Raw genomic sequence first — 72,089 nt, 5'->3', positions numbered from 1 at the left:
GAAGCATGGAGTTACCATCACAGAGACAGGGAAACTCAGGGAGAAGACTGGATGGGAAGTGGCTTGGGATTTAAAGTTTTATGTTGATCTTTCTAAGGTTAGAAATTCCAATTTGATCACGCAAGTAAAGATGTAAAGTATTGAACACCTGCATATAGTCATATCTAGTTCAACAGAGAAGTTTGGCTTCAGTTCAGTTCAGTTCAGTAGCTCAGTCGTGTCTGACTCTTTGCGACGCCATGAATCGCAGCACGCCAGGCCTCCCTGTCCATCACCAACTCCCAGAGTTCACTCAAACTCATGTCCATTGAGTTGGTGATGCCATCCAGCCATCTCAACCTCTGTCATCCCCTTCTCCTCCTGTCCCCAGTCCCTCCCAGCATCACAGTCTTTTCCAATGAGTCAACTCTTCGCATGAGGTGGCCAAAGTACTGGAGTTTCAACTTTAGCATCATTCCTTCCAAAGAAATCCCAGGGCTGATCTCCTTCAGAATGGACTGGTTGGATCTCCTTGCAGTTCAAGGGACTCTCAAGAGTCTTCTTCAGCACCACAGTTAAAAAGAATCAATTCTTCAGTGCTCAGCTTTCTTCACAGTCCAACTCTCACATCCATACATGACCACTGGAAAAACCATAGCCTTGACCAGACAGACCTTTGTTGGCAAAGTAATGTCTCTGCTTTTGAATATGCTATCTAGGTTGGTCATAACTTTCCTTCCAAGGAGTAAGTGTGTTTTAATTTCATGGCTGCAGTCACCATCTGCAGTGATTTTGGAGCCCTGCAAAATAAAGCTTGACACTGTTTCCCCATCTATTTCCCATGAAGTGATGGGACCAGATGCCATGATTTATATAAATTTGGGAGTGATTATCACAGGATAGCATTTACAGTTAAAGAACTGGATTGGGTCACTCATGGAAATGAGTATAGAATAAAGAAGAGAGGCGCTCCCTTAATAGTTCTATTAATGTATCTTCACTGCACATCAGAATTTCCATGGGACTTTAAAATATATACGCATACCAGAGTCCTAACAAAAACTCATCAAATCAAGATTTTTGTGAGTAGAACCCAGGAATCTACATTATCAATAAACTTCCCTAGGTGTTTGGGAATTAGAACTATAAGCATCTGTTTATGTTACATTAGGAATTACTTTTTAATGCTAAAAAGATACTTCTTTCCATATAAACTGCCATCTACTCAAATGTAAGCTATGGTTTTCCCTCACCATAAGTGTTCTACTCATTTTTTGCACAGTTAGCTCATACAATATTTTCAAAGAATAAGTCTTCAGTGCCATCATATTGTTCTCGAAGGCAACAGTCCATAGCATGGCTTCAAAGATCCTTTCTGGTGTTGGCCATCTGTCTTTCCACATCATAAGGCATCAGTTCCCTACCTCCTACCCCCTTCACAAGGCACTGCAACCAAACACTGGCTTTCCTCAGTCCCAAGTACACATCCACTTCCTCTTGCCCCTTGGTTTTGCACTTGCTGAATCCTCTGATGACTCTTTTTTTCCCTTCTTTAACCTAACGAACTCTTACTCATCTGTTGACCTCATCTCAATCATCATTTCCTTAGGGAAGGCTTCTCTAACTTTTCTGACTAAGCCAAATCTCCCCATGGTAGTAGGTTATGAAGTAAACATAGGAAATTACAATCAGCATTTTTTTAAAAAAGGAAATAGAATGGGAACAAAAATGTCAGAGTGGGTTGCACATGGTAAGGTAAGTATTGTCTTATAAACTTTTGTTTCTTGTACATGCAGAAGAAGATGCATTTTCCTTACAATACTTTAACAGTTGCAATATGTTGTGTGTGTTATTAGTAGCTTCAGTTCAGTTCAGTTGCTCAGTGGTGTCCGACTCTTTGTGACCCAATGAACTGCAGCACGCCAGGCCTCCCTGTCGATTACCAACTCCCGGAGTTCACCCAAACTCATGTCCATTGAGTCAGTGATGCCAGCCAATCATCTCATCCTTTGTCGTCCCCTTCTCCTCCTGCACTCAATCTTTCCCAGCATCAGGGTCTTTTCAAATGAGTCAGCCCTTCACATGAAGTGGCCAAGGTATTGGAGTTTCAGTTTCAACATCAGTCCTTCCAATAACAGCCAGGACTGATCTCCTTTGGGATGGACTCCTTTGGGATCTTGCAGTTCAAGGGACTCTCAAGAGTCTTCTCCAACACCACAATTCAAAAACATCAATTCTTCAGCTCTCAGCTTTCTTTATAGTCCAAATCTCATATCCATACATGACTACAGGAAAAACTATAGCCTTGAGTAGATTGACTTTTGTTGACAAAGTAATGTCTCTGCTTTTTAATATGCTGTCTAGGTTGGTCATAACTTTTCTTTCAAGGAGTAAGCGTCTTTTAATTTCATGGCTGCAATCTTTTTGGGGTGGAGGGGCTTTATTACTAGCTTGGAGAAGGCAATGGCAACCCACTCCAGTACTCTTGCCTGGAAAATCCCATGGATGGAGGAGCCTGGCAGGCTGCAGTCCAATGGGTCACTAAGAGTCGGATACGACTGAGAGGCTTCACTTTCACTTTTCACTTTCATGCATTGGAGGAGGAAATGGCAACCCACTCCAGTGTTCTTGCCTGGAGAATCCCAGGGATGGCAGGGCCTGGTGGGCTGCCGTCTATGGGGATGCACAGAGTTGGACACTACTGAAGCAACTTAACAGCATTACTAGCTTGCTGACTGACAAACTGTAAGTCTCATGACTGTGTCCCAAGTCCCAAAGTGTCTTGAAAGACTGTGTCTGCTTGGCTTTCATTCTATCCATTGTCCTTGATCAAATGGCTAGCCCTTATGTGAGCAATCAAAGTACATTTGTGGGAAGGAGGGAGAAAAGAAGACAGATGTGGGAATTGATATTAGAAGTGGGGTAAGCTGGAACTTTCACACTTTGTAGTATGACCGTAACTAACTGCCAAGGCAAATTCTGTAGGCTTGTTGATCTCATATGTGAAAACCATAATATGTCTCATAATGTTTATTTATTTTTTTAATGTTTAAATAAACAATGAAACACCTTCATTTACAAGTATAAAGTGAAATGGGAAGCTCAGCAAATCTGATATTGTTGTAGATTACATTGTTTCTTAAGAGGAGATTTAGAAACCCAAGTCTTCCTGAGAACTGCAGTTAAGATTTTTTTTTTTTTTTTTTACTTTGGAAATTTATGGAAAATTTAAAGATAATATCAGGCATAATGAATGGGTGCCTTATTTCTGCCTGGGAATAATTTTTTCTTCCCTTTGAGATCTCTTTTACTCACCCCTATAATCACTGTTTCCAGCTTTCCTACTCAGTTATAATTTATCTGTAATCAACCAAACTAACTTCCTGAGAAAAGGGAATTTATTTGCTGTTTAACTAAATATTTCAGTTAAGAGTTAGTGTCAAGTCTAGCCGAACCCAGGACCCAACCACTATCAGTCACCAAGCCTGGTTTCTTGGCCCCACCTTCCTGGTGCTGGCTCCATTCTTGGGTTCCATGTACTTACAAGTTGATGGCCAGGTGATTTCAGTTCCTCTATCTTCTTAATTTCATCCAGTGTATTTCCCAGCAAAATTTCCCTTTTGTTCCATTAAGGTTCAAATATGGCCCTGAGTCAATCATTTTGTGCAGAAGAACGTGAATTCTGATTGACCAGGTCTGAGTCACATGCCTAGAGTGGATTCAACTTTCATAAAGTACATGGACTGAGAATGGGGGTTGGAGGGGGGTTGAAGTGGTTTCTTGGAGGGAAATCAAGGTCTGGTTATCAGAAGGAAAGTGAATAAAGGCAATAGCAACCATTAAGCACCCTATCTACCATGACTCCTCCCTCTCATTTTCAGCAAATTATCTTCATTTTTACCTCAAGAGACCATACAGTTAACTGCGATTTTCTCATCTCTCATCTAGCTGTACCAGCCTCTACCCTTACTTTATTTCCTGTCATAGCAGGGCTTTGGTATCTGAAACACCATCCACGTGGGTAATTATTAACTTGAATCCTGTTCTTTAAGTTCTCTGGGACTTTACTTCATCAGTTATCTTATTTCTCCAATTTATTTACTCCTTGCTTTTCTCACATAAATCTATTCAAAGTTCCATCTTTACCAAAACTCCTCTTGACCTTACAACTCCCTTTGGTCATCAGCCAGTCTTGCTCCTTCCCTCATAACCAGATTTATAAATGTTTTTTTCTCTATTAATTTCTCTTTCATTTGCTCCTAATTTTATGACAATATGACTTCTGTCTTTATTAAAATTGCTATGGTTAACATTACCAATAGCCTTAAAAGGGAACCAAGACATTTCCTTTTAATCTCTCTCATTTAGTTTTTATTGACCTCTCAGAAGAAACAAACACCAACGTATGCTTTTTAAATCTCCTCTCCTGCATATTTCCACTTCCACTGCCATTCAGGATTCTATCATCCCTCCCCAAATATTTCTACAGTTTTCTACACATGATTTTCTTGCAAACAACTCTCCTTCCTTGAGTACAGCTGACTGCCATCACCAGTTAAAATTAAAGAACTAAATGTGATCATCTTACTTCCTTTTTAAAACCTTGTATCAAAACCCACAAGATTAAACAGCTTTCTACCCTACAATTAGATCAAGGTGTCAACTGTGATCAGTGGTGAGATGAGGCAGAGTAATTTGTTACCGATAAAATATCTAATACTGATAAAATATCTAGTTTTCTCTCTTTTTGCCCTTTTACTTTTGAATTAAAAATATATCTCAAAAAATAGATGTCAAGATGATAATTTTATTAAAAAACTAACTCCCTTATTTGCATTCTAATATACTACCATAAAGAAGTCTGAGTGCAGAAGAACTAATGCTTTTGAAGTGGTACTGGAAAAGACTCTTGAGAGTCCTTTGGACAACAAGGATATCAAACTAGTCAATCCTAAAGGAAATTAATCTTGAATATTCATTGGAAGGTTGATGCTGAAGCTGAAACTACAATACTTGGGCCACCTGATGCAAAATGCCAAGTCATTGAAGAAGACCCTGATGCTGGGAAAGATAGAAGGTAAAAGGAGAAGAGGCCAGCAGAAGATGAGATGGTTAGATAGCATCACCAACTCAATGGACATGAATTTGAGCAAACTCCAGGAGATAGTAAATGAGAAGGGAGCCTGGTGTGCATGGGTCATAAAGAGTTAAATACAACTTAGTGACTGAACAACAATAAAATACTACCTTAACTGGAAGAGAACTAGGAGAATATATAGTCAAAGTACTAGAGCTTATAGATAACTTTTCTTATATTCATGAGTGTATCTTATATATATAAGCATCATCTATTAGTTAAGGCAGAAAAAAAAAAAAAGTTTGAAAACCCACAGCTTAGCATACAAAGTCCTTCAAAATCTGAACCTTCTTCTCTTAGTTTTCTCCACTGTCCCTGCTAATACCCTAGCCACACCAAAAAATTTTTTTAACAGTTCCTAAGTTCCTAAGATGTTGTACGTTCTCCCATGACACTGTTGATCCCTGCTATCATCAATGCACTCACATCACAAACTCCTACTTACCCCTTGAGATTCCCTTTAAATGTCACTTCCTCCATGATGCTTTCTTAGCCTCTCATGAGGTGTCTCCCTTCTGCTAGGAAGGCAGGAATCTGTGAGCCACAGGACAAGAGAAACTGAAGAATTAGTAGTACATTCTCAGTTTCCATGCATTTGGCCTCACCAAGTTGAAAGCACAACTTAGTGGTGGGCCAGCTGATATGGGAAAGACTAGAAACTGAACCATCTTAGAAAGTGAAGGTGCAAGTCGTTCAGTCGTGTCCAATTCTTTGTGAACTCACGGACTATACAGTCCGTGGAATTCTCCCAGCCAAAATACTAGAGTGGGTAGCCATTCCCCTCTCCAGGGAATCTTCCCAACCCAGGGATCAAACCCAGGTCTCCCTCATTGCAGGCAGATTCTTTACGGGCTGAGCCACCAGGGAAGCCTGAACCATCTTAGAAGGTTGACTCAAACTGTAAACCTAGCCCACTTCATTGACCTGTTACTGGGGGATCACTAAAGGCTTTCAACCCATAATACATAATTTAAGAAGATGGCTCAGGTACACTTTGGGGGCTACCTGACAAGCTAATTTATGCTAATGAGTTATGCCCCTTCAATTGGTCATCTGCATCACAGACTCTTCCAAAATTAAAGTAGAGTGAATCAATGCAAGGCAAATGGGAGAAAAAATTCAAAGTCAGAGAGAGGGGTGGAAGCCTCAGTCATTTATAAATTGCATAAACAGGAAAACTCTCTATTGCATCTGTAGATAACAAGCCCTTTGTGTGCTTTATTCAATGGCTTAGAAGCTTTGGAGGCTGGTTCTTTCTAGTGGAAAAGTGAGTTTTGTAACTTCTATTGGTGTATGCTAAAGTGTATTCTGTCCTTTCTATTCTTCCTGAAACCATTTTCTTTTGAGGTTGAGAATTTCCTCAAGGATATCTAAGTATTCAGCAGCAGAGATGTGACCCTATGTGTTATTGTTGGTCGTTATGGCAACTATCAGCATAAACAAAACCACCCCCACAACCTCTATTCTCAATCCATTCTCAAAAAAGAAAAAGATACCTTAGGGGCATAGCCATACCTAATGTGAGATTAGATGTACTGGGGGCTGGGAGTACTAATAAAGATCTTTACTGTCTCTTTCAGATATGGCAAATGCAATTGACTCTTCTGAATAATCAGATGGATAGTCTTACCACCAGAATGCACAGAGGAATGGCCCCAAAATTGTACAGATGTACATGTATCTGTTTTAAAAAATAATTCTGTATTTTTTTAAAACAATAGAAAACTGTAAAGTGGAAAATAAATAAAGGAACACACAAAAATGGGAGTTCCTATAGCAAGTCTGGCATCCTGGTACACAATGATCTTTTCCTACTGTCTGGCTCACATCTCATGATTTTCCTCAGTTTTTCATAATCATTTTGCCATCTTGATCATGTAACAAAACTGTCTTAACATCAAAGAACATATACTATTTGGTGTTCTCTTTAAAAACACAGATGAAAAAGCAGTATATAAAAATGTTTAGCTATTTCCACAGAAGGTTTCCACTTCCTTCTAGGGTCCTATAAAAGTAAGATTCTCTACCTTAATAGCAATGGAATGTATGGAAAAGAGAGACAGCCAAAAGCACCAGAAATGAACTTTTAGGAATATCAATTATTTGCCCCTGTTGCAGGATCATAGAGAAAACTAAATGACTTCTACAAGAGCAATATTTCCCAGAACTCTATACTGGGAATTACCCTAAAGGAAGACGTCATTACTTAAGGAACCTATTTCCTGTAAGTTTAGTCAGTATAAAATATAATGTAAAGCCACACCTGTGTATTCTATCTGCTTACCTCTTGTTTTACACAGGATAATTAATGGGTAAAGTATGTTTGCCTTTTGAAATTCTGATGACTTTGTCTGATACTATATAGGTCTATAGATAACTAGCCATATGTTCTTATGTGAAAACATGAAGCATTACAATGAAATCAAGGCAGTGGGTGGCCACAGAACATAATAGTCAAGGATGTTTAAGAGCTGTGAGGACGGGACTTTGCCTTCCTCCTCAAACCGTCTTCTCCAAATCTCTCCATTTTCCTTCTAGCAGGTTCCTTTTATCAAAATACTTTTCTTCCAAAGAAAAAAGAGGCCTGATCTCAGTCACACACATCTTTCTGTAAAAGTTTATGCCTGGTTGGGTGACAGAAATACTGTTTTTGGCATTTTAATCCAATTGTCTAATGGGGTAGGGGCAGTTATCCTCACTAAAGAATTTCAGGCATAAGGGAGTAGCTGGGGAATTTGAGGGAGGAAAAAGGTACTTTCCAGTCACAGTCTAAAATTGCAACAATCCTGCTCATAGAAAATCCGCAGTGCCTATGCTGATAGGAAACCTGGCCCAGCTGGGGTTGAACTCTTTGAAACTTCAACTATACTGCTTTGTGTCTTAGTAAGTTTTCTGTTAGGTGTTCCAGTATCATTATACTTAATGAAATTTGACTACATAATTATTTTATGATTAATGTGTGTTTTTACTTTCCAAATGACATTTATTTGTCATTCATACAGAACAGCAGGAAACCATTCAAATGATAAAGTCCTAATTTTCCTCTGATCACAACACACTTCTTTCTCTTCTTTCAGCTCTGAAGTACGATCCTTTAAGCTTTATTTTTTTCCTATTTCTACCACCTTCAAAATAGTTGTTTTTTATTCTTCTGTCTTAGCATCTCTTCCTATTGATACTAGATTATCAAACTCCCTTTAGCCCTCTTGTTTTCCTGTAAACTCTAGTATAATTTTTTGACTACATTATTATGTGATAGTAGTATATTCTCCCTTAAAGAGCTATTTCTATTTTTTCTTATTCCTTTTTTTTCCTCTTTATTATAAGCCCGTTATGAAAAAGAGCTCTGTTTCATCTCTGTATTCTAAAAAACTTGCACCATGAATTCTTAAATCGTAGTTGCCCACTATATCTAGATTTGAATTAATTAAAGATTACAAGGCTTTTTAGGGCTTCCCTTGTGGCTTAGCTGGTAAAAAATCCACCTATAATGCGGGAGACCTGGGCTCAATCCCTGGGTTGGGAAGATCCCCTGGAGAAGGGAAAAGCCACCCACTTCAGTGTTCTGGCCTGGAGAATTCCATGGTGTGTATAGTCCTTGGGGTCGCAAAGAGTTGGACACAACTGAGTGACTTTCATGAGGCTTTTATGACTTATATCCCAAATATACTAAGAACTCTTAAAACTCATCAATAAGAAAACAAGTAACCCAATTCAAAAAATGGGCAAAAAAAAAAAAAATCTGAACAGACATTCTAATATAGAAGATATAGAGATGACAAATAACCATACAAAAAGATTGCTCCACATGATATATCCTTGTCATTGTCATTACTGTTGTTGTTCAGTCGCTAAGTCATGTCTGACTTTCTGTGACATCATGGACAGCAGCACACCAGGCTTCCCTGTCCTTCGCCATCTCCCAGAGTTTGCTCAAACTCATGTCCATTGAGTCAGTGATGCCATCCATTGCAAATTAAAACAACAATGAATACCACTATACACCTCTTAGAATGGCTAAAACTCAAAACACTGGCAAAGATATGGGACAGGAGGAACTCTCATTCATTGCTGGTGGGAATGCAAAATGATACAGCACTTTGGATTACAGGTTGCTAGTTCCTTACAAGGCTAAACATAGTCTTACCATATTATCCAGCCATCACACTCTGAGGTTTTCACCCAACTGATTGAAAACCTGCGTCTAAAAAAAGAACTTGAACAAGAATGTTTATAGCAGTTTTATCTATACTTGCCAGAAATGGAAACAAACAAGAAAGCTTTAATAGGCAAGCGCATAAATAAGCTGATGAATCCATTTGATAGAATACTATTCAGTGATAGAAAGAATGAGCCACACAAGGACATGGATGCATTTTACATCCATGTTGCCAAGTGAAAGAAGCCAATCTGAAACAATACTGTATTATTTCTATTTTCGTGGCATTCTGGAAGAGGAAAAATAAACAGAAAGTAAAAAGATCGGTGTTTGCCAGGGGCTTTCTGTGGGGAAGGTGCGTGGTTTCAATAGGTGAAATACAGGGGATGTTTTAGAGTGGTGAAACATGCTACTTCTTGCTGTAGCATGCTGACACATGTCCCAACACGGGTGAAACTTGAAGACACTATGCTAAGTGAAATAAGGCAGTCACAAAAGGACAAAAATGATATGATTCTACTTATACAAGGTATCTAGATTAATCGGGTTCATAGAGACAGAAAGGAAATGGCCTCTCCAGGGACTGGATGAAATGGTGAGTTGCTGTTTAATTGGTACAAAGCTTCAGTTTGGGACGATAAAAACATTCTGGAGATGGATAGCGGTGATAGCTTCACAATAGTGTGACTGGACTAATGCAACTGAACTTGACCCTTAAAAATGGTTACATTAGTAAATTTTATGTTATGTACACTGTGCACACACACAAAATTTTTCTAACTTTTTGTTCTAAAAAAATGAGTGAAAACTCTTTGCAGGTAAAATAAGACCTTCTTATTATAAGTATTTAAGAACTAATACTTCAAATATCATGTAGTTCTTGCCTTAAGTAGAATAGCAGGTAAAGCACCCAGCATACTGCCTGGTATAAGGTGGAGTTTAATAAATGATTAAGCTGCATGATTATGGCTATCTATCATATGGAGTTTTGAAGTATGTTGTTGCTGTGTGATCATATGGAGTTTAGTGGCTATATGGGGTGGGTCTATATAAAGCTCTAATCTCTTTTGGTGCCCGTTGGGTCCACCCATTTCTCAAACAGAGAACTATAAATGAGTGGAAAATAATTTTGTGGACTACTGACTGGGAGTCTGTCTCTTCGGTTTGACAATGCAAGGTCAAAGTGCCTCAGGAAGAATCCTAGCGGTTAGGTCACAGGTGATACCTAGCCTTCACCTAGAGACAGACCTAGCGTAGGAAGTAAGAAGTTCAAGCAAGGGTGTCTATGGAGTTAAATAAAACTTTGTGAACTAATGTGTTTCTGGAACATTATTTCCTATGTGTATTTTTTCTTTGTTCTATTTGATAACTTTTTAAAATGTGTCAGTGGATCTCAATTATATTAAGGAAAACACAAAGAAAGGGGTTTTCCATGTAGAGATCTAACATAAAAGGAAGTTCCATGAACTGAGAAAGCCAGCTTGACAGCACTGGTGGGAGTCAGCATGAGAAGGGCCCAGTAAGGGAAACTCAGGAGGACAGGGTCAGGCACTTAGAATCAGATAAACACTTCTTTACACTTTGATTCCTAACATCTGGCCAAAGAGGTTCTGTGCTTTGTTTTAAGAGAGGCAATCGGGCTTCCTAAGTGGCTCAGTGGTAAAAGAATCTGCCTACCAATGCAGGAGATGTGGGTTTCATCCCTGGGTTGGGAAGATCCCATACAGTAGAAAATGACACCTCAGTCCAGTATTCTTACCTGAAAAATTCAATGGGCAGAGGAGCCTGGCCAGCTACAGTCCATGGAGTTGCAAAGATTCAAGCACAGCTGTGCATGCTCACAATATTTCCTTGTTATTGTTCAGTCACTCAGTCATGTCCAGCTCTTTGCAACCCCATGGACTGCAGCACACCAGGATTCCCTGTCCTTCACCATCTCCCGGAGCTTGCTCAAACTCGTGTCCCTTGAGTTGGTGATGCCATCCAACCATCTCATCCTCTGACATCCCTTTCTCCTCCTGCCTTCAATCTTCACCTGCATCAAAGTCTTTTCCAATGAGTCAGCTCTTCCCGTCAAGTGGCCAAAGTATTGGACCTTCAGCTTTATCATCAGTCCTTCCAATGAATATTCAGGGTTGATTTCCTTTAGGAGTGACGGGTTTGATCTTCTTGCAGTCCAAGGGACTCTCAAGAGTCTTCTCTAGCACCACAGTTCGAAAGCATCAATTCTTTGGTTCTCAGCTTTTTTTATTGTCCAATTCTCACATCCGTATATGACTACTGGAAAAACCATAGTTGTGACTATACGTACCTTCCTGGACAAAGTAGTGTTGCTGCTTTTTAATACACTGCCTAGGTTTGTCATTGCTTTTCTTTCAATGTTTCCTTACATAATACCTAATCTTTGAAAGAGGAAAGTTTTCAAAATGCTTTGGCCTGATGTTTAAACTTTTTTTTAATGTATTTATTTATTTGGCTGCATTGGGTCTTAGTTGTGGCACACAGGATCTTTGCTGCATCTCGTGGGTCTTTCTTTGTGATGTGTGGACTCAACTGTGCCTGCTTCAGTAGTTGTGGTGTCCAGGCTTGCTTGTCTCGGAGCATGTGAGATCTTAGTTGACCGACCAAGGATCAAAGCTGCATGCCCTGCGTTGCAAGGCAGGTTCTTAACCACTGGACCACCAGGGAAGTCCTCTGATATTTAAATTTTTGTATTCACATATTTCAAAGAGAAGTAGAAACTCAAATGAAACAAATGCTATGCTGTGCCTCTTACAGGCTTTGCCAAGTCAAATTTGCTTGTAGTACAATTTCATTCCACACCATACACACACAACAAAAGCTTCTTGAGAATTATTATCTAAGGGAGTATGATGACTCATTATCTTGATTTCACAGAAGGAAGTCAAACTGAAAATTCAAGAATAAAAGAGAAATCTCAGTAAGAAATCTCTCAGTTTCTTCTCTTTTTGCAAAATTCTCTGGAATGGCTTCTGATATTCCAACTCCTCTGCTTTGATTTAGAAGTTTGCAATCCCAGAGTCAGAGAGGGACCAGCTTATTCAAAGCATTTAAAAGGCCATACTACTTCTAGAACACCAATTTCATTTATTTGTTCTGAATGTTTGACCATCTGAATGTATTTTGAGCTGATTATCTTAAGCTATAAGATAAATATACACAAAACAGAAGAGATAAACTGAAATGAGCATTTTTAAAGTGAGCAATCTATTCTGGAAATTCTGAAGTGAATATTTTTGGCTAGAAGCTCTCTTATAGGAATTACAAAGAGTAGATTTATTCTCAAAAAGTGGTAGATTGTTTGGTAGGCTTCTTGCTTTCCTTTTACAAGCATGTAAAAAGTCAACTTGTTGAAGTGTGAATATTTTCCAAAAGTTATAGAAAGAATTCAAAAGACTTGTGGATTTTTAAAAAATCAATGTAGAAGTGATTTCACCAAAAAGGCAGCCTAGGACACCCCAGCCTCCCTCCCACAAAATTAAAAATCCACCAGCTAGTCACAAATAAAAACATCTCTGGGGGAGCTCTGGAGTCCGTTTAAGAAACTGGCAAACCCAGTGGAACAAAAAAGGAGAAGCAAGACAGTTTTGTTTTGCCTGCTTTTCCCCATCTCTCAAGCTGGCTTAGGGCCAAGAGGGACCTCCCCAGTAAAAATTTCCCCTCACCAGGAAAGCACAGTGAGCAACCAGCTTCTCCAGCTTTTGGGGCTGGGCACAAAGGTCCCACTTCCGTCTTACTCCACCCAGACCGTTAATGCTGAGACATATAGAGACGGCTAGGAACAGGAAGAAAAGCAGAGGCTGCCAGTAGCAGCCCACAGAGGGAGCAATCATAGTTCACAGTGGCCTGCTTTGCAGACAAACCCAGCGTCATTTACCACTGGGAAAAAAACCAATGGCCAGACGAACTGCTGTAGACCTCCTGTAGATCTTAGCAGCATTTGTAGCACAGGTATTTGTGTTTGCTGGTGCCAGTCACCTAAGGCCCTTCCTTCTCTCTCCCTACTGCCCCTACTGGAGCCCAGAAATCACACTGGCAGCCAACCCAGTCCTCTGAATCTCTGAGAATGGAAGACACCAGCTTAGAACCCCATAACTGACCTTCTTCATGGTGCATGTACCCCAGCCTGGCCCCCACATCTGTGCTCTTGTACACCACTGGCCTGACACCTATCATCAGATTCCACTGCCACGTGCCTGCCTTGGGAGAAACTGTAGAGCCATGAGAGACCATGTCAACAGCTAGGGTCCCCGAGCTGTTTTGGGGCCTGGATCAAGCCCTATCTTCTGTCTCTGGTCAGCATCACTGTGCTCATCATCAGCCAGCAACTTCACCTGTGCACTTGCATGCCCTTAGCTTGACCTTCATCATTGGTCTTCAGGCCATAAACCCATGATGAAAGCCAGTAGCCATGGTACTGCTTACTGACAGCCAGGGTCCCTACCACTGCATGCGTGTTAGCAACCACTCCCTATCACTACAGAGGCATCTGTAGCACACCACTGGCTCCAGCCACTACTGCTGCCTACTCTGGTCCCTGTATGTGATTGAAGTTCAGTTGTTATCAGCATAAAATAGACTACTATTTATAAGAGGCTTTGTGTAATACTTTGATAAAATAAGAATTTACTGTATGTAAAAGAAGATTTTAAAATGGATTAAAAAAAGATAAACCGCTACAATATTGTAGAGTAATTATCCTTCAATTAAAATAAATTAATTTTTTAAAAAAGATAAAGAGAAGGAAATCAAAGTACATACCACTACGGAAATCACCAATCCAGAAGGGAACACAGCAAGAGAGAAATAAAGGAACAAGGAACCTATAAAACAATCAGAAAGCAATTAATATGATGAGATTAGTAAGTTTTGAGCTGTCAATAATTACTTTAAATGTAAACAAACTAAAATTCTTAAATCAAAGGACATAAGTGTGGCTAGATGGATCAAAACAAAGACAATTGCATGCTGCCTACAGGAAATTCACTTCAGTTTTTAGGGCACACCCAGACTTAAATTAAGGGGATAGAAAAAGATATATCACTCAAGTGGAGCCCTAAAGAGCAGGAATAGCCATACTTATATCAGACAAAATAAACTTTAAGCCTAAAATAGTAATAAGAGACAAAGAAGCTCATTGTATTGATATAATGACAAAGCACTCAGTTCATCAAGAAAGTATAACAATTGTAAATATATATATATATCCCAGCATCAGAACACCTAAATATATTAAGCAAATTCTAAGACATCTGAAGAGGGAAATAGACAACAGTATAGTAATATTGTGAACTTTAATACCACACTTTTAACAACGGATAAGTCATCCAGACAGAAAATCAACAGAGAAACATTGGACTTGGACTATACTTTAGGCCAATTGAGCCAAACAGATATAAATATAGAACATTTTATCCAATAGAACTTACATTCTTTTCAAAGTCATGCAGAACATCCACCAAGAGAGATCATATAGATAAGTCACAAGTCTTAGAAATTGTAAGGTTGAAATCATACCAAGTAAGTTTTCCAACCACGATGGTATAAAACTAGAAACCAATAACAGGAAGAAATCTGGGAAATATACAACTATGGGGAAGTTAAACAACACACTTTTGAGTAAACAATGGCTCAAAGAAGAAATAAAAGGAAAAATATAAATATATCTTGAATCAAATGAAAATGAAACACAACATATCAAAACAAAGGGGAAAAATCCTTTGGCGTTTGTCTTGACAATGATTATTTTTAATATGGTACCAAAAGCACAAGCTAAAAAGCAAAAATAAATAAGTGTGACTACATCTAATTTAAAAGTTCCTGCATAGCAAAAAAAAAAAAAAGAAAAAAAGGAGCCTACAAAATAAGAGAAAATATTTGCAAATCACATATCTGATAAGAGGCTAATATCCAAAATATAGAATGAACTCAACCACAGCAACAAAACAACCATTTTTTTAAAAAATGGCAAAGGACCTGAATAGACATTTTTTCCAAAGAAGACATACAAATGGTCAACAGGTACCTGAAAAGGTTCTCAACACTATTAACCATCAGGGGAATGCAAATCAAAATGAGAATGAAATATCACCTTATACTGATTAATGGGGTTACCATAAAAAACACAAGAGAAAAGAAGTATTGGCAAGAATCTGGAGAAAAGAGAATCTTTAAAAAATTAAAAATAAAGCTACTATATTATCCAACAATTCTATTTCTGAGTATATATCCAAAGGAAATAAAAATAGGGTCTTTAAGAGGTACCTGCACTTCCATGTTCATTACAGGATTGTTCACAATAGCCAAAATATGGAAACAACCTAAAGTTGTTTCATTCATTCAGGATGAATGAATAAAGAAGATGTGGCACATATATAATTGAATATTATTTAGCCATGAGAAAGAAGGCAATTGGCATTTACAACAACATGGATAAAACTTGAGAGCATTATGGTAAGTGAAATAAATCAGGTAGAGAAATACAAACACTGTATAATATCATTTCTATGTGAAACCTTAAAAAGCCAAAGAAACAGAATAGAGTGGTAATTACCAAGACCTGGGATGGGGAAAATGGGAAGATGTTGATTAAAGGTACAAATTTCTAGTTATAAGGCAAATAATTTCTGGGGATCTGGTATACAGTATGGTGACTATAGTTAATAATACTGTATTATGCACTTGAGGGGGCTTTCCAGGTGGCTCAGTGGTAATGAATTTGCCTGCCAGTGCAGGAGATGCAGGTTCCACCCCTGGGTTAGGAAGATCCTCTGGAGAAGGAAATGGCAATTGAGAAGGAAATAGTATTCTTGCCTGGGAAATCCTAGACAAAGGAACCTGGCTGGCTACATTCCATGGGGTCACAAAAGAGTCGGAAATGAGTCATTTTTATACAAAAAAATGACTTTTTTGTATAATAAGAACATTATACACTTGAAAATTGCTGATAGTGTAGATCTTCAATATTCTCATCACAAGAAATGGTCATTATGCTGCAGGATGGCTGTGTTAGCTGAAGCTATGGTGGTGATCATTTTGTAATATATAAGTATATCAAGTAAACACATTTTACACCTTAAGTGCTTTATATCAATTATATCTCAATAAAGCTGGAAAAAAATAAAAGTCAACGTACTAGAGTTCCATGAGTTATGGACAGAAGATCAAATGATTTGGGTTCAAGTCTCTGCTCCGCCACTAACGTGTAATCTTGGGTAAGTCATATTACTAAGACCTTTGATCTTAGCTCTTAGCTTTTATGCCTGGAATAAAAAGAATAAGTTCACTCAAGATCACCATGATATAAACTGAGACAGAATTTAAACTCAGAAAGTCTAATTCCTAGGAATGAGTTCTTAACCTTTAGACCAACTGATTTTCTACAGATGCTAAAGTAACTCCATAAATTACCTTTTTTCCAATAAATGGTGCTGGAACAACTGAATGTCCACATGGAATAAAATGAATATTGGTTTTTGCTTCACACCAAATGCAAAAATTAACATAAAATGTCATATACCTAAACATAAAAGCTAAAATTATCCAATTTCTAGAAGAAAACACAAAATAAAATTTTCAGACCTTGGATTAGGCAAAGATTTTTAGGCAAGATTATAAAAGTACTAATATGAACTTTTGAAAAAATTGTTCAGTTTGACCCTATTGAAATTCGAATCTGCTGCTTTTCAAACACTTCTAAGAAAATGAAAATTTAAGACATAAACAGGGAGAAAGCATTTGTGTTGAATATATCTGATAAGATTCATAATTGAAATCTTTAAAAACTCATACAGATCAACAATAAGATCATTTAATAACAAAAAGGGACAATTTTTGAACAAGTACTTCATAGAAGAAAGTATATAATTGGTCAATAAGCACGTGAAAAATGCACTCAAGATCATTAGTGGCTAGATGGGTTGATAGCTTTATCAAAGCTCATCAAAAACTACACTTTATAAGGGTGCTTTTTACTGTGTGTAAGATAATTTGGATTCATCTGCTTTTTCATATCCTTATTCAAATGGAACATCAGTATGACAAGTTCCAGGATTTGTCAAAAATGGGAAATAGTGTCATCTTCGTTTCAAAATGACAGGTCTTAAGTATGGGGAAGAAGCCAACACCCTTTTGGAACCATGAGTATTCCTCAGACTCCATCTGTTGCTCTGATTGGAATTTCAACAGATTTACAGACAGACTCCTACAGGAGATGCTGCAGCACCCTCAGTTGCTTCATTCACTAGGTCATCCATAAATTGTGGGGCAGTTTCTACCACTTTGCTTCATCATCTGAGGCTCAGATGACTCCAAGTCTATCTGAAATTTTCATTTCAGCGAGGGAGGCTCAACAAATGGTATGAAAATTTCAAAAATGACTAATACAGAGCTCTCTCTTTTAAAAACCATAATTTGAGTTAAATAATTTTTAAAAGTTCTTAAACTTGTCATGTTTTAAAGATAAATAACATGGTTTATAAGCAAGAAGCTAAAAAAGAAAATAAAGACAAATTTTAAAGTACTTACTGACTGTACATTATTATTTTTTGAGTTTTTATAGCAACTTTATTCTTTTTTTATAAATTTGCTTTTAATTGGAGAATAATTGCTTTACAGCATTACATGAGTTTCTGCCATACGTCAACATGAATCAGCTATAGGTATACATATGTCCCCTCCCTCTTGGACCTCCCTCCTACCCCATCCCACCCCTCTAGGTTATGACAAAGCACAGATTAAATAATGATGCATTATTAAAATAAAATTTTATAAATTTAAAATATAGAAAAAATAAAATATCATCATTTATGATGTTTACCCTTTAAAGTTAAATACTATTCAGAAGCAAAAGTTTTATTTGTTTTGGCTCAACACCATTTTTGGTGGTTAGTCACTAGGTCATGTCTGACTCTTTTGTGAACCCATGAACTGTATCCTGCCAGACTCCTCCATGGGATTTCCCAGACAAGAGTTCTGGAGTGGGTTGCCATTTCCTTCTCCAAGGCATCTTCCTGGCACAGGCATTGAACCTGCATCTCTTGCTTGGCAGGTGGATTTTTTACCACTGAGCTACCTGTGAATCTGATATTCAAAAAGCAAAAGTAGTGTGCTTTTAATGTTTCTCTAGTGATTTAAAACAAATTGCTAAGCACACTCATGTTTCTAATTTTTTATTTTTCAATGATTTACTAGAGTAGTTAACAAAATCAACTACATTCAATTTCTAAAGGCTTTGTCAAAAAATATGAAATGAAAAATAATTTTCAAGAGCATTTCTTCAATCACAAGTACTTCAAATAATACAGGTTAGATATTATCTTTATGTCTGCAAAATCATACTTCTCATGTTTGTTTAACGTAACTATCATGATAAATATGGAGGAAACTTGATTCAATCTCATTAAAAGTACGAGACATTGTACTGATCATAGGATTTTACAGATGGAAAAAGAGCCTTGGTTTTCCTTCCCAAGTGCACACTTAGACACACTTATACCTCTAAGAAAATTTCCATTTTATAAAATATAAATTTATCGTATAAGCCAAAAAACTTATGTTAGCATGCTCTGTACCATCAGAAATAGCAACCTGGCTGACTTCCGTTGTCTTATAAACAATGAGATAGCCACTCAGAGTAAAAGTGTAAAAGCAATTTTGAAGAACTTGGGAACAAGTAAAAGCAGTATGTGAAAATAATTATTAATCGCAGGAGAGCATCACGCACACTCTCAGAATGTTTCCACTCTGGTCCAAGCAATGGGTGGGACAGGGCTAGTTTCAAGGCCGACATTGGGGATGACATGAAGGATCACAGACTTGGTGACCTGTATGGCATTTCACCAGAAGCTGTGTTAGCATAAAACGTTTTGGCTTTTCTCTTCAGCTCTGCCAGAGAAAATAATTTCCTCTGAGAATCTCTAGCTTAGAATCTAGGTTAATGGAAGGTTTTTTTCTAAACCAGCCAAATTTTCTTTTTCAGAATGAAACCACAGAAGCAAATATGGTTTGAGGTTAACTAAATCCCATAACGAGGAAGAAGGAAGTTTGTCAAATAAAAGCTCAAAGGGATTTTTGATGAAAGAATTACTTAAATTCCCTTCTTCTTCCCCACTAAGAGAAAGAAATTCCACAAGCATATTAAGCCTTCACACATTCAATTATAAAACCTTTAAAAATGAAAGTTAAAAAAAAAAAACATTTAACAATTAACTATCTAACCAATTCTGAAATTAAGCAATATTAACATATTATATTAGCTTTAGACCTTTTTTAATGTAAAAAAATGATATAGGTACTAAAACCCCACTGGGTAATCCTTTTTTTCCTTTCACTAACAAACTCCTATAATAGTGTCATTCTCATTAATGCTCTGAACTAATGAAATAAAATTCCTATGTTAAGGCAAGACAAAAAAAACTTAACATCAATTTTTTTCTCTGCCCATTTCAGAATCCTACCTCCTCTCTAGTGTGCATTATTCGTCTGGCTTATACATTAACCAGACCTCCCCAATGGCAAAAATACCTGCTCAGCCACAAATTTCCATTTTTCTTCTTCTGGCACCAGCCATGTAACTCCTTTAGAAGATGACATTTCTTTCTCAGTTCTACAAAGGGTCACAATGACCCACCACTCGCCTTCTATGCTCAGACCTCTTTGGTGAACTTTGGTGAACAATGCCAATGTATCATTTCCTTTAAAGATAGTGGTTGGTGCTGAACAGACTGGTCAGACGGGAAGTTCTTAGAGTAAATATTTACGGCCTTATTATTACTAGCTATACTGTTACTATTCTGCCTATTTTATAAGATTATTGCTTCTTGCATTATCAAAATTTGTGACTAAGCCTCATATAAAATTAATGTTGATTTGTTGTTATTTAGATGCTAAGTTATGTGTGACTCTTGTGACCCCATGGACTGTAGCCCACCAGGCTCCTCCTTCTTGTCCATGGGATTTCCCAGGCAAGAATTCTGGAGTGGGTTTCCATTTCATTCTCCATAATGTTGATTGCTGCTACCACTACTGCTAAGTCACTTCAGTCGTGTCCGACTCTGTGCGACCCTATAGACAGCAGCCCACCAGGCTCCCCCGTTCCTGGGATTCTCCAGGCAAGAACACTGGAGTGGGTTGCCATTTCCTTCTCCAATGCATGAAAGTGAAAAGTGAAAGGGAAGTCGATCAGTCGTGTCTGACTCTTAGCGACCCCATGGGCTGCAGCCCACGAGGCTCCTCTGCGCCATGGGATTTTCCAGGCAAGAGTACTGGAGTGGGATGCCATTGCCTTCTCTGATAATGTTAATTAGGTGACTTGAAATGATTGATCAAATATATAGTCCTGTAAGGGTCTTTTCTGGTAGCTCATCTGGCAAAGAATCCGCCTGCAATGCAGGAGACCCCAGTTTGATTCCTGGGTTGGGAAGTTCTCCTGGAGAAGGGATAGGCTACTCACTCAGTATTCTTAGGCTTCCCTGGTGATTCAGATGGTAAAGAATCCACCTGCAATGCAGGAGGCTGGGGTTGGGAAGATCCCCTGAAGGAGGGCATGGCAACCAACTCTAGTATTCTTGCTTGGAGAATCCCCATGGACAGAGGAACCTGGTGGGCTACAGTTCATGGGGTCACAAAGAGTAAGACACAACTGAGCAACTAAACACAGCACAACACAGCACTGAGATCGATGATAGTAATAGTGAAACTCTAGATATGGGAAGAACAACAAAGTGGGACTGTTTCCTGAACCATAACAGACTAGGAAGACAGGCAGTCCAGAGAATTTTGGCTATAGTTAACAAGGCTTAGTGCAATAATAGCACACTGAGTCTCTATTAACGAAATCTTTGCCTGACCTGGGAATGAGCATTCCAGCACTGTGGGACAAATCGGGCACAAAATGCCTCCCAAACCTCAGTTGAAATTAAAACCAGAAAAGAAGGGTTGTAAAGTAAATAATATTGCCACCATCCAATTCTCTAAGAATCAAGTCACTAACCACTGTGGTCACTGACCTACAGTAATCCTGAAAGCAATTCATGGTGAAGATCAATATGAGGCACTTTGTGTTCTAGGAAAACTGGCAGAACAGGCCTTCAGACAGATATTTTTAGAAACAAGTATCCTGCATCTTTCCATACTAAAAACACTAAAACTATTAGCTAAGATGTTCCTTGCAAATGGCAGTAACTTTCTACCAATATATGAGCTTGATTGCATATACACCTTCATCAAAATCACATAAATAATAACATCCTTCTTATCTTTTCAGAACAGTTATCAGAGTTTCCTTAAAGATTGTCTCTGGATTAAAATCCCAAGGTTGGCTTAATAAAATTTTCCATTTCTATTTTAGATTGGCTATTGATTAAATTTTCATCAACAGAACCTTTCCTGCAACGCATATTTCTAAATAATAGATGCAATACCATTATTTGGGGCCTTAACATTTACATGAAAGGCATTGTACTGAACATATCAGTTTTTTAATTCAAAAGTCTCTTTTAATCCAAATTAATCCAAGTATTTAATAGATGGAGTAGTTACTCTGTATCATGGCACTGTTTATTAAGTTAACTATTGAGGGACAGTAGTTGTCTCCATGTTTTACTATTATGAGCAGTGTTTTATGAGCATTCTCATACATCATTTCTTATGTACATGGTTGAGAATTTCCTTAAGGCAGAAAGAAATGATAATACATATCTTCAGTTTCAATCCAATAGTGCCAAAGTGATTTCCAACATGATTCTGTGCATTTCCACTCCCTTCAGTGAGGAGTTGTCGTGTCTGACTCTTTGCAACCCCATGAACCATAGCCTGCCAGGCTCCTCTGTCCTTGGAATTCTCCAGGCAAGAATACTGGAGTGGGTAGCCGTTCTCTTCTCCAGAGGACCTTCCCAATCCAGGGATCAAACTCTGGTCTCCCACATTGCAGGCGGACTCTTTTACCATCTTAGCCACCAGCGAAGTCCACACTCCCTTCAGCCATGTCCAAGTTCTCATTTTCCCACATCCTCACCAAAAGTCAGTGTTACCAGATTTACCAATTTTGGACCACCTGATAGATATGAAATACTATCTTATTGCAGTTTAAATTTGTTTTTCTTTGATAACTAATGAAACTAAGTATGTGTTAAGTTTCTGTGAATTACCTATTCACATTCTTTTTTATTTTTCTATTGAATTGCTTGTCTTTGTCTTATTGATATACAGCATTTGTTCTATATTTCAGATAGTAATTGCAGAAGAATGAAACTTTTTTGAGACCATTTGCAAGCACCAGTTTCATTTTAACTTCAAGTGAATCTTAGTAGAAAAATTTTACAATTTGTTTCACTTCTCAAGACTTACTTACCTATTCTAATACACCTTGAAATATAGATGGCAGAAATGCTAAGTTAGACCCTTTCCTAGGAGAGGCAGATCTCTGACAGGTGACTTTGACTCTAGGATTCTGCAAAGACCTTACCAAACTTCCTTTGCCCAACACTACAGTCTAAAATGTTGCTAATTTTGTGTCTTTCTGGTGAATAAAATGAATAGAATAATAGTTAACTTCCATTCTTCCTCCGGTTCTTTGCAGGCATTGATGAATAAGATGACTATTTCCTAAAGCAGTGCTTTAAGTGACAGATCAGTGATACAAATTTTAGCAACTTACAGTAACCTGAATGCATTCTTTGGAAATGATCTGCTAAGGTAATTCCTTGCACTTATTGTCATAGCTACCACACCCAAGGTGGCAGAAGTGCTATATTCTTCTACTCTTTTGCCCTGAGGTTTGCCAAGATAAGAGCCTCTTCCAGCTGGTTTCCAGTTCTATTGGCTTTGCAAAGATGAGTGGCTTCTCTCTCCTCTTCTTTCTACCCTTTCTAATTGTTTTTGCTATCCCGGAGTATAGAAAATGGCAACCCACTCCAGTATTCTTACCCGGAGAATCCTGTGGACAGAGAAGCCTGGTTGGCTATAGTCCAGGGGGTTGCAATCATCTCAGCCTCTGTTGTCCCCTTCTCCTCCTGCCTTCAGTCTTTCCCAGCATCAGGGTCTTTTCAAATGAGTCAGTTATTCATATCAGGTGGCCAGAGTATTGGAGTTTCAGCTTCAACATCAATCCTTCCAAAGAATATTCAGGACTGGTTTTCTTTAGGATGGACTGGTTGAATCTCCTTGCAGTCCAAAGACTCTCAAGAGTCTTCTCCAACATCACAGTTCAAAACCATCAATTCTTTGGTGCTCAGCTTTCTTTATAGTCCAACTCTCACATCCATACATGACTACTAGAAAAACCATAGCCTTGACCAGAAAGACCTTTGTTGGCAAAGTAAAGTCCCTGCTTTTTAATATGCTGTCTAGGTTGGTCATAACTTTCCTTCCAAGGAGTAAGTGTCTTAATTTCATGGCTGCAGTCACCATCTGCAGTGGATTTTGGAGCCCCAAAAAATAAAGTCTGCCACTGTTTCCACTGTTTCCCCATCTATTTGCCATGAAGTGATGGGACCAGATGTCATGATCTTAGTTTTCTGAATGTTGAGTTTTAAGCCAACATTTTAAGTTTTTCACTCTCTTCTTTCACTTTCATCAAGAGGCTCTTTAGTTCTTCTCTGCTTTCTGCCATAAGGGTAATGTTATCTGCCTATCTGAGGTTATTGATATTTCTTCCTGCAATCTTGATTTCAGCTTGTGCTTCATCCAGCCCAGCATTTTTCATGATGTACTCCGTATATAAGTTAAATAAGCAGGGTGACAATATACAGCCTTGACATACTCTTTTCCTGATTTGGAACCAGTCTGTTGTTCCATGTTCAGTTCTCACTGCTACTTTCTGACCTGCATACAGATTTCTCAAGAGGCAGGTAAGGTGGTCTGGTATTCCCACCTCTTTGAGAATTTTCTATAGTTTTTTGTGATCCACACAGTCAAAGGCTTTGGCATAGTAAATAAAGCAGAAATCGATGTTTTTCTGGAACTCTCTTGCTTTTTTGATAATCCAGCAAATGTTGGCAATTTGATCTCTGGTTCCTCTGCCTATTCTAAAACCAGCTTGAACATCTGGAAGTTCACGGTTCACATACTATTGAAGTCTGGCTTAGAGAATTTTGAGCATTACTTTATTAGCATGTGAGGTGAGAGCGATTGCGCAGTAGTTTGAGCATTCTTTGACACTGCCTTTCTTTAGGATTAGAATGAAAACTGACTTTTTCCAGTCTTGTGGCCACTGATGAGTTTTCCAAATTTGCTGGCATATTGAGTGCAGCACTTTCACAGCATCATCTTTTAGGGTTTGAAATAGCTCCACTGGAATTACATCACCTCCACTAGCTTTGTTCCTAGTGATGCTTCCTAAGGCCAACTTGACTTCACATTCCAGGATGTCTGGCTCTACATGAGTGATCATACCATCATGATTATCTGGGTCATGAAGACCTTTTTTGTATAGTTCTTCTGTGTATTCTTGCCACCTCTTCTTAATATCTTCTGCTTCTGATAGGTCCATACCATTTCTGTCCTTTACTGAGGACGTTTGACTGTATTTATGGCAAATAACAGTAGCTGTAGCTACTTTCTACCCAATACTTCCTAAGAAAAGAATTGCATCTTACTCACTCGGAGAAGGCAATGACACCCCACTCCAGTTCTCTTGCCTGGAAAATCCCATGGACGGAGGAGCCTGGTGGGCTGCAGTCCATGGGGTCGCTAAGAGTCGGACACGACTGAGCGACTTCACTTTCACTTTCACTTTCATGCATTGGAGAAGTAAATGGCAACCTACTCCAGTGTTCTTGCCTGGAGAATCCCAGGGATGGGGGATCCTGGTGAGCTGCCATCTATGGGGTCTCACAGAGTCAGACACAACTGAAGTGACTTAGCAGCAGCAGCAGCACTCATAAATAAGATTACCTGAAGTTTCCAGCACAGAGATTAATAATAGATGTTTGATAATGAATTCTTGTGAAAATGATTTGAGTGAGTTTAATAAGATCTTGTGATGTAATGAAGAGACAGGATTGACTTAGGGACCAAAAGACCTAAATTCAAATCTTGGTTTGAGGTAAACTTCAGCAAGTTTCTTAGACTTTCTAAATTTTAGTCTTATCAATTGAAAAATGGTATTTTATTACCTTTTCAAAGTGTTGTATTAGAATGAGATCATAAATTTACCAATTAGATAACAGGTCTTTGAATGTAACACATGTGCTTAATTTACATTTTATTGTGAGGACTGCAAAGATTGTAAGCCTGTTACACTAAAATTCCATAGGGTAAGGACTATCTTTCTTATATTTTGAACAATCATTTTGCTTAATGCTGTATGGACCCAGGGCCCCTGTGAAAAGAGGTTCCATGGAAACTTAATGTGAAGTTTTCATTATAGTTTTCAGTATATCTATATACAACTTTTAGTGGCCATACTCTTATCTCTGAGTAGTGAAGTAACTAATAAATACACATGGTTCTTTTTCAATATAAAATGAAACACAATTACTATCTTTAGAAGAATAAATAGTTATTTATACTGAAAGTAAGGAAGTATTTTATTAAAAACAATTTTATCACTAACTTTTGCAATAATACAGTGCTTGCAAAAAATATCTGGCATTATTTGCTCACTATTTTCATAGAAATTCAGAATTCAGAAATAACTTTACTGTTGCCATTAGCAGTACATCCTCTCAGTAGCTACGACCTCTTTAAGCTTCAAGAGGAAAAGCTCAGCACTGCAGAATCCTGGGAAGTTTTAAGGGCCTCATGATGACTATTGCAACGTAGACTTAAGAATAGGTTCATTCTAAGCCCAACTCAAAACTGTAAATGCTTTTCAAATCTTTATATAGGTTAATACCCATTTTTCTGTGGCTTTTTTTTAATACTCTATTCACAACTGAGCTTCCCTTGTGGCTCAGCTGGTAAAGAATCTGCCTGCAAGGTGGAAGACCTGGGTTTGATCCCTGGGTTGGGAAGATCCCCTGGAGAAGGGAAAGATCACCCACTCCAGTATTCTGGCCTGGAGAAATCCATGCACTGTATAGTCCTTGGGGTTGCAAAGGGTTGGACACGACTGAGCAACTTTCTCCTTGTGTTTGTGGCTCCTGCCAACTTATGTTTATTTATTTCTTCGCAGCCAGTGATTCTTGGGAGGGGAATTTCAGGAGAGACTGAGCCACTCAGAGAGCTCATTTAGTAATTCAACATTTTTCTTATGAGTGCTTGGACTTTGTATCATATAACAACTACTCATGAGTAAGAAAACAATCCCCACATGGATCCAGGTATTCTTTGCATTTTGACTCTCGAGATTTTGCTTCTTCATAAAAGTGTATTTCCCTTAAAGTCTAGAACATCAGATAATTCAAATCCTTCAAATCAAATTGGGGACAGATCTAATATCACAAAAGTTATAACACATATGATACCAAAGGCACAAACAACAAAATAAAAAAAGAGGTAATTGGACTTCATCAAAATTAAACACTTGAGCATCTAAGAACACTATTAACAGAGTGAAAAAGAAGCCCATGGAATTGAGAGAAAATATTTGCAAATCATATATCTGATAAGGATTTAATATCTAGGTTTTATACAGAACTCCTACCTCTCAACAACAATTAAAAAAAAAAACTCAATTTAAAAATAAGCAAAGGACTTAGACATTTCTCAAAGAAGATATATAGATGGCCAATAATCACAGGTAAAGATACTCAATATCATTGTTAGGGAAATTGAAATCAAAATCAACCTGAGATATCCTTTCAAACTGATGAAGCTGGCTACAGAAAGAAGAGGGGAAAGAAAGAAAAAAAGGAAGGAAGGAAGGGAAGGTAAAGGAAAGAAAAGGAGAGAGAGAGAGAGGAGAAAGGAAAAGAGGGGGAAAGGGATAAAATAAGAAAGGAAAGGAGGGGTGAAGGAAAAGAAATTATGGATTGGTGAGAATTTGGAGAAATTGAAATCCTATGCATTGCTGGTGGGAAGGTAAAATGGTGCCACTATGGGGAAAAGCTGTTGGGTGTTTCCTCAAAAGACAGAATTATCCTTTGATCCATAAATTCCACTTTTAGGTATATTCCCCAAAAAATTGAAGGCAGGAACTCGAACAGGTATTTGTACACCAACACTCATATTATTATTCACAATTCACATTCATAGCATTATTCACAATAGCCAAAAGGAGGATGTGACCCAATGTCCATCTATAGATAAATGTTTGAACAAAATGTATGTACATACAATGGAATATTATTCAGTCTTAAAAAGATAAGAAATTTTGACACATGGTACAACAGAGATGAACCTGTGGATATAGTGCTAAGTTACATAAGCCAGTCACAAAGGGCAGATATTGTATGATTCCACTGATGGTAAGCACCTAAAGTAGTCCAATTCATAGCAGTGGAAAAGTTGAATGATGGCTACCAGAGGCTGGAGGAGAAGGGCAAACGGAGAGTTACTGTCTAATGGGTACAGAGTTTCAATCTGGGAAGATGAAATTATCCTAGTGATTATAGTGGTGATGGTTTCACAATAACATGAACACACTTAATGCCACTGAACTGTAAACCTGAAAATCATTAAGATGGTATACTGTGTTATATTTTATCATAATAAAAGGTAAGTTTTAACACAATTGGTAACACAGGTGACCCTTGATGGATAAATGACAGATAAATAACAGAGTAGATAGATAGATATGGGACTTTTAGAATTATTTAGAAATGTCCTAACTCGAATAAAAAGGGTAGTAAACACATATAGGGCAGCTCTGAATTTGAATTTCTGTTCTGTAAATTGTGGAATACAATACAGCTTATCCAAACTCCATTAACTATTCCTCACCTATGTCTACTCAACATAGAATCAGACTATCTCAGACTGTCTCTGTCTTGGGCTGTCATGTTCTTTGTTTTTAGGGTCCAATTAAAAACAAATTGAAAGTTATGTTATAATTAAGCTGGAGGATGTTCTGAACAGTCAGAGGTAGACACGATACAAGGGGAAAGTTAGGGAGGTACCTAGAAATTCAATCTCAGTTAATACATCTAAAGAACAAGTGGGGGAATGTACTTAAGAGGAAAAGGAAATGACCAGAAGCTGAGGTTGCCAACAGAATGCAAGGCAACAGAATATGTGGTTCAAGAAAAGTGGTTTGTTGGTTTGTTGCTTATATTTTTATTCATCCTTCCAGTATTAACTTAAAAGCTTGGAGAAATTGAAGCTCAGGCTTATGGCACTCTTAGAGCCACTTATAGGTAGCTGGGGAAAATACAGCAGAAAGGAGGCAGTCACTAACACTTTATTCTCTTAATTTCTTCAGTCCTTGCCTCTGGGCTTCCCAAGAGGTGCAGTAGTGAAGAATCTGCTTGCCAGTGGAGCAGACTCAAGAGACATGAGTTCGATCCCTGGGTCAGGAAGATCCCCTGGAGAAGGAAATGTCAACCCACTCCAGTATTCTTGCCTGGAAAATCCCATGGACAGGGCAGAGGAACCTGGAGGGCTCCAGTCCATGGAGTCACAAGGAGTCAGACATAACTGAGCAACTGAGCACAAGCTTTGCTTCTATTTTGTTACATTTCTTTTTATTAATAATTGGGCATAGGGTAGAAGTGAAGAATAATTTGACTTTTAAATCATGTTTATTGAAAAGCATTTTATTTGTATTTTTCAACTTTCTTCACCATTCCAGATACAAAGAAACAAAAACACTGTTAACTGATCCAGCATTAATTATTCAATCTGAATCTAAGGCAAGTAGGCTTGAATGGAACCTTGGAATTAATTAAAGAAGGAAAGCCTGCAATGGAATTGATTAAAGAAGAAATACCTGTAGTGCCAGATTTAACTATCAGATAAAAACATTCCTTTGAGCAATTAGTTTTTATCAGTCAATTCTGCAGTCCAAACTGCCAGCCAAAAATGTTTCACTTGGCAAGTTCTGTGTTTAAAGATGATTTTAATTATTATGACTCCAGGCAGACCATGTGTTTTTCAGTTCACCACAATTCCTATAACCTCTTACTGATGGTACTGGGCTATTACACACATTTTCTAATGTATTTCAGATATGGCAGGTTCTCAAAACATAGCTTTCTTCAGTAACAGACTTCAAGGAAGAGAAGACGCAACCATATAGATCTGGTTAATGGTCAGGTTAGCTCCATCATTGCGTAAGGGACATGATTCCCACACACCAGCTTCAAAGCCCAAGTTCCAGGTTCATTTTTTATTAGTAGAGAACTACAATTTACTACATGCTGTAGGTTTTTTATTTCTTTACTTTTGGTTCCCTTCTCCCCACTTACTTTGTTTAAGCATTTTTAAAGAAGAGTTTTAGATTTACAGAAAAATTGAAAAGATATTACAGAGTTTTTCATTTCCCATATATCCCATACTGTTTCCACTATTATTAACACCTTTATGTTAGTAGGATACATTTGTTACAATTAATGAGCCAATATGGATACATTATTGTTATGAACTGAATGGACTCCCCAAAATTCATATGCTGAAATCTTAATCCCCCAGTGAAACATTATTAAGAGGTGGTGCCTTAGGGAGAAAAATAGGTGTCAGAGTAGAAGCCTCTAGAATGGGGGTTAAGATTACCCTCATGAAAAGAGCTTGCTCAGGCTCTTTGCTTCCTGCCATGTGAGAATACAAACAAAAGTAGTCAGACTGCAAAGAGAAGGAAGGTCCTCACTAGAACCCCATCATGCTGCCCAGATTTCTAGCCCCTAGAACGGTCAGAAATAAATGTTTGTTTTTTATAAACTACCAAATCCATGGTACTCTCTTATAGCAGCCTGAACTAAGACAATTAATATTAACCAAAGTCTATACTTTACTCATGCTTTCATAGATTTATTTTACCGAATGTCCTTTTATGTTCTAGGATCAATCCAGGAAACATTACATTTAGCTGTCATGTCTTCCTAGGCTCCCCTTAGATGTAACAGTTTCTCAGAATTTCCTTTATGATGACCTTGATAGCTTTGAGGAGCACTAATCAAGTATTCTGTGGAATGCTTCTCTGTCAGAATTGTCTGTTTTTCTCATAATTAGATAGAGTTCAGGGGGTTTTCGGAGGAAGACCACAGAAGTAAAGTGCCATTTTCCCTACACCACTGCATTTTATCAATATGCTTTATCACTGTTGCTGTTGACTTTGGTTGACGTGGTACTTTTAGATTACTCTACTCTAAACTTATTCTTTTTCCCCGCCTTTCATGTTGCATTTTTGAAACCAAGTCACTATGTGCTGATAACGCTTCAGAAAATCATAGTTATTTATCACCTCCTTGGGGAAGAAATGTCTATATAAATTCTTTGGAATTCGTCACGAGAGGTTTGTCTCCTCCATTTTTTATTTACTCAACCATTTATAACAGTATGGACTCATGAATAGTTGCTTTATGCTTGGGGTTATAATATACCACTTAATTTTGTTCTCAGTTTGCTCTGGTTTGAGCATTGTTCCAGCTGTCAGTTGGCTCCTGTTACCTTTTGACATAGCTTTATCAGATATTTTTTTTTTTGGAGAAAGGCATTGCCTTATTCTCTGATGCTAGAAGATGCTCAAGGCTCATCTTGTATACTTCCTTTCCAGGCCTATGAGCAAGGACCTTTGGTCCATTGTATTGGGAAATGGTTTTAGTAACCAAGATCTCAGTGTTCAGTTGCTGTTACTAGAGCATCAGTGCTTCTAGATTCTTTCAGCCAATAAAGGAAGGAAACGTGTTTACTAACCCATCTGTGTACACATAACTGTAAGTTCTTCTATATGTAGCCACCTGTATCTATAATATATTAAGTTAAACATGAATTCATACTGATTTCTCCAACTTTAATTCATTACTACACGGATGATGTTATTCTCTTCCTTTTAGCTTATCTGAAAATTTCCACTGTAACAGTGAGGAACCTGGCTCCCATTATCAGTCATCCATTAACTTAACTATTCAAGTAAATTGTTCAGGTACCAATGTAACAGTATCAGAACTGTCAATCCATACCCTCTCTGACCATGGATATTTTCAGATGTCAAAATTTCAAAAGCTAAATCTGGAGAAACTGATGTATTATATCATGCATAAAGGATTAGTCCCTCAGTTGTGTTCAGTTCTTTGCAACCCCACGTACTGTAGCCTGACAGGCTCCTCTGTCCATGCGATTCTTCAGGCAAGAATATTAGAGTGGGTTGCCATGCCCTCCTCCAGGGGATCTTCCCAACTCGGGGATCATACCTGTGTCTCCCATATTGCAGGCATATTCCTTACCATCTGAGCCACCAGAGAAGCCCATATTATAAAAATGGGCTTATAAAGCAAGTATAAAAATGGTATAGTATAATAAATATTCAGGATTGATTCCTTTAGGATTGACTGGTTCGATCTCCTTGCAGTCCAAGGGACTGTCAAGAGCCTTTCTAATACCACAGTTCAAAAGCACCAATTCTTGGGCACCCACCTTTCTTCATGGTCCAACTCTCACATCCATACATGACTACTGGAAATACCATAACTTTAACTGTACGGACTTTGTTGGCAAAGTAATGTCTCTGCTTTTTAATATGCTGTCTAGGTTTGTCATAGCTTTTGAGACAAAACAAAAAAGAATTGTATTCAGCTGGGAAAATGAAAAAAATTCCTTCAGAAATAAAATATAGTGCTAAACAAGGAACAAGGAGAAGTCTTTTCATATTAGCACAGGGGCCTCACTCAAGCTTTACAGGAGGATTTTGTAACCATGAGATTTTTTTAAAAAATCGAAGTATATAATTTGATGGAAGGAAAGCTATGACAAACCTAGACAGAGTATTAAAAAGCAGGGACATCATTGTTGACAAAGGTCCATCTAGTCAAAGCTACGGTTTCTCCAGTATCTATTTATGGTCGATTCTAAAGGAAATCAATCCTGAATATTCATTGGAAGGACTGATGTTGAAGTTTGGATACTTTGGCCACCTGATGCAAAGAGCTGATTCATCCATTGGAAAAGACCCTGATGTTGGGAAAGATTGAAGGCAGGAGAAGAAGGGAATGACAGAGAAGAGGTTGTTGGATGGCATCACCGACTCAGTGGACATGGGTCTGAGCAAGCTCCAGGAGATGGTGAAGAATAGGGAAGCCAGGAGTGCATGGGGTCGCAAAGAGTCAGACACAACTGAGTGACTGAACAATAATAAATGTACAACCATAAGAGTTGGACCATAAAGAAGGCTGAGCACTGAAGAAGTGATGCTTTAGAATTATGGTACTGGAGAAGACTCTTGAGAGTCCCTTGACAGCAAGGAGATCAAACCAGTCAATTATGAAAGAAATAAACCCTAAATATTCATTGAAAGGACTGTTGCTAAAGCTCTAATACTTTGGCGCCAAAAACCCAACTCACTGGGAAAGACTGATGCTGGGAATTATTGAAGGCAAAAGGAGAATTGGGTAGCAGAGGATGAGATGATTAAAGAGCATCACTGACTCAATGGATATGAATTTGAGCAAACTTTGGGAGATAGTGGAGGACAGATGAGCCTGGCATGCTGTAGTCACGAGATCATGAAGAGTTGGACAAGACTTAGCAAGTGAATAACAAAAATATAATTGTAAATAGAAGGAGTAATCAGATCAGATCAGTCGCTCAGTCGTGTCCGACTCTTTGCGACCCCATGAATCGCAGCACGCCAGGCCTCCCTGTCCATCACCAACTCCCGGAGTTCACTGAGACTCACGTCCATCGAGTCAGAATAATAACATTTCACTTAAAAACATTTTGTAACAAGCTGTTTACTGACATGGCTGGCATATACTAGAGAAGAATGAAACAAGTGTGGATAGTTGATGGGGGGATGATTCACATGCCATGATGAGGTTGTTAGAGATCTCTAAAATGAGAAGAAAACATGGGCTTCCCTGGTGGCTCAGATGGTAAAGAATCTGCCTGCAATGCAGGAGTCCTGGGTTCGATCCCTGAGTCAGGAAGATCCACTGAAGAAGGGCATGGCAATGCACTCCAGTATTCTTGCCTGGAGAATCCTATGGACAGAGGAGCCTGGCAGGCTATAGTACATAGGGCTGCGAAGAGTCAGACATGACTGAGTAACTAACACACAAAGGATTCCTGTATGGGGGCATGGTGAATACCTGTGGAAGCATAAGGAAGTAAATCTAGAAAGTAAGTAAATCTAAATCTATGTTTAGAATGTTTTCCCATAAACTTGTTATTTAGGGAAACACTGAAAATGTAAATGTGAAGGTATTTTTAAAAGCATGGGATGAATGCCAGATGATTAATTTAGGATGCAGACAGTGGAAACGATCAAATCAGAACATGTTTAAGATGTGAGCTAAACCATGCCCTATGAAATAGAATCACAAGACACATTAAAAGCTTATCTTTAGCACTAGTACCACGATCTTTTACAAACCTATTGGAATATTCCTCTAGATAAAATCTGAAGAAAACTTTGAGTGGAAGTATCTATGAATGCTTCCCAATTTTACATGTTATGATTTTAAGTCCATCTATCATTTTAACCATATAAGGTTTAAAAGTCTTGAAACAATAACATTTATCCAACATGATTTTTATTTATGGAAATGCAAAGAGTATATAAAACTATCTTTCTCTGCTCATCAGGAGTTGGGTTCTTTGACCCTTAGGTAATCTTTTGGAGAATTTCTGGTTGCTCCATCTGTAATTCTTGCGGGAAGTAATAAGCCTACTATTTACTCTGTTACATGGGAAAATTCCCCATTTGTTGTCTGATCTCTGCTCTGCAAATTCAGCAGATGGTTACCAAACTTGGGGTAATTGCTGTCTGACCATTTTTTGAAGTGGGTAATGGAGAAATCACTATCTAAGCTTTTTTTCGTTATTGTAGGGTTAATACAATCTTAGGCAATTTTTAAAGTTATGTTACTACCACAAACAAAAATCAAAACATTAAGTTTTGCATCCTTTCTTCTGAAGTTTTCAAACATAGCCTGGATGCAAAATAGACATTTTACAGTATCTAATAGTTATCTAATTACTTACTAAAACCTTGAATGAAAAATTTTGCTTAGGTGACTTCAAACTATGAATCTATTTTCTAATGCAAAAAAGGGCAATTATGAAAATTACTTGATTTGCAGGTTGGATGTACAATATATGTGTTACAGTATTTTGCACTTAATTCAGTGTTAAGGTGAACACTTTATCTCTCCATATTTTTTTAATTGTGTGTACCTCTGTATTTACATTTGTATTTCTTACTTGGAAAATCTTGATTTGTAATTTCTAATCCACACACATGGATTAAATGCATGGGATATTTTTTTTTCTAACTTTGCAAAATATTTTTTGTGAGTATACCATACAGAGTAAAGGTGTATAACTATGTAAAATAACAAAAAATAAAAGGAACAATCTTGTGCTTATCAGCCAGGTTAACAAACAGAACATTACTAATATTTTTGAAGACTACAGTATGGGCTCCCTGGTGGCTCAGAGGTTAAAACGTCTGCCTGGAATACGGGAGACCCGGGTTCGATCCCTAGGTCGGGAAGATCCCTGGAGAAGGAAATGGCAACCCATTCCAGTACTCTTGCCTGGAGAATCCCATGGACTGAGGAGCTAGGTGGGCTGCAGTCCATGGGGTCTTTAAGGGTCGGGTAGGACATGAGTCAGCGACTTCACTTTCACTTTTCACTTCCATGCATCGGAGAGGGAAATGGCAACCCGCTCCCATGTTCTTGCCTGGGGAATCCCAAGGACGGGGGAGCTTGGTGGGCTTCAGTCTATGGGGTCGCAGAGTCTGACACAACTGAAGCAACTTAGCAGCAGCAGCAGCAGCAGCTTACCATTTAAAATGAAGGTAATGGAATCCATTAGAATTTTTCAGTTCCATATCTTAGCCCTTTAGACCTTTCCATAGTCCATTTAGCACAGCTTTATCCGTTAAAATTTGTTCTGTTTCATGCCAAAATCCACTCACCCCCAAATTCTTGCACTTCTCAAATCACACAAATTACTTCTCCCTTGTCTTCTAGACCAGTCTTCCCACATAGTCTTCTTCCCTTTGTGTGGCTAACCCCTACTCATCTTTCAGATTTTAGATTTTCTCAGGAAAGACTACCTAGGTTAGATAACTCCTTGCTACCTGCTTCTGAAAGAATCCTATATCTCTCCCATCATTTTATTAAAATAATTTGTTATCTGTTATATTCACTATGTATGAGATCCACAAGATGACTACAAAGGTGGGTAGGACAAGGGAGTTCTAAAAATCCAATTGGGGTCTGAAGAGAAGAGTACTGGACATGAAATTTAAGCAGAACTCTGAGGAAGAAGAGGCCCCACAGCAGGGCTGGTAAAGATCAACAGGCAGGGAGAGTTTACTTCCAGAGGGAAACCGTGTTTCTAAGAACAGAAACTACAGGCATTGAATTTTCAGTTCCTTCCAGCTTGTGCATCACTCTCAAAAATTCTATATACACGGAATCTAGAAAAATGGTACAGAAGAATTTATTTACAAGGCAGCAGTGGAGAAACAGACATGGAGAACAAACTCATGGACATGGGGAGAGGGGAGGAAAGGGTGAGATGTGTGCAAAGAGTAACATGGAAACTTAGAATACCATATGTAAAATAGATAGCCAAGGAGAATTTGCTGTATGGCTCAAGAAACTCAAACAGGGGCTCTGACCAACCTATAGGGGTGAGATGGGGAGGGAGATGGGAGGGAAGTTCAAAAGGGAGGGGATATGTGTATACCTATGGCTGATTCATGTTGAGGTTTGACAGAAAACAGAAAAATTCTGTAAGGCAATTATCCTTCAATAAAAAATTAATTAACTAAAAACATTCTATTATGCTGCATACTTTTGTGTTAATGTGGCTTGGGAATTAGAAAATAGAATGAGCTTTGCTCCACCGTGTTGATAATGTTGACTCAGAGAGAAAATGGCAGTTGCATGTATCTAGGGTGATTGAAAGGAGCTAAACAACATAGGAAAATTGGACTTCAATATGAACTAACAAATGAAAAATTAATAGAGGAATTTTCCTCACCCTAAAATGTGTAGCTTTTCTATAATTAAAAAAAAAAAGTGGACTTAAGATAACCACATCAATAGTAAATGTGCTTAGTTCAGTTCAGTCACTCAGCCATGCCTGCCTCTTTGTGACCCCATGGACTGCAACACCCCAGGCCTCCCTGTCCATCATCAACTCCTGGAGTTTACTCAAACTCATGCTCATTGAGCTGGTGATGCCATCCAACCATTTCATCCTCTGTTATACTCTTCTCCTTCTGCCTTCATTCTTTCCCAGCATCAGGGTCTTTTCAAATGAGTCAGCTCTTCTCATCAGGTGGCCAAAGTATTGGAATTTCAGCTTCAATATCAGTCCTTCCAATGAACACCCAGGACTGATCTCCTTTAGGATGGACTGGTTGGATCTCCTTGCAGTCCAAGGGACTCTCAAGAGTCTTCTCCAACACCACAGTTCAAAAGCATCAATTCTTCAGCGCTCAGCTTTCTTTATAGTCCAACTCTCACATCCATACATGACTACTGAAAAAAAAACCATAGCCTTGACTAGACAGACCTTTGTTGGCAAAGAAATGTCTCTGCTTTTTAATATGCTGTCTAGGTTGGTCATAACTTTCCTTCCAAGGAGTAAGTGTCTTAATTTCATGGCTGCAGTCACCATCTGCAGTGATTTTGGAGCCCAAGATAAAGTCTCTCACTCTTTCCCCATCTATTTGCCAAGAAGTGATGGGACTGGATGCCATGATCTTAGTTTTCTGAATGTTGAGCTTTAAGACAACTTTTTCACTCTCCTCTTTCACTTTCATCAAGGGCTCTTTAGTTCCTCTTCACTTTCTGCCATAAGGGTGGTGTCATCTGCATATCTGAGGTTATTGATATTTCTCCTGGCAATCTTGATTCCAGCATGTGCTTCATCCAGCCCAGCATTTCTCATGATGTACTCTGCATAGAAGTTAAATAAGCAGGGTGGCAGTATATAGCCTTGACATACTCCTTCCAAAATTTGGAACCAGTCTGTTGTTCCATGTCCACTTCTAACTGTTGCTTCCTGACCTGCATATAGGTTTCTCAAGAGGCAGGTCAGGTGGTCTGGTATTCCCATCTCTTTCAGAATTTTCCACAATGTATTGTGATCCACACAGTCAAAGGCTTTGGCATAGTCAATAAAGCAGAAATAGATGTTTTTCTGGAACTCTCTTGCTTTTTCACTGATCCAACGGATGTTGGCAATTTGATCTCTGGTTCCCTCCTTTTCTAAATCCAGCTTGAACATCTGGAAGTTCATGGTTCACGTATTGTTGAAGCCTGGCTTGGAGAATTTTGAGCATTACTTTACTAGCGTGTGAGATGAGTGCAATTGTGTGGTAGTTTGGGCATTCTTTGGCATTGCCTTTCTTTGGTATTGAAATGAAAACTGACCTTTTCCAGTCCTGTGGCCACTGCTGAGTTTTCCAAATTTTCTGGCATATTGAGTGCAGCACTTTCACAGCATCATCTTTTAGGATTTGAAATAGCTCAACTGTAATTCCATCACCTCCACTAGCTTTGTTCGTAGTGATGCTTTCTAAGGCCCACTTGACTTCACATTCCAGGATGTCTGGCTCTAGTAAATGTGCTGGGAGTTGGATAAACATTAAAGTTCTAAGGTCCTTGTTTTTTGACTAGAAATGTAGAGTTAAGAATTGCCAAGTTGGACTTCTTAAAACTGATTGTTGTTTTTATTGTATAACTTCTGGGAAATTTTCAACCATTCACTTTAAATGTTGACCCTTTGCTCTCTCATCTGCTTGTAAAAATCCAACTGGACATCAATAAGTCTTTATCCCTGATTCTTCTATGTCTTTCTTTTCACTTTTCTAATTTACTACCTCTTTATAGCTCTTTGTATCTCTTTAAATTCCAGATAAAGTCTTTGGGTTTATTTCTGATCTCCAATTTTCTTTGCAGCTGTGTCTAGTCTGTTATAAAACTTATCGACTGAGTTTTATTTTGTTAGATTGTGGTTTTATTTTTAAGAGTTTTGTTTGTTTTCAAATATGCTCGGTCTTTAATTATATTTTAAATTTCTTTGTCTCATATGTATCAGTTTTCCTCAATTAGCTGAGAAGTGCTTTATAATGAGTGCCCTCTTCCTTCTTTCATTGAGTGTCCCGTTGTGTCAAGCTGTACAGACACCTAGGTTATCTGTTGAAAATCTGAAGTCACCTTCATTTAGTAAAATGGTATACAGTGGGAAGTTGAGAAAATTTCCATCATTCTATGGAAAAGACTACTGATTGTAATCTATCTCTGGAAAGGAGTTATGTTTATCTGCAAATATATTTCCCACATAATATATAAAATATTAAGGGTAAGTATTTATGTTTTTTAAATTGAAACATGATTTTTTAATATAAATGAATAAAGCAACAAATCTTAAAATTACCAAATAAAAATGAAGACAAACTCCTGATGACTCTGACAATGAATTTTATTTTAAATGTCTTATAGTTATATTCATATTTTCATACTATCAAAACCAGTAGAAAGAACTGTGAACATATAAAAGCATCTTAAAGTAAAAAATAAAGTTTATGTTCAAATACACAATAATTTAAAGTATGAGATTCTAATTGTTCAGAATAAATAAATAAATAATACAAAAAATTACTTAATTCATATTGCCTAGTAAATTTTTACAGATGTAGGAAAGATAGTCTCAGGATTCACATGATTCAACACATCATTGTGTAATAAGGGCAAGACTAGGCCAGGCATCTCAAAAGTAGGACTTCCAGTTCAATTAAAGTTTCAGATAAATAATTATGTATTTATATACTAAACGCTATCCATTGTTTATCTGAAAGAAAAATTGACTAAGAGTCCTTTCTGTTTGTGTCTTTTCATTTGCTAATCTGGTAACTATGATTACAATATAACAATCTTGATCAAAACATTACTTAATATATAAAATAAGTATAAATTTACTATCATCATTATACTATTTATCAACAATGCTTCTTTCCCATTTCTCCAAATTCATGCACAAACATTATTGTATTTGAGACTTAAATAAATATATAAATAGGTAAATAAGTTACACTTGAAAATAATTTACATGACCAAATAAAAGTTAAAGTGCTTCCACATGTCCTCACTACTCTGTGAGGTAAAAAGATGGCTGAGATTTTTTCTCCAGTTTAGGAATAAAGAAACCAAGGCGCAGTTGAACAGGCACTCGGGAATCCTGGCCAGCAGACTAGGGTTGCAAGATTAACAAAAACTGAGAACAAAAAAGCAGGATTTCCAGATCGATTGGAATTTACAGTATACAATGAATAATTTCTAAAATATAAGCGTGTCCTACATGGAACAATGTACATGCGACACTGAAAAAATATTCGTTTTACTTAATATTCAAATATAACTGGACATCCTGTATTTTATCTGACAACCCTACACCAGACCCACACAGTACATGAGGCACTGAAGTAGATTTGTTTTGAAGTTTCTTTGGCATCTTTACTGAGGAATTCTTGGAAGCAATGGAAAAAGGATTTGGGGTTGTTTTTTCTTTTTCATGGATCTTGCTTCTCAGCTCTGAAAATAAATAAAAGAAAACAAAAAGTTTAAAAATTAGCAATGTTCTAATAAGGAGAAAGGTATGGTTCCTAAAAATACACTTAATATAAAAATTAAGAGAATCTTAGATATTCATGTGTTAGAAATGCTCTATATTTTCAGCTACAGATAGAGAGATCAGATAAGTTATCTAAACCAGAATATTTCTGAGATTTATAGGGAGCTCTACCAATGACAGAAGGCACAGGCATATACACACACTTCTCTGGACAAACTGAGATATATGATCTCCCAGTCACGAGTACAACAAACACACTATTGCTGCTATTTTTTTTTTTTAATCAAAGAAGCAACTACTTAAAAGAAAATAATTTTCAGCAGCAGCAGAAAATGTAAAGGCTGACTTTTGGAGTAAATGTCACAGGATAAATGAAGAATATAAATTCAAGAAAAATTTACCTCTTCACAAATACTTGCACAACCTTCTGCACCCACTTTTCCTTGGGGTTTAAGCAGACCTCTTTTCCATTGGTAAGCTTAACACTGAAATGAGAGAGATATGATTAAAATCAATATTTCATGGGCTTCAAACACCACCTTGCCATTCAAGTCATGGTTCCTTGAGTACAGGCATAAAATGGAAGTCCAAACTAATTTTTAGCTATTAGAGTCCCATATTAAATGCCATGGAGACAAAGAATTTTTCCTTTCTATTTTTCTCACTATGTATTCCCAGTACCTAGAACTTTGCTGGATTCTTCCACGTCTCAATTCTAGGCTGACTAAAGTAAAATAATCACTTTTGAAATTACTTACATGATTTCTGAATTTTCACAGTGTGGCCCACTCTCGATAACTCTCAATTCTTTGATAAATTTGGGGTGGAAAGGTGTGGAATGTGTTTTTATGCATTGGCATCGAAGTTCTGTACTCATCCTTGACAGAACTGCAGCTGTGGAAAAAAATTAAGAATTTATTTCATCCATAAGCACAGCTTGGCTTGCTTCATGCTTATTAATTCCAATGTGATCATTTGGTGAGTATCTGTTTGGTAAACATCACATCTTCAGCAAACTTATCCCTGAAATCGATGGCTGGATATTCTCTCAGGCTCTGACTTCAGTTTTTCTCTTTGTTTTAAAAAGAATCATTCCTAACAACATTGAATGGTATAAAGACTTAGAGTTGTCTTTGGAGAATGTTGACATCCTCATGGTACATTTTCTCCTCCTCAACACTGCATAATCCTCTGTGATACCACGGTGTTATTAATGGCAAGCAAACTGCTGCTGCTGCTAAGTCACTTCAGTCGTGTCCAATTCTGTGCGACCCAATAGAAGGCAGCCCACCAGGCTCCCCCATCCCTGGGATTCTCCAGGCAAGAACACTGGAGTGGGTTGCCATTTCCTTCTCCAATGCATGAAAGTGAAAAGTGAAAGTGAAAGTGAAGTCGTGCCTGACTCTTAGCGACCCCATGGACTGCAGCCCACCAGGCTCCTCCATCCATGGGATTTTCCAGGCAAGAGTACTGGAGTGGGGTGCCATTGCCTTCTCCGGGCAAGCAAACTAAGATTCACCAAAAGGGAAACTGCCTTCAGGAGGAATTAATAGAAATATATGTGAGTTACCCAGAGATTGTACTCTATCTTAATAAAATCCTTAACATTTAAAAACATATACATATGCCGTATACCATGTATAATGTTTATGGTATATGCCATAAACATCCTAAACTGTATTTCATAAGAGGGCTTAAAGACAGATTATAAACTTTATTGGGATCCCTCTTATGAAATATAGAATTCTCCAGGCCAGATTACTGGAGTGGGTAACTTTTTCCTTCTCCATGGGATCTTCCCAATCCAGGGATCAAACCCAGGTCTACCCACATTGTAGGCGGATTCTTTACCAGCTGAGCCACAAGGGAAGAGCAAAAATACTGGAATGGGTAGCCTGTCCCTTCTCCAGTGGATCTTCTTGACCCAGGAATAGAACCAGAGCCTCCTGCATTGCAGGTGGATTCTTTACCAACTGAGCTATCAGGGAAGCCCAAACATTCTTAACTGTATTTCTTAAGAGGGATCCCAATAAGGTTTATAATCTGTCTTTAGGCCAAAGAGCAATTGATAGTTGCCTGAAGCTCGTCAATTAAATAGTACATGGAGTAAAATAACCTGAGTTACCTTACTCAATATTAACAGATAATTTGGGTAAATGTGGCCTCCAATAAAATATACTGTAAATTATAGATTTATGTTAATTATTTGTATACTACAGAGTATGAATGATGATAGGAACAGAATGTTTATATAAATCAAACTTTCTAAATATATCGATACCACCTAAAAAATGAAAACTTCAATTTAACAGTAAATGACTGCAAAGATGGTTTTCTCTTGCTGAATAAAAAGGAGGCTTGTTATCCAGGCATGAAGGATAATCTTGCTATCTGAGCATCACATTTAGACACAGGAAACTTCTGTAGATTAGAAGGATGTGCTTACCTTCACACAGAGCTGCAGAGAGCAGGAAAGCTGCCAAGAGAGCAACAGCCAGCTTGGAAGTCATATTTGAACAAGAGGCTTTTTGTCAGGTTTCTTCTGGCTCTCGTTCTAGATGCTTGTGAGTTCTGCTGTCCCAGAGGACTTCTGTTGGGCAGAGAACTCCTGTGGCTTTTTATATCATCGTAAGAATAGGGAACAAGTGCACCATCATGCTTGCATCATGTCAGAGGAAATTCCACAATATGCAACCATCCGCCCTTTGAGAGCACATCTGAGTCATCTGACTCCTCTAGTGATTGGTTTCTTATCAAATTTTCTGTGTGACCCAAGCTTTCTTTGATCTTTCAAATAATTCTATTGCTTTTGTTTAAAACCATGTTTCTTTTAAAACATTTTAAAATATTTTTTTAATAGTCAAGTTTCTCAGTTTGATATATTATTGTCAATGGTAGTCCTTTTTATTTGAGAACTTTATCATGATCCCATCTGGCAGCTGTTGGAGTAAGGTCATTTGTGATTGTTCTTTTATGGCACCATCATTTCTTCAGGTAAATTATATGTGCTGTAATGATAGATAAGGCAACCTAGTCAACCACTTTTAATGGGGACACAATTTATAAGAAGTCCATTTCTAAGCATTTTGGAAAGTTGCCAGGAACAATTACTGCTCTCAAGGAGCATGTTACAACTTTTTCAAAAGATTTGGTTTTCTAATATGTGTTTACAGAACAAAAGACAATATCTTTCACAAATATTTATCAGTTCCACAAATATTTATTGAATAACTTCTGAGTAATGTGGGAATCTGGAGACAAATAAGACTAAGTACTTGTTTTTAAAGTATATGGTCTATCGGAAGAAGAAAGCAATATAAGAACCAGGATATATTACAGAACAGACAAGTGGTACCAAGATATTTATTCCAACAAGAGCACAAGGGCAGAATTTTCCATAAGTATATAGAGCAGGGTATTGAAGTATGGAGGACTCTAACAGAGAAGGATGAAAGAGAACACCTTCAAGATAGGGACACTGTTGAAAGACTCTCAGGTGGTAAAACAAAGAATTGTTTATGTTCCAGGATGTGGTTCAAAAGGAGTTACTTGGTTGGGGTGGGATGAGGTGATGTATAATGGAAAGGTAAGCAGTATATGCTTAGTGGAAAGAGCATCTGGGTTTAAACCCGGGATCACCTACTTTTGTGTAGCTTTTAAACTTTCTGAGTTCCAGTTTCTGTTATTTATCAGTTCAGTTCAGTTCAGTCACTCAGTCATGTCCGACTCTTTGCGACCCCATGAACCACAGCACACCAGGCCTCCCTATCCATCCCCAACTCCTGAAGTCCACCCAAACCCATGTCTGTTGAGTCAGTGATGCCATCCAGCCATCTCATCCTCTATCATCCCCTTCTCCTCCTGCCCTCAATCTTGCCCAGCATCAGGGTCTTTTCAAGTGAGTCAGCTCTTTGCATCAGGTGGCCAAAGTATTGGAGTTTCAGCTTTAGCATCAGTCTTTCCAATGAACACCCAGGGCTGATCTGCTTTAGAATGGACTGGTTGGATCTCCTTGCAATCCACGGGACTCTCAAGAGTCTTCTCCAACACCACAGTTCAAAAGCATCAATTTTTCGGCGCTCAGCTTTCTTTATAGTCCAACTCTCACATCCATACATGACCTCTGGAAAAACCATAGCCTTGACTACACAGACCTTTGTTGGCAAAGTAATGTCTCTGCTTTTTAATATGCTGTCTAGGTTGGTCATAACTTTCCTTCCAAGGAGTGTCTTTTAATTTCATGGCTGCAATCACCATCTGCAGTGATTTTGGAGCCCAGAAAAAGAAAGTCAGCCACTGTTTCCACTGTTTCCCCATCTGTTTGCCACGAAGTGATGGGACCGGATGCCATGATCTTAGTTTTCTCTATTTATAAAATGAGTTAATAACATCCACTTGTCTCATAAAGTAAATTTATGTAAACTACCTGGCTTAACTTCTAAACTGGTAAATTCCCATCTACCCCAAGAGACCTGGTTTGTATTTCTCATTTTTGTCAAATGATAGACTTTCAGACTACAAAGATATTTACCAAAACATTATTTCCTAAAAAATCTTATTTGACTTAAAATATCTTGATGAAAGATTGGCTTTTGAAATACCAAGCTGAATCAGATTACAGTATATAATGCAATAGAGACAACATCAGTGTGAGTTATAATTTACTAGAATGTAAAGCTTGAGATCAAAATCTATTTGTATTAGAGAGCAAGTGACCACTTCAGATTGAAAATCTGGAGTACAGAGTCTTAATATCTATGGAATTCCAGAATACTTGAAGAAATAACTAGTTTAAATATTTATATAGGATTTAAATTAAATTTTTTGATAAAGAGTTGTTGAAAATTAGACCAAGAGTAATGATATTTCAGAATGGGAACATTTATGGTTTGGGGAGAAAACTTCCATTGCAGAAAGTTTTGTTTAGTGACCCCAACTACCTTAAGTATCACTTCTATTTGCTTGATACCAGAGACTGTGTGTATGTGTTTTAATCACAATAGGAAAAGTAATAATGTCCTCATTTTGCTCATGAGGAAACTCAATAACATCTCCATATTCATATATCTAAGTATTAGTGGAGCTGATAGTTCTGGTCCTGGTCTAAAAGCACATTTAAAAAAGGGAGTTGAAACGACTTTTCTTCAGAACCCTGGGACACAAAACCACCTTTGTATGACTCAATGACATTTCTTCATCCCTCATGAGTCTTGATTAGTTTAGACTTCCTTGGGAAGAGAACCCTAAGGAAGGGAGGATACAGTAGGGAAATCTGTCCACCTCTGGGCAAGTACATAGCTTATAAAGAATGCAGCTTGATTCAACACCTTCCTTCTTTCCCAGGAAGCTTGATAGAGCAATGAGCTTGTCCACACAAGTGTGTGTGTGGAATAGTAATGCCGTGTTTGAGGGCTTTCCAAAGAGGTTATTAGATTTCTGAACAACCATGTTTCTCTTTTCTTCCCCCAACTGACATAAGACTAGAAGACAAAATAGAACCTTACATCAACTTCTGTAGCAATGCAATCTTTACTGTTTTTAAGCCTACTATTTTAGGAACTTGATTGTTCCCTTATTTATTTAATATATATTGATTACCTGCTAATGCCAGTCTTGTAGTAGGAGATGTGACTATTTTGTAAATAAGATATAGTCTGTGACTTTGAGGAGTCTGTGGTCTAATGTAGAATATGGCCAACTGGCTACATAAGCAAGTACAATACAGTGAATGACTATTACAATATAGATAACTATAGGAAGCTCAGAGAGCAAACAAATGGGAACTCTGATGCAGTTTTAATGAATGGAGTTGTCTGAAGAAACATCTTTGAAACCGTGACCCAGTATTGGTGATGAGTAGGAATAAGACAAACAGAGTGGGGAGAAAGGGTGACTGCTTTGCTAGTGGAGGCAAAAGCAAATACAAGGTAATGAGATATAAGACAATATGGCCCAGTTGGGTTCCTGAAATCGGTGAGCATAGTATATAAAACATTTATGGAGTGAGGAAAGGAAAAGTTGGGGCCAGATATGTAAGAACAACTTGGATTTTAAAGAAAATTCACAGTCTCTTTGCTTCAGTAATGCTGATTTCTTCAGCAAGGAAATGTTCTCATATGGAAGGACCCTGAGGTGACTGGTTCTGTGCATCATCATTAGGACCCAATTTTACCAGCAGTACCACTAAGACAGGGCTTCCCTGGTGGCTCAGACAGTAAGGAATCTGCCTGCAATTCAGGAGACCCAGGTTCAATCCCTGGGTCAGGAAGATCCCCTAGAGCAGGGAATGGCTACCCACTCCAGAATTCTTGCCTGGAGAATTCCATGGACAGAGGAGCCTGATGGGCTACAGTCCATGGGATCACAAAGAGTCAAACATGACTGAAGCAACTTAGCACACATGCTTACACTTTCCTCAGAATGGAGCATTCATTTATAAAACAAAAGGACATCTTTGCAAATGTTGGTGATCTCTCAAAGTGTAACCTGGATACATTATGTCCTCAGTCCATCTATCAGAGACAAGGATGGACAAAGAAAAAGTGACTAGATGGGGCATAATTCTGGTCTTTTCCCCCTTCTGTAAAGGTAACTCTATGAGCCACTACATAGTAAGTAGAAGGTCTAAATTGGATCAAATAGGGAGGAAGAGGCTCCTTGTTTGAAGGCTAGCTTGTTTGAGGAAATACTGCTTCAAAATAGAGCAAAGTGAAAAATTTTAAAGAAGAGAAAAGCTGCACATAAATACAAGTGACATTTTGTCATCCTCTAGGAATGAATGCCGGAGAAGGCAATGGCACCCCACTCCAGTACTCTTGCCTGGAAAATCCCATGGGTGGAGGAGCCTGGTAGGCTGCAGTCCATGGAGTCACAAAGAGTCAGACAGGACTGAGTGACTTCACTTTCACTTTTCACTTTCATGCATTGGAGAAGGAAATGGCAACCCACTCCAGTGTTCTTGCCTGGAGAATCCCAGGGATGGGGGAGCCTGGTGGGCTGCCGTCTATGGGGTTGCACAGAGTCGAACACGACTGAAGTGACTTAGCAGCAGCAGCAGCAGTAATGAATGCAGAGTTCATGGGACTCCTGACCATTGATCTGTTTATGTAAGTTCCACCCAGCACATAACAAAGAGCCTCCAGAGATCTTCACCATAACCATGGGACCAAGTCCATCATCCAAGAAAGGGAAGAGCTAAACAAAGAGCCAAGCAAGACAAAGATGGGCATGTACTTTTTCCACCTTGACAAGTAACTCTTCTTTCATCCAGCTCCTCACAGGAAAGCTGAATGTCTTTTTGATGTGTTAAACCTTTATGTCCCACCCACACTCTTCACCCTACTCCCACTTCAAATAGGTATTTTAGAATTAGGGCTTTTTTGTATGCCTAAACTAAGTTGTATTCATAAAATAAAGCAGAATGTGGTGAAAAGAACATGGATTCTGAAGTGAGATGAAATTGGGTTTGACTATTTCCCCCACTGATTAACCAAGAGACTTTGAGCAAGCTAATGCTACTCTGGTATTGCATCTGCTACTGTTAAATCTGAACCATCTTTCCCAAAGCCCATACTAAAGTCTCAGCTTGCACCTGGAATTTTTTTCTTCCCTTGAAGAAATTAGTCTCAGTTCAACAATTCTCAAGGTTAAGAGAACCATAAAGTGAAATTGTTATTCAGTCAGCCGTGTCTGACTCTTTGTGACCCATGGACTGTAGCTTGCTAGGCTCCTCTGTCCATGGGATTTCCCAGGCAAGAATACTGGAGTGGGTTACCATTCCCTTCTCCAGGGGATCTTTCCAATCCTGAAATTGAAGCCAGGTCTCTTACATTGCAGGCTGACTCTTTACTGTGTGAGTCACCAAGGAAGCCATTTAAGAGAACCATAGCCAAATGCTAAATACATATCACTCAATTTGAATTACAATGTTGTTAATGCCAAGATCATAAACATAAAATACCTGCCCCCTGAAGCTGGTTGTGGAAACAGACATTTATTATGGACAGATCAGCCTGTCTTCAATATGAAAAAAGTTAAATGGAATTGCTTACTTGTGGTCATTTATTTGTTAGATTTGTGAAACAAGAGTTTTAGGATTATTTACTCCAGTGTTTATAATAAAATATCTATCTTTCAAATAACAATCATATGTTATTTGACAGTAGTATTTCTTTCGTGTGAAGGAAAGGACATAGGAAATGAAATCACTTGGAAAAAAGGGAAGTTGCTCTATTAGAAATGACTGGACTTCTGCATGTTTTAATTATGTCTTGGGGTAACCAAGACCCACGCATGCAGTTGAGTCAAACGACAGTTGGAAGAAAAAGCTTTAAAATGCCAATTCAAGGTGGTATAAATTTATATAGCTATTTTCCCTCTTTCTTTAAAAGTTTCTTTATAATTTTGACCTTTTGTTTTTATAGATATGTGAATTTTTTAAAAACTAAGTTGAGATGAAACTCTTAGCAATTTGATGAAAGCAGTTGACATAGAAAATAGATCTTATGTTGCAGTTTCTGTATTTTTTTCTCTCACAGCTCTCTTTCTTAAAACTTAATTTTGAAATTTTTGTTTTAAAATGTGAGCTTCACCTTAACTAGTTCTTTCCCCTACTTTGCCCTTTGGGATCACTGAAGTATTTAAGACACAATTTGATTGAAATCCAAATGCCATGTCAGATTCTGTTGAAGAGAGCTCAGCCCGTCTGTGGGATTGTTGATATAAGACTCACCTGACTGGAAATTCCACAAGGTCAGAGACCACATCTGCTTTGTTCACACCATGTGCCAACTTCTGGCCCAGTGCTTGCAACAGACAGGTGCTCCACAAACGTTTCTCCAATGAAAATAAAAATTCCCCAGTTCTCAGAGTTTTCCCACCAAGAGCAGTATCAACAAAAGGAAGTAAAAATGTTTGTCTATTTTTGCTCTCCCACGGGGACAACTGCTTTATGCACATGAACCCAGAAGACTCCAGAATGGAAACTAGAGTTCTGGCTTATGCTCTCATTTAACAGTGAACAGATAAAAGAGTATCCAGTTCAGCAAGGCAGCAATTTTCCCCTTTGGTGAATTAACCATCCAGCACCTTATAGGCTGATACCAGGCTGGGGTAAGAGGTAGTACATAGGAGGCAGGGTGAGGGGTGGAGAGCAGTATGCAGGGCCTGTAAGTGTTTAGCATCCACTGATGGAGGGCTCTGCTACTTCCTTCTTCCCATTGCCTTTGTTTCGCAGACCTTGGAGAATCCAGAAGACCCCACAGACAGTACTTTCAGAAGCCAATGAATGAGCTTGAATGGTGACCCATGGATTTAATCTAATTAACCTTAAACACACTAAGACTAAACAGATTAGCTTCCCTTGTGGGTATCACAGTAGTTCCTGTTGTTCAGTCGCCAAGTCATGTCTGACTCTTTGCAACCCCATGGACTGCAGCACTTCAGGCTTCCCTGGACTTCATTATCTCCCTGAGTTTACTCAAACTCATGTGCATTGAGTCAGTGATGCTATCCAACCATTTCATCCTCTGTTGCCCTCTTTTGCTCCTGCCCTCAATCTTTCCCAGCATCAGGGTCTTTTCCAATGAGCCAGCTTTTCGCATCAGGTGGCCAAAGTATTGGAGCTTCAGCTTCAGCGTCAGTTCTTCCAGTGAATATTCAGGGTTGATTTTCTATAGGATTGACTGTCTTGATTTCCTTATTTTAACCACTTAATCCTTTGAAAATGTAATGAAAGCTCTATGCCCTCTCCTTACCACTAAATCCACTTAAGCCTAAGTGTACAAAGTTGTGTCAGCAATTTTCAGGAATTCACTGATTTCTGTTAAAAAGTCCTAAGGAGTAAAACCAATAAAGGGGATACTGGAGGTAAAACACTAGAGAATAATGAAAGGATCCTGAGTTTACTGTCTTTAAGTCAGTCAACTGAAAAAGAAATGATATTTTCTGCCTGCTGCTTGCTGTCCCTGCATGCATTCAGGACAGGGGCCTCAGGAAGAAATTCGTGATGTTGTCAAAAGAAGAGGTAGAGATTGGATAAGGACAAGAATGAGAGAGAGAGAAATAGAATCTTCATATTCAATAAAGATACGAATGACCTATAGTTTTCTTATTGCCCATAAGAGTAAACCCAAATCAGTAAAAATGGTGAGTGCTGCTTTCAACTGATGCTAAGAAGGAGCACCAGGGGCAAAAGGCAGCTAAGATAGAGAAGGAAAGTTGATTCCTTTCATAATTCCCTTCAGGTTGCCAAATATATACAGAATTTAAGAAAAATCTATGTGTTTTCACAGAAAAAGAAAACAAAATTAGAAAATAATTCAGATTGTGTATGGGTTTAGAGATGTGAGCCAGTCTCTCAAAATTCCCCAGATTTATGCAAAATTAGGATATAAAACTTCTTTATCCATCTCCACTCAATCTGATGCCCTGCATTATCTGATTTCCAGATTTGTGACCCTTTTGTCTCTAAGCTGTTTATTTTTTCATCTAACATAATTTACAATTTGCCTCATCTAGGGTGTTCTTTTTCTTGACCATATCATGTTACTCATCAAAATTAAATCCCTGCTTGTGGTCCCTAGACCAGGAAGGAGGAAATCAGCACCTGCAGAATCTAGTGGAGTTTTGAAACAAAGGAAAAACTGTCCACTCCAAATTCGTTGGATGAACTTTTCATGCACTTTCTTTCCCCCAGCTGTGGGGGGTGAACCTGGAAAGCACCACTGACATCGTTGCTTGTAAAGTTGGAGATAAAAGCAAAATGAGTAAAAGAGAGAAGAAACAGATAAGAACACACCCAGTCAGAAAAGCAGGGCCTTGCAAACACCCACTAAAGAGACCCAAAGAGAAATGAAGCAGACATTGGAGAGCCAAGGTTAACAGAGAAAGTTAAAATGGTACATTTCTTTTCTGAGCTTCACTTACTTAGACCTTAGCAACGAGTGCAGAGAGTTCTCATTCAAGAATAATTGTATTAATAGATTATTAGTATAGCACATTAGTCGTAATAAGCCTATATTTCTGTATTATATATTCCCATTTAACAGATGCCAAACAAGCCTCAAACAGATTAAGCAATTTGCAAAAGGTCACCCCAGCAAGTAGGAGACAGAATCAGGAGGATTTGAACCTAAACAAGTCCAGAGATTCTGAGCCATTTCAACAGAGTTTCTCATGTGTCTGTAAGTCACACAGACTTTGTTTTGAGCATCTTTCCCTTCTTTTTCCCACCATTTCCTGCCTGAAAGGAGTTAGAAAGCTGCAGAAGAGGAACTTGATTCAGCGAGGGGAGGTGGACACATTAATCTAATAAAAGAACAAGTTCCTCCTTCTGTCAAGGCTTTGGGTTTTCATTTGTGAAATGAGGAAATTTGTCTATATGGTCCCTACTGTCTGATGCTTTATTCTAAGAAGCACAGTGTATGTGCAATACATGAAGAATTGTCCCTGGGAAACTTGAACATTTATGCCAGGAGAGGATAGTTCCCCAAACCTGAGATCTTGCAAATCTTGCAGAGAATTTGCACTTGCCCTTAAATGTTGTCAACTAAAAAGTGTCCCTTGCAAGATTCTCATCAACTGAGAAGAGCCTAAATCTTAATGATTTTAATGATGAAAGAGCTTAGAATTGGGGGTAACGGGGATAGGGAGTTTTGAGATGGCTCAGCAGGTGAAGAATCTGCCTGCAATGCAGGAGACTCAGGGGACGAGAGATCAATCCCTGGGTCAGGAAGATCCCCTGGAGAAGGAAATGGCAACCCAGTCCAGGATTCTTACTTGGGAAATCCCATGGACAGAGGAACCTGGTGGGCTAGTCATGGGGTCTCAAAGAATCAGACATGACTGAGCAACTGAGCACACACACAACTATCCCCCCAACCTTCCAAGAATGAGAGGAAGTGCTTCCTGTCTCCTGACACCATTTCCTCTTACTAGGTTTCCTCATGACTTCGTAGATCAATTGCAACTGTTGACCATTTATTGTGAAACAAGTAATGTGGTTGGAGTCGGAAATATTTTTTGAAGGACCTGAAGTCCATCTGATTTGTTGGAAAGCAAAAACATCAATTTAATGATGATTACTTGAAAATATATGCAAAGAGACCTCATTCATCCATTTAACAGATATTTTTAAAGTATCTTCTATATTGCAAGCTCTTTCTTCTAGTTGCTTGGGAAATGTTAGTGAATAACATGAATAGAAATGACTATCTTTGGTTTTAGGGCTTCCCAGGTGGCTCAATGGTAAAGAATTTTGTCTGCCAGACAGGAGACACAGGTTTGTCGCTGGGTCAGGAAGATTCCTTGGAGAAGGAAATGGAAATCCACTCCAGTATTCTTGCCTGGAAAATTCTTCCTGTGACAATTCTTGCTTAATAAAAGTCTTCCAACTGCAAGGCGAGTTCCTCAATTACATCCACATTTGCATGGAGTGGCGGCAATAGCTGGAAGTACAAAGAAGACAGGCCGTAAGGAGGTGGAAGTGAGGGATAGATTAAAATTCATTGTGTTTCAGTCATTATACTAGGTTCTTTAAAAAAAATAAAAATAAAAATTAGGGACTTTCCTGGTGGTCCAGTGATTAAGAAACCACCTTGCAATGCAGGGGACGTGGGTTAGTCTATGACCAGGGAACTAAGATCCTACATGTCAAGGAAAAACTAAGCCCACATGCTGTAACTACTGAGCTTGTGTGCCGCAACCAGAGAGTCTGTGGGCCACAACAAAAGATCCCACATGACACAGGGAAGATCCTACGTGCTTCAACTAAGACCTGATGAAGCCAAAAAATAAATAAATATTTTTTAAAATTTTGTGTACAACATGATAATTTGATACACTAATGCATACTGAAATGATTACTGAAGTCAAGCTAATCATCATATCATTGCCTACAATGATTTTGTGTGAGGAGAATACTTGAAATCGACTCTCTCAGAAAATTTCTAGTGTTCTATACAGTGTTATGAACTAAGTCACCATGCTATATATTAGATCACTAGATATATCCAACCTATACTATCTGTACATTAAACCCCTAGAAGTGAAAGGTTGTTGTTGAATCACGCGAAGACACCAGGATTCTTGGCCCCCGGAGGAGAAGAATTCAATCCGGGGCCAGAGATGAGGCTTGATCACTCTGAGCTTTTGTGTAATAAAGTTTTATTAAAGTATAAAGGAGATAGAGAAAGCTTCTGATAAGGCATCAGAAGGGGGCAGAAAGAGTACCTGCTTGCTAGTGTTAACAATGAAGTTATATAATCCAAAGAATATCTGGAGGTTGTAAAGACCTCATCAGTCCTACTCCCATAATTTACTTTTTAAGATAACACTGTCCTCAGGCAAGATACATCCTTGTAAAGACCAGGTCTACTCCCATAATTAACATTTTAAGATAACAGAAGGTTGAATCCAAAGACTGTCCTTAGGCAGGATACATTATTGTTATATAATCCTAAGGAATGTGGAGAAAGAAGAAAAGTTTGTCCTTTCTTCCTCCTTGAGAATTCCAGACCCCTCTCTCCTTGGGGACCCCTAGACTCCCTATCAACCTGCCTAGGAACTGACTCTCTCAGAAGCATCCATCCTACATACTTGAAATTTTGTACCCTTTAACCAACATCTCCCCATTTCCCCCACCCTTCCACACCTGGTAACTGCTGTTCTATTCTCTGCTTCTATGTATTTAATTGCAAGATCTCCTTTTCTAAGTTTAAATAATATTCATATTATGTATATACATATATATACACATATATATGGGCTTCTCTGGTGGCTCAGTGGTAAAGAATCTACCTGCAATATAGTGGGTTTGATCTCTGGGTGGGAAAGATCGCCTGGAGAAGGAAATAGAAACCCACTCCAGTATTCTTGCCTGGGAAAGTCCATGAACAGAGGAATCTGGTGGGCTACAGACCACAGGGCCACAAAGATTTGGACACAGCCTAGCAACTGAACAACAAAAGCAAATATGTATATATAGCAATTTCTTTTTTTCCTTCCTGCTTTATTGAGATCTAAATGACACATCAGTTCACATAGCATTGTATAAATGTAATGTGTACTATATATTGATTTGATCCACTCATCCATTGATGAATGCTTGGACTGTTTCCATATTTCGGCTATTGTGAATAAGTGTACAATAAACATGGGAGTGCAGATGTCTCTTCAAAGTACTTATTTCACTTCCTTTAGATATATGTCCAGAAGAGGGATTGATTGTTGGATTATACGGTAATTCTACTTTTAGTTTTACAAGCAACTTTCATACTATTTTCCATAGCTGCTACATCAATTCATATTCCCACCAGCAGTATACAAGGGCCCCCTTTCTCTCCATCATGGCCAACAGTTAAATTATCTTTTATGGTTTCATTTTTGCTTTATGAAAACTTCTGTAATAGCCATGTCAATAAGTATGAGGTGATGTCTCTTTGTGGTTTGCATTTTCCAGATGATTAGTGATGTTGAGCACCTTTTTATGTACCTGTTGGCCATTTGTATGTCTTCTTTGAAAAAAATGTCTTCAAGTCCTTTGCCCATTTTTTCATCAAGTTGGGTTTTGGGTTTTGTTGCTGTGGTATTGCTACTGAGTTGTATGAGTTTCTTGTGTTTTGGATAGTAACACCTTATCACTTATATGATTTGAAAATGTTCTCTCCCAATCTCCAGGCAGACTTCCCAGTTTGTTGATTGTTTCCTTTGCTGTGCAGAGGCATTTTAGTTTGATGTAGTCCTACTTGTTTATTTTTTCTTTTGTTGTCTGCACTTTTGGTGTCATATCCAAAAAAAATCACTGCCAGGGATGATGTCGAGGATCATTATTCTTACACTTTTTTCTAAGCGTTGTGTGACTTTATGTCTTACATTAAGTCCTTAATTCATTTGGAGTTGATTTTTGTATATAGTGTAAGATAAGGACCCAGTTCCACTCTTTTGCAATGTGGTTATCCAGTTTTCCCAATACCATTTACTGAAAAGACAGTTCTTTCCCCATTGTGTATTCTTGGTGCCTTTATTGAAAATTAATTGACTGTATATACTTGGGTTTGCTTCTGGGCTCTCTAGTCTATTCCATTGATCTATGTGTCTATTTTTATGCCAGTACCATATTGTTTTGTTTACTATGGTTTTATAAGATAATTTATAAGAAATCAGAAAGTGTGGTATCTCCAACTCAGTTCTTTATTTTCAAGATTATTTTGACTCTTCTGGGTCTTTTCGAGTTCTACACAAATTTTAGAATTTTTTCCCATTTCAGTGAAAAAAAAATACCATTGAAATTTTGATAGGGATTGAATTGAATCTTTATTTAGCTTTGAGTATACTGGATTCTTTTTATAAGCTAATGTATTTAATTCTCAAAAACAAATTTATGCTTTTGGTGCTATCATCTTCATTTTACAAGTGAGAAAGCTGGGGCTAAGAGAGTAAAAATTGTGTACACATAGTAAACGAGCAGTTGGGCTCAAATCTGTTCATATCTGAACCTCAGTCTCTCTGATCCCAAAGCCTGGGCCTTTTCCTCTCTGCAGAAAGAAGGCCAGTCTGGGTGTGGGTCCAGCAGCCTGGAGAGAATTTACACCTCAATGGCCTAAGTTCTGAAAAATGGCAAAAGATCATTTTAAGATTAGAAATTAAGGGTTACAGGAATATCAAGGAAAGCTACTGACAGGTCTGAAACTGCTTAGAGGAGCAAAAATGCCCTGTCACCACCCCTTCCATGAATCTATTTGATAACATCTCTGTTTTATAAGCAGAGTTTATCAACAGGGTGGAGGTGAGGAATGGAAGTATATTTGCCTAGAGTCGTTCCGTAACAAAAACTCTTAAAGCTTGTCTTTGATGTTATCACTGAATAAGATAACACTGTCATTCACAGAGATACATTGATAGGATTGAAAACATTAGATAGTGTTCACTTTGAATTGTTTATCCTATCCTGGACACAGAACCTGAATGAACTATGAAGTGCTTACCTTTTTAATAACCTGACTACTGCAATGTATTTGTGCAATCTTAAGGGTATCATTTATTCAGTTGGTTTGTTTTAAGAAGTCTTATAATCCTGTTTTAATATTTCTTTTCCTTCTGCCTCTTCTTTCTTCTCCTCCCCTTCTCTCCTTCAATAAAGAAGAAATACTCCACATTACAATAAAAGGGAGAAAAAGAAGGAATAGCTCAGGTTCACCTTGACCTTTTAAGGGATTCACAAAGGAACCCTACAGCACAGCAAAGCATTTCCTACCTTCACAAATATACCCTTTCGAGGGAAAAAGAGATTCTGAAAAAAAATAAGATATTTTATCTTTTCCTGTTAAATAAGTGCTCCTGATGCAAGTCTTAAGCGATGCACAAATTTCACCCTGGGAGCTTTCAGAATCCTGTGGACTTGTAAGTCAGTGTGTAGTAAGATACTGTTGGTTGCCCTTAATCATATCTGGGTGGCACTGTAGAAAGGTTGCTAGATGTAAAAGGCGAACACAAAGAATCCTTGAGCTATTCAGTCTGTCCCAATACAAGCCCCACCTTGTGGTCAGAAAGCAACAATATCATTCTCTTGTCTATGAAAGAATTACCAAGAGCTGGGGCTCAGAGAGTTTCAGGAAATGCAGCTAAGCCTGTCTAGGCAAGCTTGTCATCCTCTATTTCTCAACTTTCTCATTTCTCTGGAATTGTACTAGTTCACTTGTTTACTTCCCAGGGGCATGTATGTGCATGCATGCGAGTGTGTGTGTGTGTTTGCCGTTGCATTTAAACACCTGAGCTTGTCATTGGCTACATCTACCACCTCTCAGTTTTATCTTCATCACAATTTCCAAAGCCTTGTGGAAATCTGGCTTCCCAAATGCTTATTCTTCAGTTTACAATGTTAGGGTCAAGTGAGCTCTGTCTGAATTGCCTCAGTTTGGAATCAACATGAGGATTAAGGTGTAGCCTTAGCAACCATGGCTGAGAAGATTGTTTATGGCTGTAGGTAATGTGCAAGTGTGTTGAAGAAAGAGGCGGTACATCTGTCTGTCTGTTTGTCCAGGGTGGGGAAAGGTGAAAGGAGAAGAGAGGAAAAGATGAATAAGAAGAAGATGGGCAAAGGTTTTAGGACACCTCAGTTTTCTCTGCAAAAAGCATGCAATACGTTAATGTTAAGGACTATTAAAGTGGTCATACAAAACATCTCTGGAATATGTACCAATACAGTGTATAATAGTGCTGCTGCTGCTGCTGCTAAGTCGCTTCAGTCGCGTCCGACTCTATGCGACCCCATAGACGGCAGCCCACCAGGCTCCGCCGTCCCTGGGATTCTCCAGGCAAGAACACTGGAGTGGGTTACCATTTCCTTCTCCAATGCATGAAAGTGAAAAGTCAAAGTGAAGTCGTTCAGTCGTGTCCGACTCTTCACAACCCCATGGACTGCAGCCTACCAGGCTCCTCCATCCATGGGATTTTCCAGGCAAGAGTACTGGAGTGGGGTGCCATCACCTTCTCCAATATAATAGTACAGACTTTTTTTAAAAATCATGGTAAAATACCATAACATAAAATTTTCCATCCTAACCATGCTAAGTGCACAGATCGATGATAGTGTATTCTCAGTGTTGTGCAACCATGAAACTCATCCATCTTTTAACTTGCAGTGTTGACTTCTGAATAAAAATAATCTTAGTTCAAATTAAGGTTCTGATGTTTACCAGAATCATATGCCTGAGACCTCAGTTTATATTACCTGTAATTTTTTTTTCTTTGAGGCAAACTGATATGGCTATTGTGAGTATTAAATAATAGTGTTTGTAAAGTTCTTAGCAGAGTGATAAATGATTCATTACTGTTATCAGTATCACTTCAGTTCAGTTCAGTCGCTCAGTTGTGTCTGACTCTTTGCAACCCCACAAACCGCAGCACGCCAGGCCTCCCTGCCCATAACCAATTCCTGGAGTTTACCCAAACTCATGTACATTGAGTCGGTGATGCCATCTAACTATCTCATCCTCTGTCATCCCCTTCTCCTCCTGCACTCAATCTTTCCCAGCATAAGGGTCTTTTCAAATGAGTCAGCTCTTTGCATCAGGTGGCCAAAGTATTGGAGTTTCAGCTTCAACATCAGTCCTTCCAATGAACACCCAGGACTGATCTCCTTTAGGATGGACTGGTTGGATCTTCTTGCAGTCCAAGGGACTCTCAAGAATTTTCTCCAATACCACAATTCAGAAGCATCAATTCTGTGCTCAGCTTTCTTTATAGTCCAACTCTCACATCCATACATGGCTACTGGAAAAACCATAGTTTTCAATAGACGGACCTTTGTTGACAAAGTAGTGTCTCTGCTTTTTAATATGCTGTCTAGGTTGGTCATAACTTTCCTTCCAAGGAGTAAGCCTCTTTTTATTTTGGAGCCCCCAAAAATAAAGTCAGCCACTGTTGCCACTGTTTCCCCATCTATTTCCCATAAAGTGATGGGACTGGATGCCATGACCTTAGTTTTCTGAATGTTGAGCTTTAAGACAACTTTTTCACACTCGTTTTTCACTTTCATCAAGAGGCTCTTTAATTCTTCTTCACTTTCTGCCATAAGGGTGGTGTCATCTGCATATCTGAGGTTATTGATATTTCTCCTGGCAATCTTGATTCCAGCTTGTGCTTCTTCCAGCCCAGCATTTCTCATGATGTACTCTGCATGTAAGTTAAATAAGCAGGGTGACAATATACAGCCTTGACATAGTCTTTCCCAAATTGGAACCAGTCTGTTGTTCCATGTCCAGTTCTAACTGTTGCTTCCTGACCTGCATACAGGTTTCTCAAGAGGCAGGTCAGGTAGTCTGGTATTCCCATCTCTTTCAGAATTTTCCACAGTTTATTGTGATCCCCACAGTCAAAGGCTTTGGCATAGTCAATAAAGCAGAAATAGATGTTTTTCTGGAACTCTTTTGCTTTTTCGATGATGCAGCATGGTTTCCTGGAATTCTAACCACTTGATACTTCTGCATGAATAACATGAAACCTTTCTCCCATCATTCTGTGATGCTAAATCCTGACAAATAAACCTTGTTGCTACATAGATTTCTTTTTCTTTTATTTTCATTTTTTTTAGAACTGTGTGTCATTTCCCGTAGCAGGGAAATGGGCCCAGAAAAAAAAAAAGTAACTGCAAAGGCAATCAAAGAACAGTCTTTTGAATAACTCTGTTCTAGCACATTCAAATTATCTACTTATCTCAACAATTAGAGCAACAAATGCTCTCAATCAGTGAGGCAAGGCCTGGGGGAAGGCAGGATCTAGGCAGCCAGTCAGCTTTGGGAGGGCAGCCTCCATCCAAGAAGTCACCACGGCTTCTCTTTGCCCACAGCGATTCTCATGAGTTCTGTAGCTCAGGATAACGTAGTGAACAGTCAGGGAGAGCCCAGCCTACTTATTCTACTTATTCCTCTCTCTCTATATTCACCTCATTTTCGACTATCTCCTCCTGTCCCAACCTTCTCTGCCCTACAGTATACCTGAGTTCAGAGCCATAGCCTGTCAGGGCTGCTTTATAGGCATTTTTTTTTTTTTTTTTAACTTTTTGGCCATGGCAGCAGCATGCAGGATGTTAGTTCTCCCACCAGGTATTGAACCCATGCTCCCTGCAGTGGAAGCACAGAGTCTTAACCTCTGGACCACCAGAGAAGTCCCTATGGGCAATTTTAAGATGGATTAAATCCAAAGAGCATTGTAGGGATTATAATTTACCTCTGACTTCCCATTCATTATCCCATTCTGTCCTCAAATATGAACCTCTCTCCCTTCCTCCCTTCCTGTCTTCTTTCTTCCTTCCTTCCTCTTCAACTTTTGTAGTTCTTGATTTTAAATATGATTTCCATTCACTATTAGAAAATTGAGGAAATAAAGAAAATATAAAGAAGAACCCCAAATTATCTGTAATCTCACCACCCAGAGATAAAGATTTTCATATATATGCTTCAATATTGTTTGTTTTTAAAAGCATATATTTCAACATTTGTATTATACAGTATAGACAGTGGTCTTTTCTGTTTAGTTCGCCTTGCAGACTATTGTCAGTATTTACTACTAGTCAGAGTTCCAAAGAAGAGCAAGGAGAGATAAGAAAGCATTCCTCAGTGATTAGTGCAAAGAAACAGAGGGAAACAATAGAATGGGAAATACTAGAGATGTTTTCAAGAAAATTAGAGATACCAAGGGAACATTTCATGCAAAGATCAGCACACTAAAAGACAGAAATGGTATGGACCTAACAGAAGCAGAAAATATTAAAAAGAGGTGGGAAAAACACACAGAACTATACAGAAAAGATCTTTATGACCCAGATAATCACTATGGTGTGATTGCTTACCTAGAGCCAGACATCCTTGAATGCAAAGTCTAGTGGGCCTCAGGAAGCATCACTATGAATGAAGCTAGTGAAAGTGATGGAATTCCAATAGACCTATTTCAAATCCTAAAAGATAATGCTGTGAAAGCACTGCACTCATTATGCCAGCAAATTTGGAAAACTCAGCAGTGGCCACAGGACTGGAAAAGGTCAGTTTTCATTCCAATCCCAAAGAAAGGCAATGCCAAAGAATGTTCAAACTATCCCACAATTGCACTCATCTCACATGATAGCAAAGTAATGTTCAAAATTCTCCAATGTAGGCTTCAACGGTACATGAACCATGAACTTCCAAATGCTCAAGCTGGATTTAGAAAAGGCAGAGGAACTGAGACCAAATTGCCAACATCCATTGAATCATCAAAAAAGCAAGAGAGTTCCAGAAAAACATCTATTTGGGAAAAGAGTATGTCAAGGCTATATATTGTCACCCTGCTTATTTAACTTAGGGTGACATCATGAGAAATGCTGGGCTGGATGAAGCACAAGCTGGAATCAAGATTGTGAGGAGAAATATCAGTAACCTCAGATATGCAGATGATACCACCCTTATGGCAGAAAGTGAAGAAAAACTAAAGAGCTTCTTGATGAAAGTGAAAGAGGAGTGAAAAATTTGGCTTAAAGCTCAACATTCAGAAAACTAAGATCATGGCATCTGGTCCCATCACTTCATGGCAAATAGGGAAACAGTGGAAACAGTGACAGACTTTATTTTTGGGGGGCTCCAAAGTCACTGCAGATGGTAACTGCAGCCAAGAAATTAAAAGATGCTTACTCCTTGGAAGAAAATTAATGTCAACCTAGACAGCATATTAAAAAGCAGAGACATTACTTTGCCAACAAAATTCCATTTAGTCAAGGCTATGCTTTTTCCAGTAGCCATGTATGGATGTGAGAGTTGGACTATAAAGAAGGCTGAGCACCGAAGAATTGATGCTTTTGAGCTGTGGTGTTGGAGTAGACTCTTAAGAATCCCTTGGACTGCAAGGAAATCCAAGCAGTCCATCCTAAAGGAAATAAGTCCTGACTATTCATTGGAAGGACTGATGTTGAAGCTGAAACTCCAATACTTTGGCCACCTGATGCGAAGAACTGACTCATTTGAAAAGACCCTGATGCTGGGAAAGATTGAGGGCAGGAGGACAAGGGGATGACAGAGGATGAGATGGTTGGACGGCATCACTGACTCAATGCACATGAGTTTGAGTAAACTCTGGGCGTTGGTGATGGACAGAGAGGCCTGGCATGGTGCAGTCCATGGGGTTGGAGAGTCGGACACAACTGAGCAACTGAACTGAACTGAAGTAGTAAATATAGTATAATCTATTATAACACATGGTTTTTCCGAGTCACTTTTTCAAACATCACTTCTACTGGGGCTCTTCTCCAGCCACTGCACCACCATGAAAATTTCCTCATTGATCTAACCTCTAGCTTCATCCCTCCACTCTCTTCTCGTTTCTGCAAGTGAACTTTCTAAAATGCAGATATAACCATGTCTTTCCTTGGTTTTAATCTTCAATGATCTTCAATGAGTCATCGTTTGGGATAAGTCCTTCTCCACTGGGTGCCTCTGGACTCTTCAGATTCTGAGTCTGTCTGTTTCCTCTCCCTTCCTTGGCTTCGGTCTTTCCATTCTTGGCTCTTGGAGACCAGTATACTCTGTACGGAACACATTTCTCCACTTCTTCCCTCTTTTTTTCCTCAGCAAACCTACTGTCTCTTTACAAAGTATAGGCAATTGCATCCTCTCTCCCTCACCCTCAACTTGCCCGGTCTGGATTCAGGTCTCCTGTTCTCTCCCTTAATTCGGTGAGCCTGCCTCAATCCTCATGGGCACAGCAGAATCACCTGGAAGGCTTGTTGAAACACAAATCTTGTAACTTTACTCCTAGAATTTCTGTTTCAGAAGGTCTGGGAGGGGGCCAAGATTTTGCATTTCTACAAGTTCCCAGCTGTTACCTATCCAGGGAACAGACTTTCAGCCCTATAGCTATAGACTAATGTACTGTAACCTAAGTGATCTTTTTTTTCCTTCTGGTCTGAAGTAAATCCCAAGATCCTGGTTCATGATGAGCACATAAAAACATCTGAAAAAAGGAGCTCTTCCAGGAGTCCTGACTCAGCGCAGAATGGTAACCATGACCATTCGCAGTTGGCTTCCTCGGCAGGCTCCACTGCGATGAATTCCTGAGGGGTGACTCAGTAGGAATTCCTGACTAATGCTGTTTGTGGACATGCTGCAGGAATCGTGAGTATGAGCCCTTTGACCACGTGTGGAATTTCCTGAGAGTTTTGGAAATCTCCCTTTAAATCCCCTTTCCTCAATGAGTTTTCTCTTACTAATGGCTCAAAAATAAAAATAATGGGGCATTGTTTTCCCATAGACAGATCATCAATTGTATAAATATCTCTAACTTTGCTAGTAAGAGTCACAAAAAAAGATATAGAGGAAGTTACATGAAGATTATTTTAAAATTTTGGTAAAAAAATTTTTTTCACATGCATATTATTTGTATTTCTGGTAGAGGCTAGAGAAGAAGAAGGCAGAACTCTACGTCAAGGAAAATATAATGTCATGGGAAGGAAATCCCCCTTTAGATGTGACTTACAAGGGTTTGCTGAAACAGATTCTGTTTTATCCACTTCCCTACTAATCAAACATGTCGAATCTAAATCTTAAGTTTACCAAATTCAGGTAAATGACTGTTCATTCGACTTCTCATAAACACATAAATCTAGGAACCAAAGTGGGTGTGTGCTTAGTCACTCAGTCTAGTCCAATTCTTTGTGACCCCATGGACGGTAGCCCACCTGGCTCCTCTGTCCATGGGATTCTCCAGGCAAGAATATATTGGAGTGGATTGTCATGCCCTCTTCCAGGGGATCTTCCTGACCCAGGGATCTAATCTGTGTCTTTTGTGACTCCTGCAAATTGTTCTGGTTTCATTTTTACGTGTTAAACTTGTAGGTCTTTTTGGAAGTGTTAATAATTTTTATATTAGTAATTTCTATTATAACTCTATGCAAATAGTTTCTTTAGAGGTTATAGATGAAACAGTTCATACTGGCTCTGTCTTTTTAATGACACTCTGAAAGAAATTTCAGTTTCCTTAGGCTAGCTTGCATTAGACAGGCTTAGAAGCAAGCTTTCCTTCCTGGTAGTGAAAAAAGGAACCAAAACAATAGAAAGATTTTCCTTGAATTTTTTTTTTTTTTTTTTGCAATTATAGCCCAGTCTTTACGGAATCATTGTCTTTATGGGGTCACTATCTTTATGTTAGTTTTCTTTCTTCATTGAAAGTTAAAGGTTTAGTAGCTCAGCTGTGTTCAACTCTCTGCAGCCCCATGGACTGTAGCCTGACAGGCTCCTCTGTCCACGGGATTTTCCAGGCAAGAATACTGGAGTGGGTAGCCATGTCCTTCTCCAGGGGATCCTCCTGACCCAGAGATAGAATCAGGATCTCAAACATTGCAGGCAGACTCTTCACTACCTGGGCCACTAGGGAGATGAAAGAGACAAAGTCCATGGGGGGCTGCAAAGACACGACTGAGCAACTGAGCACACACATACACAATAATGCAGACCCATTTCAACTAATTTCTACCTATAAACAATATAAAGTATGGGAATGAAAGGACCTTTTCCCCTTCCTCCTAAAAAAGGAGAACAAGATTTGCTTTGAACAAATTCAGGTGGCTCTTTCTCTAGTTCTATCCTCTTACTAGGCATGTATAGTAATTCACTAAGCAGTAATAAAATCTCAAGAGTTTTGGTCTTTCACTCCAGCAGCAAGTGGTCAGTTCTTACTTGCAGTGCAGAGAAAAACTTTCTTCAACATTATTCAACCCTGAGTTGAAATTCAGAGAGGACAAAATCTATAGATAGAGACACACACATAAAAAGAATGTCTAATGAAAGTTGAGCAAAATTACAGAATGATAAAATGAAGACTCATTTGACTCGTTTGAAATTTTAAAACTGTTTTCAGTATAAACTGATAAAGCCATTTAATTGAAGTTTTGATGGTTTGACCTTATACTTTTAATTTGCCAAAATACACAGGTAACAGAAAATGTCAAGAATTTGTCAAGCATATAATTATGGCAGTGCTTTACTTCATCTTTCACTGTTTCCCCAAAAAAGATTCTGTAATTAATTTTGTTCATTAATGTATTTCTTTCATTCACCCATTGGATTAATATTTATTGAATGCCATTAAATGCTAGACCTGATGTTAGGTACCAATGAATTTTTATTGAAATTTATTAATGCTTTTTACTAAATTTTTAGTAAAAGTCTAAGAAATTAGTGATATCAATATCAAAATTAAGCACAAAATTTATCTTCAGAAAGCTCAACCTCAAAAATAAATACTTTGTAATACAAGTGAAAGTGTTAGTCTCTCAGTCGCATCCGACTCTTTGCAATTTTTATGGACGATAGCCCACCAGGCTCCTCTTTCATGGAATTCTTCAGGCAAGAAGACTGGAGTGGGTAGCCTTTCCCTTTTCCAGGGGTTCTTCTCAACCCAGGGATCAAGCCTGCATCTTCTGTGTCTCCTGCATTACAGCCAGATTCTTTGCCATCCAGCTACCAGGGATGCCCAATACAAAATATTAGTTCATCCTGGAAATTATAGAAAATTATAATACATTTCCCTTACTGTACAAACAAAAGAAAACATAGTATCATCATTATACAAAACTGACTAATGTCCAAAGTGGGGAGGGGACTGAGGAGAATAGAGAATGTGCACATTGCGCTTCAGTTTAGCTCTATTTGTTACCAGGTGCCCGTGTACTAGCATCTTCTTGTTCATGCTGCTTGGCACAGGAAAAAGAAAACCTTTAAATACTGGATTTCAGATAGGAAAGTTAGACATACAATAGGCACACCTCAATGCTAAGAAGGGTTATGACCACCATGAAGCTTCTACATGAATTTAATTTTTCCCAGGTCCTCTCTCCTCTCTCTGCCAGTTGTTGATCCAAATGGTGTTGAGATGTACAACAGGTTTTACTAGGTGTGTGGAAGAGAAAGCACAAGCTACTCTAACACTTGCTTCCTTCCTGATCATGACTCAGAGCTATACAGGCAACTGGAGGTGACGAATGGCAACATACACACAGGAAATGCTGCAGGTGTGAGGTTGCACGCTTCCATAACATCAAACACAAGATTGGAGCACCCTGATCCCCAGGGTTACAGAGCGTTGTATAACATTGTAAGAGAAGCCATGGATCCATGCAGGCATCACCCTGAAGCACCAGTTTTAATGGGTGTAAATTAAAAGTTTACTTTTATAATAAATTACTATTATCAAGGCAAACTTATTAAGTAGGAAACGTTTCTTGAATCTTTAAGTTAGAACAAGTGCTTTGTTTCTTTTCACAATTTTTTAAACTTTTTATTTTGTATTGGGGTTTGGCCAATTAGCCATGTTGTGATAGTTTCAGGTGAGCGGTGAAGGGACTCAGCCATACTTGTACATATATCCACTTTCCCCTAAACCCCCCTCCCAGCCAGGCTGCCACATAACATTGAGCAGAGTTCCATGTGCTATGGACCAGCAGATCCTTGTTGGATATCCATTTTAAATATAGCAGTGTGTACATGTCCATCCCAAACTCCCTAACTATCCCTTCCCCCCAGCAACCATAAGTTCATTCTCTAAGTCTGTGTGTGAGTCTCTGTCTAAAACAAGTGCTTTCAAAGGAATATCACACTTGTATGGTTCATCAGGCTTCTACATCTGGTTCCAAATCCTTAGGCTCCCTCTGCACTCTTCTGGGTCATTAGAGCTACTACCCCTACCATTACCCTCTAGGTTGAGGCCAAACTACAGAGAGGGAACACAGCCCCACCCATTAGCAGAAAACTGGATTTAAGATTTACTGAGCATGGCCTCCCTTACCAGAGGAAGATCCGATTTTCACCACCAGTCCTTCTCATTAGGAAGCTTCCACAAGCCTCTTACTGTCATCCTTCAGAGGGCAGACAGAATGAAAAACACAATCACAGAAAACTAACCAAGCTGATCACATGAATCACAGCCTGTCTAAATCAATGAAACTATGAGCCATACCATGTTGGGCCACCCAATATAGATGGGTCATGGTAGAGAGTTCTGACAAAATGTGGTCCCCTGGAGTATTCTTGCCTTGAGAATCCCATGAACAGTATGAAAAGGCAAAAAGATAGGACACTTAAAGATGAATTCCCCAAGTCGGTAGGTGCCCAATATGCTACTGGAGAAGGGTGAAGAAATAGCTCCAGCAGGAATGAAGAGGCTGAGCCAAAGCAAAAGCAACACCCAGCTGTGGATGTGACTGGTGATGGAAGTAAAGTCCCATGCTGTAAAGAACAATATTGCCTAGAAACCTGGAATGTTAGGTCCCCAAATCAAGGTAAATTGTAAGTATTCTAACAGGAGATGGCAAGAGTGAACATAGATATTTTAGGAATCAGTGAGTTAAAATGGGCCAGTATGGGCAAATTTAATTCAGATGACCATTATATGTACTACTGTGGGAAAGAATCCCTTAGAAGAAATGGAGTAGCCCTCATAGCCAACAAGAGTCCAAAATGCGGTACCGGAGTGCAATCTCAAAAGCAATAGAATGATCTCTGTTTGTTTCCAAAGTAAACCATTCAATATCACAGTAATCCAAGTCTATGTCCCAAACACTAATGCTGAAGAAGCTGAAGCTGAATGGTTCTATGAAGACCTTTAAAACCTTGTAGAACTAACACAAAAAGTGATATCCTGTTCATCACAGGGAACTTGAATGCAAAAGTAGGAAGTCAAGAGATACCTGGAGTAACAGGCAAGTTTGGCCTTGGAGTACAAAATGAAGCAGGAAAAAGGCTAACAGAGTTCTGCCAAGGGAACCCATTGGTCATAGAAAACACCCTCTTCCAACAACATAAGAGATGACTCTACACATGAACATCATGGTCAGTACCAAAATCAGATTTATTGATTACATTCTTTGCAGCCAAAGATGGAGAAGTTCTATACAGTGAGCAAAAACAAGACCGGGGGCTGACTGTGGCTCAGATCATGAACTCCTTATTGCCAAATTCAGACTTAAATTGAAGAAAGTAGGGAAAACCATTCAGGTATGAACTAAATCAAATCCCTTACAATTACACAGTGGAAGTGACAAATACATTCAAGGGATTAGATGTGATATAGAGTGCCTGACGAACTATGGATGAGGTTCCGTAACATTGTAGAGGAAGTGGTGATCATAACCATCCCCAAAAAGGAAATATAAAAAGGCAAAATGGTTGTCTATGGGGACCTTACAAATAGCTGAGAAAAGAGAAGTGAAAGGAAAAGAAGAAAAGGAAAGATATACCCATCTGAATGCAGAGTTCCAAAAAACAGCAAGGAGAGATAAAAAAAAAACCTTTCTAAGCAAACAATACAAAGAAATAGAGGAAAACAATAGAATGGAAATGACTATAGATGTGTCTTGGAGAAGGCAATGGCACCCCACTCCAGTACTCTTGCCTGGAAAATCCCATGGACGGAGGAGCCTGGTAGGCTGCAGACCATGGGGTCGCAAAGAGTCGGACATGACTGAGCGACTTCCCTTTCACTTTTCCCTTTCATGCATTGGAGAAGGAAATGGCAACCCACTCCAGTGTTCTTGCCTGGAGAATCCCAGGGATGGGGGAGCCTGGTGAGCTGCTGTCTATGGGGTCGCACAGAGTCAGACATGACTGAAGTGACTTAGCAGCAGCAGCAGCAGAGATGTGTCTTCAAGAAAATTAGAGAACATTTCATCTAAAGATGGGCACAATAAAGGACAGAAATGGTATGGACCTAACAGAAGCAGAAGATACTAAGAAGAGATGGCAAGAATACACAGAAGAACTGTATAAAAGAGACCTTAATAACCCAGATAACTATGATGGTGTGATTACTCACCTAGAGCCTGACATCATGGAGTGAGAAATCAACTGGGCCTTAGAAAGCATCACTACAAAAGAAGTTAGTGGAGGTGATGGAATTCCAGCTGAGCTATTTCAAACCCTAAAACATGATGCTGTAAAAGTGCCGCACTCAATATGCCAGCAAATTTGGAAAACTCAGCAGTGGCCATAGGACTGGAAAGGTCGGTTTTCATTCCAATCCCAAAGAAAGGCAGTGCCAAAGAAGGTTCAAACTACTTCACAATTGCACTTATTTCACATGCTAGCAAAGTAATGCTCAAAATTCTCCAAGGTAGGCTTCAACAGTATGTGAACCGAGAACTTCCAGATGTTCAAGTTGGATTTAGAAAAGGTAGAGGAACCAGAGATCAAATTGCAACATCCGTTGGATCACAGAAAAAGCAAAATTCCAGAAAAGCATCTACTTCTGTTTTACTGACTATGCTAAAGCCTTTGACTGTGTGTATCACAACAAACTGTGGGAAGTTCTTCAAGAGATAGGAATCCCAGACCACCTTACCTGCTTCCTGAGAAATCTGTTTGCAGGTGAAGAAGCAAAAGTTAGAACCGTATTCAGTTAGAACCAGACCAGGAACAACAGACTGGTTCCAAATTGGGAAAGGAGTACATCAAGGCTGTATATTGTCACCCTGTTTATCCAACATATATACAGGGTACATCATGGGAAATGCCAGGCTGAATGGACCACAAGCTGGAATCAAGATTTCCAGGAGAAATATCAAGAACTGATGATATGCAGATGACACCACCCTTATGGCAGAAAGAGAAGAGGAATTAAAGAGCCTCTTGATGAAAGTAAAAGAGGAGAGTGGAAAAGCTGGCTTAAAACTCAACATTCATAAAACTAAGATCACTGCATCGAGTCCCATCACTTCATGGCAAATGGATGGGGAAACAATGGAAAACAGTGACAGACTATTTTCTTGGGCTCCAAAATCACTGCAGATGGTGACTGCAGCCATGAAATTAAAAGATGCTAGCTCCTTGGAAGAAAAGCTATGATCAACCTAGACAGCATATTAAAAAGCAGAGACAAGACTTTGCTGACAGAGGACAAGATATTTGGATGGTATCACTGACTCCGTGGACATGAGTTTGAGCAAGCTCTGGGAGATGGTGAAGGACAAGGAAGCCTGGTGTGCTGCAGTCCATGGGATCTCAGAGTCAGACACAACTGAGCGGCTGAACAACGTCACTTGCAAGAGTGAGAAGTGCTGATGAACTGTGATTTTCCATTGGTTCCCCCACACGCCCCTCAGTTCTACTGTGTTTAACATGGGGTTGTAAATAGTCAGACATGACCAAGTGACTTGGGCTACCCTGATGGCTCTAATGGTAAAGAGTCTGCTTGCGATGCAGGAGACCTGGATTTTATCTCTGGGTTGGAAAGATCCCCTGGAGAAAGGAATGGCTACCCACTCTGATATTCTTGTCTGGAGAATTCCACAGACAGAGGAGCCTGGCAGGCTACAGTCCATGGGGTCACAAAGAGTCAGACAAAGCTTCGTGACTAACACTAACAATTGTTGTAGTTATATAAGTGTGTCTGTTTCCTGTCTCCTACTAGACTGGCAGTCTGCGAGGAGATAGACTGTGTCTGCCTCCTCCACCATACCCAGCATGTGGCTTAGTGCACTGCAAACAGATCAGATTCATTAATTCCAGAACAAATGTTACTTTAGAAATAGTCATGTGGAGAGTTGATTACAAGTCAAATTGTGGAGAAGTCTGCTATCAAAGTTCTCAAGCTACCCCAATTCTATGCTCTATTTTTAGGTCCTAGGACCTTTCTTTTCTCATCTTTCCCCCTTTTCAAAACTTCTGGTTTTATTTGTTTTTTTTTACAGTACGATGTAAGTGATTAATAAAACTTGAAGTGTTCTCCTTAATAGAAAAATGTGTGTTTGAACAAGGCATGGATCCTTAAACTAAAGAGAATTGCAAGCATCCATCAGTGGGTGGAGAGAAATTAATTTTGTCATAGGACATTCCCAGTTCTCCTAACCCAGAGACAGTTACAAATTCCAATGACTTATAAGGCCAGACTTGAAGTAATCCTTTGCTGGATCACATGAATCAGGTTGAAATCATTTCTTCTGAAAAAAAGTCATTTTCAAAGTCCAAAATGAGAAGTCATCACCAGATGACCTTATGCAGCATAGAAATCATTGGGATTCATTGCATGGGTTTAAATCTATGTCAGGTAAAGCTCTATTCTCTGAAATAAAGAGAAAGTCACTTATCCTTGTAGATTTCACTTTCCTCATCTATTAAATGAGGATCTTAGGCAGTTGGAGCAAAGAATATTTAACAGTGTATTTTCTGTATGATAAGAACCTTTTTCTGTGGCTTCCATGTAGTGAATCTTCTAACAATCCTAAGCGGTCAGTACTACTGTTGCCCTCAATTTGCAGATGGGGACGCTGAGGCAGAAGAGGCTACACAGCTTGCCCAAGGTCCCACAAGGATGAAGTGGCAGAGCAAGAGTCAAACTCTGATATCACATTCTAGAACCAGCCTCCTTAACCCTATGCCACGAGCTATGATGTTCTTCCAATACTAAGAATCTATAAGTCTCTTGCATTCACCTGGATGCACGTCTGATAAAACAGCATTAGAATGAAGCATCATAACAAAGAAACTGGCCAATATACAATACCTGCATAATGAAGAAATCATGAAGCTGGTGATGTTTGTCTCCTGTGTCCAAGTTTTTCGCTGTTATGATGATTATTTGAGCAAGAGTTATTCAAACCTCTCTGTTTTCAGGTTATTTTAAAGTTCCATGGTATTTGGATTCTGGAATACTGAGAACACTAATAAAAAATCATTAATGTGGAAAGTTTTTTTTGTCTCATTAGCCGATCCTAGCAGAATGGACACATTTATCACATGTAATCCCACTGTATGCAAGAGATAGCAATTACCAGGCAGGGACACACCTAGGATTTGAGAGTGGCTCAGACGGTAAAGCATCTGTCTGCAACACAGGAGACCCAGGTTCGATCTCTGGGTTGGGAAGATCCCCTGGAGAAGGAAATGGCAGCCCACTCCAGTATTCTTGCCTGGAAAATCCCATGGATCGCGGAGCCTGGTAGGCTACTATCCATGGGGTCGCAAGAGTCGGACACGACTGAGCAACTTCACTTCACTTCAAGTGTTCTTAGTAGTCATCTAGTCTAAGTTACGCACTGCACATTATTATTTTCTACCTTTCACTTGTTGTGTATCCAGATCTTGAAGTGCAGCTACAATTCAAGGAGTCAGAAATATTTGGCCACATTTTTTCATGGGCAAGGGATTTCTACTTACAAAGTAGGATAAAACCTCCAAACATTAAAAGGAACAACATCATTCATGGCACAAGAACTAATCTATATGTCAAGTCCTCAATAAAGAATCCTTATCCTGTAACCTGACTTGGATTTGGTGTTTCATCTAATGGACTGACCTTAACAAATCACTTCCCTTTATTTCTCTTTCACTCAGAGATTTGGGTAATTTTTTCACAATAATACATTTATAGAACTCTTAGATATTAAAATCTTGCTGCATGCTCATCAGATCAGACAAACCTCAAATAATGAAGTCTATCCTGAAATAGCAAAAATTAATCATTAAACATATTAAATGCTTTTTACTCAATTTCTCCTTTGCTTAAGTACTTTCCAGGAAGTCTACACTGGCTGGAGTATCAGAGAACTGGTTTCTGCACCCTTACTCATCTGCTTGTCTGCTCTGTGACCTTCAGAAATCCACTCAATCTCTTTTGGACATAAGATCCTTCATCTACTAAAGTAAGGGG

At 38.7% G+C, this 72,089-nt stretch overlaps 1 protein-coding gene and 1 long non-coding RNA gene across 3 annotated transcripts; one reads left to right on the top strand and one right to left on the bottom strand.

Moving 5' to 3' along the window:
* Window positions 1–33,367: 33,367 nt before the first annotated feature.
* Window positions 33,368–70,954, top strand: LOC129657275 (uncharacterized). 2 transcript variants are annotated; one of them, XR_008716644.1, is made up of 3 exons: window positions 33,368–33,449; window positions 62,364–62,566; window positions 70,699–70,954. It is a non-coding gene; the product is annotated as an uncharacterized LOC129657275 (long non-coding RNA). The 2 variants fall into 2 exon arrangements; XR_008716645.1 differs by lacking the exon at window positions 33,368–33,449 and adding an exon at window positions 61,647–62,127.
* On the bottom strand, window positions 38,840–42,510 carry CXCL8 (C-X-C motif chemokine ligand 8). Its single transcript, XM_055587489.1, has 4 exons — window positions 42,376–42,510; window positions 40,688–40,823; window positions 40,331–40,414; window positions 38,840–39,889 (listed from the first exon to the last, which is right to left on the bottom strand). Exons 1-4 carry the CDS (start codon window positions 42,437–42,439, stop codon window positions 39,868–39,870), a joined length of 306 nt encoding a protein of 101 aa, XP_055443464.1. The 5' UTR covers window positions 42,440–42,510; the 3' UTR covers window positions 38,840–39,867.
* Window positions 70,955–72,089: the final 1,135 nt, after the last annotated feature.

This window comes from Bubalus kerabau, chromosome 7, assembly GCF_029407905.1.
Source record: "Bubalus kerabau isolate K-KA32 ecotype Philippines breed swamp buffalo chromosome 7, PCC_UOA_SB_1v2, whole genome shotgun sequence".
Lineage (NCBI taxonomy): Eukaryota > Metazoa > Chordata > Mammalia > Artiodactyla > Bovidae > Bubalus > Bubalus kerabau.
The sequence above is the reverse complement of the archived record's forward strand: the minus strand, read 5'-3'. Positions and strand labels throughout refer to the sequence as shown.

What these genes read in the sequence shown, in the direction of transcription:
- CXCL8 (XM_055587489.1), bottom strand. Translation starts at nt 42,439, where the DNA reads ATGACTTCCAAGCTGGCTGTTGCTCTCTTGGCAGCTTTCCTGCTCTCT. An exon ending in TGTGAAAATTCAGAAATCAT is followed by an intron (nt 40,415 to 40,687) that starts GTAAGTAATTTC and finishes CTCTCATTTCAG; the next exon opens with TGTTAAGCTTACCAATGGAA. An exon ending in GTGCAAGTATTTGTGAAGAG is followed by an intron (nt 39,890 to 40,330) that starts GTAAATTTTTCT and finishes ATTTATTTTCAG; the next exon opens with AGCTGAGAAGCAAGATCCAT.